Source organism: Myotis nattereri (assembly GCF_964212035.1).
Source record: "Myotis nattereri genome assembly, chromosome: 2".
Classification (NCBI taxonomy): Eukaryota; Metazoa; Chordata; class Mammalia; order Chiroptera; family Vespertilionidae; genus Myotis; species Myotis nattereri.
In genome coordinates this window covers 209,731,782-209,798,665 of record NC_138076.1, presented here as the reverse complement: position 1 = coordinate 209,798,665, position 66,884 = coordinate 209,731,782, and the positions used below count along the sequence as shown (strand labels likewise).

The 66,884-nt window shown below is 55.3% G+C and overlaps 3 protein-coding genes and 1 pseudogene across 4 annotated transcripts; 2 read left to right on the top strand and 2 right to left on the bottom strand.

Moving 5' to 3' along the window:
- Positions 1 to 3,926: 3,926 nt before the first annotated feature.
- Positions 3,927 to 18,188, bottom strand: LOC308514024 (DNA dC->dU-editing enzyme APOBEC-3F-like; the record flags this gene model as incomplete). The annotated part of the gene is made up of 9 exons (XM_081084052.1): positions 3,927 to 4,212; positions 4,474 to 4,589; positions 4,987 to 5,284; positions 6,248 to 6,404; positions 7,169 to 7,344; positions 12,854 to 12,957; positions 13,369 to 13,513; positions 16,619 to 16,760; positions 18,130 to 18,188. 9 exons carry the CDS (start codon positions 18,186 to 18,188, stop codon positions 4,198 to 4,200), a joined length of 1,212 nt encoding a protein of 403 aa, XP_080940178.1. The 3' UTR covers positions 3,927 to 4,197.
- A 7,179-nt stretch (positions 18,189 to 25,367) lies between these two features.
- Positions 25,368 to 29,256, top strand: LOC308514417 (DNA dC->dU-editing enzyme APOBEC-3G-like). The gene is made up of 4 exons (XM_081084582.1): positions 25,368 to 25,830; positions 27,849 to 28,131; positions 28,548 to 28,663; positions 28,915 to 29,256. The coding sequence occupies exons 1-4, from the start codon at positions 25,609 to 25,611 to the stop codon at positions 28,972 to 28,974; spliced, it is 681 nt and encodes a 226-aa protein (XP_080940708.1). The 5' UTR covers positions 25,368 to 25,608; the 3' UTR covers positions 28,975 to 29,256.
- Positions 29,257 to 38,706: 9,450 nt separating this feature from the next.
- Positions 38,707 to 39,173, top strand: LOC308514023 (large ribosomal subunit protein eL29-like; annotated as a pseudogene). The gene has a single exon. The product of its transcript is annotated as a large ribosomal subunit protein eL29-like (transcript).
- Positions 39,174 to 40,406: 1,233 nt separating this feature from the next.
- On the bottom strand, positions 40,407 to 44,609 carry LOC308514682 (DNA dC->dU-editing enzyme APOBEC-3G-like). Its single transcript, XM_081084948.1, has 5 exons — positions 44,533 to 44,609; positions 43,639 to 43,780; positions 41,576 to 41,840; positions 41,047 to 41,162; positions 40,407 to 40,769 (listed from the first exon to the last, which is right to left on the bottom strand). Exons 1-5 carry the CDS (start codon positions 44,559 to 44,561, stop codon positions 40,740 to 40,742), a joined length of 582 nt encoding a protein of 193 aa, XP_080941074.1. The 5' UTR covers positions 44,562 to 44,609; the 3' UTR covers positions 40,407 to 40,739.
- Positions 44,610 to 66,884: the final 22,275 nt, after the last annotated feature.

Genomic DNA, 66,884 nt, shown 5'->3' with positions numbered 1-66,884 from the left:
TGGTGCTGCACTTCTGCTCACAGGCCCAGGTTTTAGGAAAGTCCCTGTATAAACAAACTTCCCGCCTTCTTAGCTGGGCCCCACCTCCTTCCTGTTTTGGCTGCAGGGGTGGGCGGGCCCTTGGGTGTGATCTTCCTCAGCCTCAGACCCACCTTCCCTCCTCCTCTGGGGCCCTCCCTCTGGACAGAGCTGACCTCTGCTGGTGACAGGCTCCTCTGTGCAGCAGGACCCAGGCTGCTGGCAAAGGGAAGTGAAAGTGATGACGGCAGGGAGAGGGGATGGGGCAGGCCCTGCTCCCCTGGGAGGGCCAGGCTGGAGCCCTCCCTACACCATCCTGAAACCAGCCCAAGCCTGAGCCCAGTGCAGGCTCTCCACCTGCCTCCTGCTGAATGATGGGAAAGTGTGGACCTTGGATCAGGGACAGATGTGCGTTGTGTTCCTCTTTCTGGGCTTGGTCGTCTGCTTGGGTCCCTCTGCCTTCACAGGGTGGGGAGGACACCGCAGGCAGCCTCCTGTCCCTCTTGCTCTAGGAGAGCCTTCAGACAAGCTGGATAGTGACCCTTGTCAGTTACATGGCAAATGCTTTCTTTCAATGTGTGGCTAGGCTCTTGCTTCATGAAGTCTTTCCAGGTATAGGTGTCTTAATTTTTAATGTTTTCAAATGTATTAGTTTTGTCATATATGTATAGGACATGACATAGACATGTCATTTTTTATTTTGTATTGAATAGCCAATACAAGGACATTTAATGACTTTCCTTCCCTGTCATTTTGTCCTACTGGTGTGCAATGCCACAACCTTAGTGTGTGTGTGTGTGTGTGTGTGTGTGTGTGTGTGTGTGTGTGTAGGTGGTCTCTGACTCTCTCATATGCTCCATTGCCTCACCTGTCCATGCTTGAGTGACTACCACACTGATCTTCCAGAGCTTCAGGGTAGATCCAATACCTGGTACGCCCATCCACCTTAGCCTCACCTTTGAAGTTCTATTGGCCTGTACAGATCTACATGAATTTATGCGAAAAAATTCCTTAAAATATGTTTTATAAATTGATTTCAAAAATAGGAAGGAAGGGGGAGAGAGAAAAAAAAATCAATGATGAGTGAATCATTCATTGGCTGCTTCCTGCATACCATCTACTGGGAAAAGATCCCAGAACCTGGGCAAGTGCCCATGCATGAACCTCCTGGATCACGGGTCCATGCTCAACCACTGAGCCAAACCAGCTGAGTGATGGACAAACTTTTCATGGTTCATGCGATACCCTATTATCAATGTGTAGAGCAATCTTGGCAGGCATAGACGTCTCTGAGGCCCTGAGACCCTCCATCCATGAACATGGTATATATCTCCATTTCTATGGGCCTTCTATTATGTTCTCAGTGAGTCTGAAATGAAGTTAAAGGGGAAGCTGGAAGGGAAGGAAAGAGGCAGCCATGAGGGCAAATAAGAGAAAAGGGAGCACGGAGAGGAAGAAACAGGGTCAAAAGGAGGATACACCACTCTGGGCAGATGGAGGGAAGCAAAGCAGGGAGGAGAGAGGAAAGAATGGAAGGAAGGAAGGGGCAGAAAGTGAGGGTGTGAATCCAAGCTCAACCTTGTCTCCCTGCAACCTTGGGAAAAGGGAAAAAGAACATTGCCTCAGCAATATGGTGCTCAGTAGTCATTCCCTGCTGTGAGAACTGGTGCAGTCTGGACACGCTTGGGGATGAAAGGGGCTTCGCCCAGGTCCTGAGACACAGTGAGTCTGCACCTAAAGGCAGAGTGAATTTAAAGCAAAGGGAATGGAGGCCCCTCTCTATATGCCCTGCTCACTAGGGCATGGTGTGGTCACTCTGGGACTGGCATTCTCCCTGGCACACCTGCAGCAGGGGCGGGAGGAGACACAGAAATGAGGGCAGCAGCCCACAGGACATGCTGGGAGTCCTGGGGAGAGGCCAGGCGAGGCACAGGGTCAGGAGACAGGAGGAACACCCAGGGGCAGAGCAGGAGCTGGTAGAGGATCGGGAGTGAGTCCCATCCGGGAAGGGAGGAGGAGGGGTCAGGAGCAGGGGCCAGCCCTGTCCTGGGTCTCAGCCTCGACCACCTGCTGAGACCCCTAAGGCTTCTTGTCACCACTTCTTCCCAACACCAGGCTGCACATGGTGTGAGCAGAAACTGCTGGAGGACAGAAGTATTATTTGAAAATTGATTGATTGAACCAGAGACTCCCCCTCTTCTTTATAATCCCCTCATCCTTTGTTGGAGACTAACTATCTCCTTTGTTAGACGTTGTCCCAAATACCCGACATTTAACTGTCACCACAGCCCCCGAGGTCAGTCATGGTTACTCTCTATGTGTTACAGTGAGGAATCCAAGAGGCAGCCTGTTCCCTCTGCCACACCCACAGGGTCTCCACAGGAAGGAAACACCCCTGGAACCTGACTCCTGGGCTGCCCATCAGCTGCCATTCATGGTCGGGCCCTGCTATTGTCCATGGAGGGGATGCACAGGCTTGAAAGTTCTGTGGTTGGTCCAGTCCTCTCTCTGCCCGCTGGGACTGAGGCGTGATGAGTGGAGGTGGGTCACCATCTGAGGCTTGGAGGAGACCAGCAGGAGGAGACAAACCCCCAGAGCTGAGTTGGGGGTGTGAGGGTGTGTGTGGGGGGGTTGGGGTCTGATTCCAATAGCATCACTGAGCGGCTGACCAGGCCCACACTGTCCTCCTCCTCCCACAGGGCTTGTCCTGGGAAACAAGCTGACTTTCAGCCCCTCCATGGCAGCCACAGTCCCTGACAACCCAGCCTCCTGTCCGTGATCTCCTTCCTGTCCCGTGTCTCCCACCATTGGCCCCCACCCCACCCCACCCCACCACCCCTCTCCTGTCCTTTTCTTCCATCTCCTCAGGTCACTTTGTCTATCAAGTCTTCCCTCTGGCTCTGTGTCCTCCTGACTCAGCCCCCTCATACTGCTTTGGCCACAAGCCTATGACTGTCCTTATTCTCTATCCCTCCAATGTCTCTCACTAAAGGACTCAGTCCCAGTCCCTCACAGTCCTGTGTGAGGCTGTGACAGGGGGGTCCGGACATGTGAGCAGAAGCCTGTGGTGAGAGACCTGGGAGCCTTCGTTGCCTGGAAGGCCTGTGCAGGATGCCTGCTGCCAGGGGCTCGCTCAGCATGATTCAGGCTCCACAGAGACACGGCAGGACAGACAGCTGCTGCCTGCACTGCATCCTGTGTGGCCAGGTCCTGAGAAGAGCAGAGGGATCCTGTCTGCAGGGAAGCCCATCCCTCCAGCGTCCTCTCCAGGGAGTGGAATTGGAAAGGCCTGAGGACTCAGTAATCCCCGGCCCTCCCCTCAGCCAATGTCAACTTCAACTGCTCTTCCCAATAGTGACCCTGGGCCTCTCTCCTCTCCTATTGCATGGGCTGTCGTTTCAACACAGCACTACCCTCCGCACATCCTTGGTCGATGCGTTTAGGCTTTTGCATTTGAGCTTCTGCTCCTATAAATATTACTGAGTTTACGTGGCCAGTGGCAATTAGTGTGGCCACTGCCCTCCCAGGAGGTTCCTACAGAAGAAAAAGGCTTTGTCACTTCTGCAGGTGTTTATTGAACTGTTTGGACTTCATGAAACACTTACAGAGGAAAACACATTGTGTGGAAGATTCTTAATCTTTCATGTTATTGCTTTGGACTTAAAATCAATGTAAATAATTGATTTTCTAAATATAAAAATGACTCTGATAGTAATGAATAGAATGTTACTGGTGTGTATTGGGACCATATCATAGATTTTAAATGAAAAGTAAATCAATCAGAGTTTTAAAAATTCCTAATGAGGTCATTCATTGCCTTTTGCTGGTTTCTTTTGATCAACTTGGAGATGGTGGCAAATTATGAGTTTTTATTACTTGTTTTTATTTTTTTTATTTTTTTTTTTATTGATTTCAGAGTGGGAGGGAGAGGGAGAGAGAGATAGAAACATCAATGATGAGAGAGAATCATTGATCGGCTGCCTCCTGCTCAGGGATGGAGCCCGCAACCCCAACATGTGCCCTTATCTGGAATTGAACCCGAGAGCCTTCAGTCCGCAAGCCGATGGTCTATCCACTGAGCCAAACCAGCTAGGGCCGTTTTTACTTCTTGAAGAAAGTGTTTTATTCCGCATTAACCAGAAGTCTCCCCACTTGTTTAGAGAGATTGAAGTCCATCCTTTAATTTTCTAGATTCTGGATTGAGAAGGAGGGGGTGGGGGAAGCAGGGAGTGAGGCAGGAGGGAAGGTGAACAGAGCAGAGTCAGGGGCAGTCACAAAGGGGGGGAAGGAAAAGGGGCGCAGGAGGGGAGAAAGCAGAGGGACTCCTGAGACCTGAGGGGAGGGATGGAGCTGGGGCCCAGGAGGGAGCAGGTGACCCAGAGGCAGAGACAGGCCCAGGGAGAGAAGAGGAGGGGGGAGGAGAAGAGGGGGGAGAGTCGGAGGGAGTCACCTCACCCTGAGAATGTCCACCAAAGTCTTAGATAGGCTGCAACTGTTTAAATATATTCCTTTCCAGTACCGGAATGGTTGTAGGGCGTCATCCACAAAGATGTCCCAGCAGTAGGCAAAGTCTGAAAGGAACAGGGGAGAGCAAGGTGAGCTTCTGCTGCGGGAGCCCTGAGGGGACACACAGTGTGTGACTCTTAGGGACCACTCTTCCCATCATGATTTCAGACTCTTCTCTTTCCTTCGGGGACGTCATTGCCACTTCAGTCCCCTTTCTCCCTGTGAATCTGAGCCACGCCTCCACGCCCCCTTCTGGAAGCCTCCTTCTTGCACGTGTCCTTCACCTCCCTCCCCAGCCTGGACCACCTCTCTCCCCTGAACTTCTCCTCCAGGAGACTCCCCGACTGCAGCACCACCTCCGCAGGCACCTAAGGGGCGTCTCCTTCCTCTCTGGGGATTCTAGGTCCTTCCTGGCTGGTCCTAGTCCCCCCACACCTCTGCCCCGGCGGCCTCTGCGCTCACCAGCTGGAGTCATTATGGCCACCTGGGCCCCTGCGCCTTGCAGGCTGCGCAGCCCCTGCTGGTACTGGGGGCGACTGGAGTAGTAGAGGCGGGCAACGAAGATGCTCAGCTGCACGTACTTGTGGTCCTTCAGGAACGCGACCACCTGCCTGGCACATTGGAAGCAGGGGCTCCAGGACATGAACCACGTGACATGGTATTTCTCCTCACGGGACAGGTTCTGGGCCAAGAATGCTTGCTGGGTCTTGAACCAATTCAAGAAGCAGATTTCTGTGTGGACGGGCTTCTTGGGATAGAACTGGGAGAGATGGAGAGGGGAAGGGGGCCCTCTGGGCTGGCCGAGCAGGCATGTTGCAGGGCTGGAGGAGTGGGGACCAGGGAACAGGGAGCCAGAGTCTCAGAAGCATGTTATTGATTGATTCCTCTTTAAACGTCTCCCCTCCAGGCTGTATTCCTTTAGTCATCCCTTCCCACCCTCATCCATAAACTCCAACACCCACCCTCCCATTCTTTCATTCTATGAGCATTCGGGGTGCCTGGTTCAGGCCAGGCCGCTGGGTCCAGGCTTGTTCCCTGGGTGCTGTCTGCCGGGGAGGGCCCAGAGCCGTGCTGCCCACGGGGAGCCACTAGCACAGGTGTTTACTGTGCTTTTGAAATGCGGCTCGCCTGCACTGATGTGTGCGACAAATACGAAATACACTCCTTCTCTCCATGACGTGGTTTGAAAGAAGAATGTAAACTATCTCATGAGACCTTTTATATTAACGATATGTTGAAGCAATATCTTCGATATGTCACAAAGTATGTTATCAACATTAAATTGATCAATTTCTCTGAAAGTTTGAACACTGGGTACTAGAAAAGGTTAAATGACCTAATCGTGTCCTGGGAAACATGCTGACTTTCAGCCCCTCCATCGTGCTCCCACAGGTAGGACTGCCATGGTGACACCCCATCCACCCCATAAGGGCTCTGAGTAGTCTGCTGTCCGGATGGGGAATGGAGGGCTGTTGTGTGGTGGACACTTCATAGGAGACCTTAGTGTTTGACTGCAGGGCAGGGGCTTGCTCTGTGTCTGCTGAGGCTGCTGTCCTCACCCAGGTGTACCTGGCGATTCAGGAGGGTCAAGCAGGGGCATCCAGGGCTAAAACATAGGACAGTGTTATGGGAAGAAGCTTCTGGCATTTTACATATTATCATTTCCCCACATCCTTCCCTGGCTTAGCTCCTGCCTCTGATGACAGCATCATGGGACACATACCTCATTTTCAAAAACCCCGGTGCCCATGTCCAAGGAAAAGCCCTTCTCTGTTCTTTTCACTTGGTAGCAGAGGTAGCAGCCATTGCGACCTTTGGGGTTAGGCCAGTTTGTAAAGTGAAAGTAGAAATACTCAAGACTTAACCATCTCATTGGGTTTCTGGGGGCAGGAGAGAAAAGAGAAAATGCAGGGTTCCCTCAAGATTCTCCCATCTGGTGGCCTGGGTGCCCTGCCACCCAGCATCCCTTCCCTTCAGCATTTCCGGCCACCTCAAGGCAGGAAGCTGGGAAAGAGGGGGAGAGCAGGGCTGCAGGGACAGCAGGGGCTCCGGTCCTCTCCCTTAGGGCCTGGCTCTGCTGCTTCCAACAACACACTCCCAACCCATCACCCCCAATCATTTGAATACAGAAATGAGTAATAAAACTGCCTTAATCCCCCAAATGTTAGATTTTCATATTAAGGTGCAATTCATGACTGACCTTTCACCTATGCATGTTTATTATTATTATTTAATGTCAGGCTAACACCTAAATTCACAGGCTCCAGCTACTGTTCTAAGAGCTCCTGTATCTGAACTCCTCTATTCCTCCCCAATCCAGGGGCCTCACCTCATTTTACAGAGGAGGGAACGGGACACAGAGAGGGGAGTAGCCTGTCCAAGTCACAGGGCTGCTGAGTGACAGAGCCGGTCCCTTGCCCAGGCAAAGCCATGTCCAGCCCTTGCATGACGTCAGCTGGCAGCGGGGACCTATTGGTTGAGAGGCTCTTTTCTCCCTCATTGTAAACAGCGTGTCCCCCCCACCGGTGGGTGCACTATAAACGCGAGGGCGGGGATGCCTCTGGGCACAGCCTGACTTTGCTCTTCTGCTCACAGGCACCTTGGGAGACAGGATTTCACTTCCTGCTCAGCGAGCCCCTCTCACTCTGAGTGGATAACGGGGTCAGTAGCACAGAAAGTGGATCCAAGTGCTTCAAACCAAATGCCCCCAGTGCTCCACTCATCCTTTAGTGCAAGTCTCATGGCCAAGAGGGCACAGGAAAGGCCACAGCGCAGCAGCCCCGCGGGCAGGGAGGGGGCAGCCAGCCCACAACTGGCAGGCTGAGGGGAGGACCAAGTGGACAGCAGGCCTGGGCGAGGGGCAGGAGGGGCCACTCAGAAGCAACTGTGGGGGCTTCCCCAGAAGAGGGCAAAGCCCCCATGGAGAGGGGCCTGCAGAGAAGGTGCCCAGAGCGGGAGAGAAGCCAGGCTAGACCAGGGGAGGACAAGGCTGAGGACAGCGTCACCTGAGGGCCCCCAAGTAGAAAGGGCTACAGAGGAGGACAGAGTGGGGGCAGTACCTGGGCCAGGGCACCGGAGTGGACTCCTGGTTCCCTTGTTGCTGCTGCATTGCCCTTGGTCCCCGGCGCTGGTGCTGCACTTCTGCTCACAGGCGCAGGTTTTCGGAAAGTCCCTGGATGGAGAACCTTCCTGCCTTCTCAGCTGAGGCCCCACTTCCTTCCTGCTTTGGCTGCAGGGGTGGGCGGGCCCTGGGGTGTGATCTTCCTCAGCCTCAGACCCACCTTCCCTCCTCCTCTGGGGCCCTCCCTCTGGACAGAGCTGACCTCTGCTGGTGACAGGCTCCTCTGGGCAGCAGGACCCAGGCTGCTGGCAAAGGGAAGTGAAAGTGATGACGGCAGGGAGAAGGGATGAGACAGGGCCTGCTCCCCTGGGAGGGCCAGGCTGGAGCCCTCCCCACACCACCCTGCACCCAGCCCAAGCCTGAGCCCAGTGCAGGCTCTCCACCAGCCTATCGAATGATGGGAAAGTGTGGACCTTGGATCAGGGACAATGTGCGTTGAGTTCCTCATTCTGGGCTTGGTCCTCTGCTTGGGTCCCTCTGCCTTCACAGGGTGGGGAGGGCACCGCTGGCAACCTCCTGTCCCTCTTGCTCTAGGAGAGCTTTCAGACAAGCTGGATAGTGACCCTTGTCGGTTACACTGCAAATGCTTTCTTTCAATGTGTGGCTAGGCTCTCGCTTCATGGTCTTTCCAGGTATAGGTGTCTTAATTTTTAATGTTTTCAAATGCATTAGTTTTGTCATATATGTATATGGCATGACATAGGCATGTCATTTTTTATTTTGTATTGGATAGCCAGTACAAGGACATTTAATGACTTTCCTTCCCTGTCATTTTGTCCTACTGGTGTGCAATGCCACAGCCTTAGTGTGTGTGTGTGTCTCTCTGTGTGTGTGTATGTGTGTGTGTGAGTGTGTCTGTCTGTGTGTGTGAGTGAGTGTGTGTCTCTCTGTGTGTCTGTGTGTGTATGTGAGCGTGCGCGTGTCTGTATATGTGCGCGTGCACGTGTATGTGTGTGTGTGCATGTGTGTGCGTGTGCGTGTGTTCATGTGTGTGTGAGTGTGTCTCTGTGTGTGTGCCTGTGTGTGTCTGTCTGTGTGTATGTGTGTGAGTGTGTCTGTGTGTATGTGTGTGTGTCTGTGTGTCTGTGTGTGTCTGTGTGTGTATGTGTGTATTTGTCTGTGTGTATGTGTGTGTGTCTGTGTGTGTATGTATGTGTGTGTCTGTGTGAGTGTGTCTGTGTGTGTCTGTGTGTCTGTCTGTGTGTGTGTCTGTGTCTCTGTGTGTTTGTGTCTGTGTGTGTGTGTGTGTGTGTGTGTGTGTGTACGTAGGTCGTCTCTGACTCATATGCTCCATTGCCTCACCAGTCTATGCCTTAGCGACTACCACACTGATCTTCCAGAGCTTCAGCGTAGATCCAATATCTGGTACGCCCATCCACCTTAGCCTCACCTTTGAAGTTGTATTGGCCTGTACAGATCTACATGAATTTATGCGAAAAAATTCCTTAAAATATGTTTTATAAATTGATTTCAAAAATAGGAAGGAAGAGGGAGAGAGAGAGAAAAAACATCGATGATGAGAGAATCATTCATTGGCTGCTTCCTGCATACCCCCTACAGGGAAAAGATCTCAGAACATGGGCAAGTGCCCACTCATGAACCCCCTGGTTCACGGGTCCATGCTCAACCACTGAGCCAAACCAGCTGAGTGATGGACAAACTTTTCCTGTTTCATGCGATACCCTATTATCAATGTCTAGAGCAATCTTGGCAGGCATAGACGTCTCTGAGGCCCTGAGACTCTCCATCCATGAACATGGTATATATCTCCATTTCTATGGGCCTTCTTTTATGTTCTCAGTGAGTCTGAAATGAAGTTAAAGGGGAAGCTGGAAGGGAAGGAAAGAGGCAGCCATGAGGGCAAAGAAGAGGAAAGGGAGCACGGAGAGGAAGAAACAGGGTCAAAAAGGAGGATACACCACTCTGGGCAGAGGGAGAGAATTAAAGCTGTGTGGAGACAGGAAAGAATGGAGGGAGAAAAGGGTCAGAAAGGGAGAATATGAATCTGGGCTCAACCTTGCCTACCTTGGGAAAAGGGAAAAAGAACTTTGCCTCAGCAATATGGTGCTCAGTAGTCATTCCCTGCTGTGAGAACTGGTGCAGTCTGGACACGCTTGGGGATGAAAGGGGCTTCGCCCAGGTCCTGAGACACCAAAGGGCAGAGGTTAATTTAAAGCAAAGGGAATGGAAGCCCCTCTCGATATGTCCTGCTCACTAGGGCATGGTGTGGTCACTCTGGGACTGGCATTCTCCCTGGCACACCTGCAGCAGGGGCGGGAGGAGACACAGAAATGAGGGCAGCAGCCCACAGGACATGCTGGGAGTCCTGGGGAGAGGCCAGGCGAGGCACAGGGTCAGGAGACAGGAGGAACACACAGGGGTCAGAGGAGGAGCTGGTAGAGGATCGGGAGTGAGTCCCATCCGGGAAGGGAGGAGGAGGGGTCAGGAGCAGGGGCCAGCCCTGTCCTGGGTCTCAGCCTCGACCACCTGCTGAGACCCCTAAGGCTTCTTGTCACCACTTCTTCCCAACACCAGGCTGCACATGGTGTGGGCAGAAACTGCTGGAGGACGGAAGGATTATTTGAAAATTGATTGATTGATTGAACCAGAGACTCCCCCTCTTCTTTATAATCACCTCATCCTTTGTTGGAGACTAACTATCTTCTTTGTTAGACGTTGTCCCAAATGCCCCACATTTAACTGTCACCACAGCCCCCGTGGTCAGTCATGGTTACTCTCTGTGTTACAGTGAGGAATCCAAGAGGCAGCCTGTTCCCTCTGCCACACCCACAGGGTCTCCACAGGAAAGAAACACCCCTGGAACCTGACTCCTGGGCTGCCCATCAGCTGCCATTCATGGTCGGTCCCTGCTATTGTCCATGGAGAGGATGCACAGGCTTGAAAGTTCTGTGGTTGGTCCAGTCCTCTGTCTGCCCGCTGGGACTGAGGCGTGATGAGTAGACGTGGGTCACCATCTGAGGCTTGGAGGAGACCAGCAGGAGGAGACAACCCCCAGAGCTGACTTGGGGGTGTGAGGGTGTGGGTCTGATTCCAATAGCATCACTGAGCGGCTGACCAGGCCCACACTGTCCTCCTCCTCCCACAGGGCTTGTCCTGGGAAACAAGCTGACTTTCAGCCCCTCCATGGCGGCCACAGTCCCTGACAGCCCAGCCTCCTGTCCGTGATCTCCTTCCTGTCCCGTGTCTCCCACTGCCGGGGTCCAACCCCAGCAGGTCCAGGGGTCCCCAAAGGTGTGGACGGAGTCGGCGAAGAAGGAAGGACACGGAGACAGCGTTCAGTTGATCAGCAGCCTAGCCAGGATCTCCAGCCAAGTTCTGGTCTGGATCTCCAGAGAGGTTCTGCTGTTTATTGTCTTGTTACATCCGTATTTATCCCAGTTGATTTTAATCCTGTCAATTTCTATTACAAAGGTTAGGGCGTTTCTTATCTCCATTCCAGGGAGTAAAGATTATGTAGCTTAAGCATGATTGTTTGTAGGGATTAACTACCCGCCTGGCACTTAGTTAAGGAGTTTCATCCCCTCCCTGACTTCAGGGAAAAATTCCTACCTGGGGAAACAACCTTTCTCAGAGAGGTGACCTTGGTTAAAACACACAGCGCTAAGGGGAGCAAACATATTAAGAACAGTATGCTATATACGCCAGGTCCCTTGAAACATATGCTGTGCAGGTGTTTCTTCCCTGCAGCGACTGTGTCAAGCAGCAAGGATGGACCGGCTTCCGGCATCTCACCATTGGCCCCCACCCCACTGCACCCCACCCCTCCCCACCCCACCCAACCCACCCCGCCCCACCCCACCCCACCCCACCACCCCACCCCACCACCCCTCTCCCGTCCTCTTCTTCCATCTCTTCAGGTCACTTTGTCTATCAAGTCTTCCCTCTGGCTCTGTGTCCTCCTGACTCAGTCCCCTCCTACTGCTTTGGCCACAAGCATATGACTGTCCTTATTCTCTATCCCTCCAATGTCTCTCACTAAAGGACTCAGTCCCAGTCTCTCACAGTCCTGTGTGAGGCTGTGACAGGGGGGTCCGGACATGTGAGCAGAAGCCTGTGGTGAGAGACCTGGGAGCCTTCGTTGCCTGGAAGGCCGTGTGCAGGATGCCAGCTGCCAGGAGCTCGCTCAGCATGATTCAGGCTCCACAGAGACACGGCAGGACAGACAGCCGCTGCCTGCACTGCATCCTGCCTGGGCCGGGTCCTGGGAAGGGCAGAGGGATCCTGTCTGCAGGGAAGCCCCTCCCTCCAGCGTCCTCTCCAGGGAGTGGAATTGGAAAGGCCTGAGGACTCAGTAATCCCCGGGCCTCCCCTCAGCCAATGTCAACTTCAACTGCTCTTCCCAATAGTGACCCTGGGCCTCTCTCCTCTCCTATTGCATGGGCTGTCGTTTCAACACAGCACTACCCTCCGCACATCCTTGGTCGATGCGTTTAGGCTTCTGGGTTTGAGCTTCTGCTCCTATAAATATTGCTGACTTTACGTGGCCAGTGGCAATTAGTGTGGCCACCGCCCTCCCAGGAGGTTCCTACAGAAGAGAAAGGCTTTGTCACTTTTTCAGGTGTTTATTGAGCTATTTGGACTTCATGAAACACTTACAAAGGAAAACACATTTTGTGGAAGATTCTTAATCTTTCATGTTATTGCTTTGGATTTAAAATCAATGTAAATAATTTATTTTCTAAATATAAAAATGATTCTGATAGGAACGAATAGAATGTTACTGGTGTGTATTTGGAACACATCATAGATTTTAAATGAAAAGTAAATCAGATTTTTAAATATTCCTTATGAACTCATTCGTTGCCTTCTGCTGGTTTCTTTGGATCAAGTTGGAGATGAGGCACGTGATGCGTTTTTATTTCTTGAAGAAAGTGTTTTATGCGTCGTTCACCAGCTGACCCCTGACTGTTTAGAGATATGGAAGTTCATCCTTCAGTTTCCCTGATTCTGGATCGAGAAGGAGGGGGTGGGGGAAGCAGGGAGTGAGGCAGGTGGGAAGGTGAACAGAGCAGAGTCTGGGGCAGTCACAGGAGGGGAGGAAAGGGGCGCAGGAGGGGAGAAAGCAGAGGGACTGTGAGACCTGAGGGGAGGATGGAGCTGGGGCCCAGGAGGGAGCAGGTGACCCAGAGGCAGAGACAGGCCCAGGGAGAGAAGGGGAGGGCAGGGAGGTGGGGGGAGGAACCTCACCCCTAGAATGTCCTTCAGCTTCTGTATGTTTTTTTCCAGTTCAGTCTCAGGCTTCAAGGGCTGGCCCCGGTTGTCCACGAAGGTGTCCCAGCAGTGCTGGAGCTCTATGAGAACAGGGAGGGAAAGGTGAGCTCCTCCTAGAGCTGGGAGGGCGCAGGTCTCTGACTCTAGAGACACACCCTCCCCATCAGGATCTCCCTGCCCCCTTTCTCCCTCCTCCCAAGGCACTGAGCTCATCCCTCATTCTTTCTTCCACTGGAATCTGAGGCAGCCCCTCCCCTTCTACCAGGAAGGACCTGGGTCCTGATGGCACAGGGACCCACCTCCCCCCTTCCCAGGACCCTGTCTCTCCCCTGAACTCTCTCCTCCAGGAGACTCCATCCTCTCCAGACCCAGCAGCCCCGCTGCAGGCAGCTGACCGTCCCCACCTGGATTCTCCTTCCTGCACACTCAGTGCAGCCATTTCCCAGCCTCTCAGCCCGCCCACCTCCCACCCTCAGGAGTCTCATGCTGACCTTCGAAGGTCATGATGGCGAGTTTGGCCCCAGCATCCTGCAGCCTGCGCAGCCCATCCTCATATCCATCAAGTCTGGTGTAGATGCGAGCAGCGAAGATGCGCAGCTGCACGTGGCTGTTCTCACCCAGGAAGTCCACCAGTTTCTGGGCACAGTCAGGGCAGGGGCTCCAGGAGATATAGCAGGTGAGTCTGTACTGCTTCCCCTCATCCAGGTGCCAAGAACGGACCCGATCCAGGAAGCACAACTCTGCATGACTAGGTTCCCAGTGTGTGTCACCACCCTGAGCACGGAGGGGGGAGAAGAGGGACCTGTCACTTGCTGTGAACAGGGGAGGGTGGGACCAGCCAGAGGCAGGTGAGGACTGGCCTCCAGCACAGGACTGAAGGGGCACAGCTCAGCGTCAGGATGAACGCTATTTCAATGCAGGATCTACACGGTCAAAGGGAAGGCGACTCACAAATCACATAATATCAGCATCTACAAAGGGCAGATCAGCAGTGAGGACTGTTCTATATCAGCAAACCATGGCTGCCATGGCTCTGTAACTGATCAGTCTTCACTTAGCCTGTTGATATTCCATTCAATATGGAATTTGCATTAGTTTTGATTTTTTAAAGTTTTGCATTAAATATGGTTCTTCTTTCAAATCCTCACCTGGGAATATTTTTTCCATTGATCTTTAGAGAAAGAGTGAAGGGATGGAGGAGGTGGCAGAGAGAGAGAAACATCAACCTAGGAGAGACACATCCACTGGTTGCCTACCCCAGGCTCCACGACCCGGGGCCAGGGATCAAAGCTGCAACTGAGATAAATGCCCTTGACCTGGAATCCTACCCCCGGCCCCTGGCTGTGCAGGCTGACGCTCTAACCACTGAGAAAACAGACCTGGGCTCCATGTGATTCACCTTGATTCAGAGTTCCCAGAGAGCCTCTATTTGTGCCCAAAGCCTATGCCTTCAGGAGTTGCACCTAGTCAGACCCTGCAGGGGGACAAAGAGCTGAGGGCAGCCCAGCCGGTTTTGCTCAGTGGGTTGAGCAGCGAGCCATCCACAAACAGGTCACGGGTTCCATTCCTGGTCAGGGCCCAGGCCCAGGTTGCAGCCTTGATTCCCAGTTGGGGGCGTGCAGGTGGCAGCCAACCAATGATTCTCTCTCATCACTGATGTTCCTATCTCTCTCCCTTCCTCTCTAGAATCAATAAAAGTCATTTAAATAAGTAAATAAATATCTACACTAATAAAAGAGAAACATGGTTATTGGCGTCGACCGCTAACCTTTTCTTTGGCTAATCAGCGAGATATGCAAATTAACTGTCAGCCAAGATGGCTGCCGGCAGCCAGGCAGCTTGAAACTAACATGAGGCTTGCTTGCCTCAGTGACAGAGGATCGTTGGAGGAAACCAACGTTCCCCGCCTGGGGCTGCAGGCTTCTGAGCGGGCAGTTTAAGAAACATTGTAACAAATACCGCCGGACTTCAGCCAGCAGATTCGCAACATTGTAAGCAAAGGCCAGAAACCTACTTTCAGCCACGGAGGCCTAAGAGCTGGAGCCAAGCCTCAAGGTAAAGCTGGCCCAGAATAAAAAAGAAAAAAAGAAAAAAGGAGCGGTTGGGAACTTCAGTCACTCCCAGCCTGAAAACAGCCCTCAGCCCCTCACCCAGACTGGCGAGGCACCCCAGTGGGGACCCCCACCCTGATCGAGGACACCCTTCAGGGCAAACCAGCCGGCTCCACCCATGCACCAGGCCTCTACCCTATATAGTAAAAGGGTAATATGCCTCCCGGCACCGGGATCAGCGTGACAGGGGGCAGCGCCCAAACCCCCTGATCTGCCCTGCTCTGTGCCTGATAGGGGGGAGCTCCCCAATCCCCCCCCCCAACGGGCCCTGCTCTGTGTGTGATGGGGTAGAGCCATAACCTCCCCATCGGCCCTGCCCTGAGTATGAGAGTCGCGGCGCCCCAACCCCCTAATCGGCCCAGCTCTGTGGGTGATAGAGGGCGGTGCCCCAACCCCCTGATGGACCCTGCTCTGTGCGTGACAGGGGGTGGCGCCGCAACCTCCCCATCGACCCTGCCTTGAGTGAGACAGGGGACGGTGCCCCAACCCCCGAATTGGCCCTACCCTGAGCGTGACTGAGGGTGGCATCACAACCTCCCAATCTGCCCTCCTCTGTGCATGACGGGGTGGTGCCCCAACTCCCCAACAGGCCCTGCTCTGAGCCCAACCAGGGGCTGCACCTAGGGATTGGGCCTGCCCTCTGCCACCAGGGAGCAGGCCTAAGCCAGCAGGTCGTTATCTCCCGAGGGTCCCAGACTGCGAGAGGGCACAGGCCGGGCTGAGGGATCCCCCCCTCCCCGACGAGTGCACCAATTTTTGTGTACCGGGCCTCTAGTAAATAAATAAATATAAATAAATAGCTGAGGTCAGAGGGAGGAGGCAGCTGAGCCCCAAGGTCCTGGGCCTGATGCCACAGGGGTGGGTGCTCGCTCCAGGCAGGGGCGATCTCCCTCTGCTCCCCTACCTCCAGCTCCCGCCTGTGCACCAGCACCTCCACACGCTTCTACTCTGGGCTTCCCCCTGTGCTGCGCCCAAGGGTGACACACTCTGCGGGAAGAAGGCGTGAGGGCACAGAAGCAGAGGTGGGGAGACACGGGATGAGCGTCGCTGCTGGGCTCCCAGAATTGTGGAGATTAGCCCACCCGCCCAGGGAAGGATTTTCAACCAGGGGCTCAGGGAGGAGGAAGAGGTCATGCCCACGGAGCTGGCGCAGAGCCCTGGTGGCAGAGAATGGTGCCTGGGGACCCAGGAGGCGTCCTGGGCTCCGTGCAGCTGGCAATGCTCTTGTGGGGACAGCACCCTGCCAGGCTCTCCCAGGAGTGACTGGAGGGAGCACCAAGGGGGAGCTCTGGCTCTCTGGCCACAGGCGGCCAGGGCGGGACCAGGGGAGATCGGACCCTTTGTCCAGGTGCCTTTCCCTCTGGCCTGACCCCTCCTCAGAGGCACAGCAGGAGGGACAGGCTGACCCTGGAGGCTGGGCTGACCCTGGGCTGGTGGGCCCAGGCCCTGGGACACTGTGACTGCTTTCTTATTGGGGCTCCAAGCTGCCAATCACAGCAGAGTCCATCCTCCCTGCCTCTGGGCAATGCCACAGCAGCTGGGGGCCAAGGGACATTGCTCAGAGGACACCCCGCGGGCATGGAACCTCCTCCCCGAGTGTCCCGGGGCCCTGCCTGCTGTGCTCACTCACCCGTTTGCGTCGAATACCCTGGAGCCCCTGCACTGGGGCCCAGGCGTCGCCCTCCCAGACCTCCATCTCGTAGCACAGGTATGTTTGGTTCTTACATTCTTTCCGGAAGTTTCTCTGGAAGGTTTCTCTTTTCATCAGGGGACTGTGGGCACAGGCAGGAGGAAGCAAGGCATGGGGCATCTCTGGGGATCACCCCGTTCTCCTCCCCTCTGCACCCACATCCCGGCTAGACTCACAGAGGATGTGCGTCCACTCACTTAGCTGGAGCCACCTAACCTCCCTATCTGACCCCTTTGGGGGCTTCTGGGGAGTCAGCTCAGTCCTTTTGTCAGGGTTTCCCTGGTAGCAGTGCAGGGGCTCAGAGCTCTGACGGGGCCTCTCCTGGCATCACCGTCCTGCCCTCGTCCTGCTGACCCAGTCCTGCCAGGTGCAGCCCAGGGGCGCTGTTTCCTCTGCTCTTCTGGGTTAACCTGAGCCACATGGTGCATCAGGGGGAAGGGTGGCCCCATCGGGGAAAAGAGATGCCAAACTAGTCTTCTCAGATAACTCATGACATTTCCCTTCTCATCATGAAAACAGTCATGTCCTTTACAAAAACCAAAACATAAATCTGAACGTGACCTTCTAGGGCAGTGATGGCGAACCTTTTGAGCTCGGCGTATCAGCATTTTGAAAAACCCTAACTTATCTCTGATGCCCTGTCACATATAGAAATTTTTTGATCTTTGCAATCATAGTAAAACAAAGAGTTATATTTTTGATATATATTATATATAAATGCCATTTAATAAAGAAAAATGAACCAAAAAAATGAGTCATAGTTTCGCCATCACTGTCCTAGGGCCTTAGTTCAGAGCAGAGAGAATAGATTTCATGGGAGACAGAAGGAGAGGAGAAACAGGGACCCTCAAGGGTGACTCCCAGATTCTAGCCAGGGGCTTAGGGGAGGCAGGTAGGATAGGCCCACTGGGCATCAGCTGAGGGGTCCTGGACATAGAAGGGCCATAAGGAGGGACGGGAGAAGCAGGGGGTCCCCTGGGGAGAAGGCAAGTCCCCCCAGGGAGCCAGGAGGAGGGGTTCAGAAGCAGGGCTGCTCCAGGGGCGGGTGGTACCTGCCACCAGGTGCTGGGTTGTTCTCCATGTCTCAGCTCCTTCACCTTCTCTGCTGGTCACGGCGCGTCCTCCGTCTGGGACACTTTCAAGGACTGAGGTGCCTTATATGCCATCGAAGCACCTGGAACCTGCTGAGCTGGCACTGCTGCGCCCCACCCCTTCCCAAAACTCAGGCCACTCATCGCACCCACATGGAGTCATAGGAGAGGGAACTTTTCTGCCCAAATGTCTCATCCTGTGCCCTCAGGGGCAAGTTAGGTGTTGGTTTCTCTGTTCTGACAAAGGCCCTCCCTGGACTGACCTGGGCCAGTGAGGTCCCCGGAGGTGGGGTCACCCTGGGCAGCACGGCACAGCCAGGCAGGAGGCGAGAGCGCAGGTGAGAGGACAGGTGCTCCCACCTGAGGAGGGTCCGGGCACAGGACACGGAGCCCCCACAAGACAGGCCCCGGGTGCCCATCCCTGACTCTCCCGCGGCCGCCAGTGCAGGGCATGGCCGGGCCCAGTGCAGGGACCTGCGGGGCTGAGCCAGGAGGGAGACTCTGCCCTGAGAGGAAGGGCAGGGCGGGGCCACCGTGAGCTGAGCTCCCCTTAGGAGCCACCCTGTAGGGGAAGGAGCTGGACTCGGAGCCTTTGTCCGCCCATCACACAGAGGAGAACAGAGAGGCTCCCAGCAGGGCGGCCGGGATGGCCTGGGAGCAGAGGATGCAGGGTGTGCCCGCCTCAGGAAGGGGCACCGCTGGTCCTCTCCACCCCCAGCCGCGAGGAACGGGGGGACTTTGTGTTCCAGGCTCAAGTGTGACCTGAGCCCCAGCTGGTAGGGTTTGTCCCCGAGAGGATGCCCCTCTGTCCCACTGACTGTCCATCCGGCTCCTCTCAGACCACCCTGTGCCAGCCCCACGTTCCCTCCCAGGGGACATGCCCAGCGCAGCCCCGGGTCTGTCCCCAGCGCACTCCCCGCGGCATGCTGGCTCCATGGCTGTGGCTGATTCCCTTGCTTCCAGCTGGTGGTCCCACCGCAGGTGCCACTGATACGACAAAGATCGAGCTTGGCACACACCTGTGTCTGGGCCACGGGCCCGAAGGCTGCCCTGACTCACCAAACACAGACACACACACACACATACGCAAGCAGATGACACGCAGGAATCTCTTAGGTTCTCCAGACACACCCACCGGCCTCCGTCTGAGTGGCAGGAAGCAGAGGACATTCCCACTCCCAGGCTGGTTTACAAGAACCTCATCATCCAATCAGCTCTTCATCATCAAATCAGAAGACAGGTTGTTGTATGTTGCTTTTTAATATTTTTTTTTATTGATTTCAGAGGAGAAGGGAGAGGGAAAGAAACTTAGAAACATCAATGATGAAAGAGAATCATTGATCGGCTGCCTCCTGCACCCCCCTCATTGGGGATCGAGCTCAAAACCCGGGCATGTGTCCTGACGGGGAATTGAACCGTGAACTCCTGCTTCATAGGTCGATGCTCAACCACTGAGCCACACTGCCCGGACAAGAGGCTGCTCTGCATGAGACCCAGGTCTGCCTTCCCGCAGGTGGCCTTCTGGCAGGAGGACAGGCTGAGGTGGGGGGCCCAGGGCTCAGCCGTGTCCTCAGCTGTGAGCTACCCTCTCCGAGGTCTCAGGTCCCCGTGTCAGGGGCAAAGCTCTGAACCTGCGGGTCCCGGGTGACGGGGCCCTGGTAGCTGGGCTTCAGGTTTGCATGGACCTGCATGTGACAGCGCAGAAAGTGGGGACCCCTCTTGTCATGTAAGACTACGTGTCTTCTACCCGCTCATCCGCTTTCCCAGAGTGACTGTATCTTGGTCACTTGCTTCCAGGAACAGAAGTAGGGGCTCTTGCCAGAGTCCAGGAATCCAAACCCAAGGAGCTGATTGGATGATGAGGTTCTTGCAAACCCGCCTGGGAGTGGGGATGTCCTCTGCTTCATGCCACTCAGACGGGGGCCTGTGGGTGTGTCTGGAGAACCTAGGAGATTCCTGCTTGTCATCAGCTGCGTGTGTGTGTGTGTGTGTGTGTGTGTGTGTGTTTGGTCCCGGTCCCTCTCGTTTTGCCGCCCCATCCAGACTCCTCACCTCAGTGTCCTGAGCAGGTCCTCCTTCCCAAGCCCCTCAGAGGGGACGGGAGCAGCCAGGGATGTGGACGCCCAGACGGAGGGGCAGGAGGGCCTCAAGGAGGACCAGTGGGGTCTCACGCTCCAGCTGAAACTGTGAAGTCGTGGGGTGCTCCTCCGTCACCCTCGTCGTGGACAGCGACACCTGTGTCCAACAGGACATGCGGGCCCGCAGGCCTGGGGTGGGTCCTATGTGCTTCCCTTTGCCTGGCATGAGGGCCGATGACTGCTGGTGGGCAGCCCCTGGGAGTCCGAGGACACCAGTGGGAGAAGAAAGACACTGAGTCCCCAAGCATCACGGACTTTATAGAATGGAATGTGCTGCCCTGTCTGGTTTGGCCCAGTGGAGAGAGCATCAGCCTGCGGACAGGGGGTCCCGGGTTCAGTTCTGGTGAAGGGCATGGACCTTGGTTGCAGGCTCCTCCCCAGCCCGGGCCCTGGTCAGGGCTCATGCAGGAGGTGCCCAATGATATGTTTCTCTCACATCCGTGTGTCTCTCTGTCTTTGCCTCTCTTCCACTGTCTCTAAAAATCAATGGAAAAATATCCTCGGGAGAGGGTAAAAAAAAAAGGAATTGTCGATAAGAGGAAAACGGGCGTGTGTGGGGACTGGGCATGGTGAACGCCCAGGTTGCTGTGGTTGCTTCGATGAGCGAAATCCTCTCCTGAGAGCTGGATGGGAGCCAGGCTCCTACTTCCCCAAAGCCCTTCCATCTCCCCAAAGTCTTTTCAAGTCATTGAGTTTGCTCACACTGAGCACCTGCTGTATACTCGGCAGAGGGAGCTGAGAGTGATCAGAAAAGGATCCAGGGGCTCACACTCCTAAGGCCTGTCTCACCCCCAGGAGGAGGCGCCCTCGGAGAACAGAGCCACACCCTCCCTGGCCCAGAGCCAATGAGAGGGGACAGGGGACAGCCACAGCTCCCCATGTCCTCAGGCCTGAGGAACAGAGCCAGCCTCCAGCCACTGTCCTCACGGGATTCAGGGGAGACCGGGTCGAGGGGTTCTTGCGAGCGGAAAACAACATACAAAACCCGGGACCTGCGGACGGATCACAGGCTCCCTTCTCCCCGCCTGAGGCTCTGGAGCAGGTGGACGCTGGTAAAGTGGAGAGTAGCAATAACAGACTCAATTGTCGAGGGTTGATTCTGTGCGGAGGGTCCCCTCCCCACTGGCCGGCTGCTGGCAGTCAGGATGCAAACCCAGCAGAGACAGAGCCTGGGCACCGCTGGCAGCCAGGGGCTGAGGCTGAGGAACCCCAGGGAGAAGGGGCCCCAGGCCCTTTCCTCGGGGCTGTGGGAGGCCAAACACCTTGGCCCATCTGCAGGCTGTGACCCTGGGGAGGTGAGACCAGCCAGCTCCCCTTCAATGTCCCTAGGACTTTAAAAGTCACAGATATGTCAAGAGCAGGCCTCACCCCCAATTGTGCCGGTGCCAACCGGCCCAGCCCAACCCCGGCCCAGACACAAGGGGCACAGGCTCACTCGCTCACATGTGACAAAAAGGAACCACGTCACGGTTCCCGGACACACCCGATGCCTCCCTCCTCTCTAACGGAAACAGGAGATGTCGACACTCCCCACGTGTGTTTTACGGGAAGAACCTCAACCACCCAACTGCTCCTTCCCTTTCAATTTCTGGGCTCTGACAGAAGCCCCATCTCCATTTCTTTTCTTTTTTCTTCATTTTCATATATATATTTTTATTGATTTCAGAGAAGAAGAGAGAGGAATAGAGAGATTAGAAACATTAATGATGAGAATCATTGATTGGCTGCCTCCTGCACGCTCCCTGTTGGGGACCTAGCCTGCAACCAGGGCACGTGCCCTTGACAGGAATCGAACCCAGGACCCTTTAGTCCCAGGCCCAACGCTCTGTCCACTGAGCCGAACCAGCCAGGGCCCCATCTCCTTTTCTGGGAACAAGGGACCAAAACATCCATAAGGTGCCATGTCCGGGTGGAGGGGGCACCCGGAGCAGAGGACAGGTGGTCCTACTGTGCTGCTCCACCCCCACCTCCCGGGCCCCCACCTCAGAGCTTTGCCCGTGACCCGGGGCCTGAGACTGGAGAGGGGCCGGGACAGCCTGGGAACAGTGCTGAGGCCGGGGCTGGGCTGGGGCTCAGGACGGCAGAGCTGACACCTCCTACAGGGCAGCCTGGCCCTGACTCCAGACACATCCAGATCGTCCATCCCAGGCCAGAGCGACGGGGCAGAGCGGGCCGGCCTGGCTCTCCGACCTCAGCCTGGGCTTCCCCGGGGCACCCGCCCTGTCCCCCGTTTCCCTGACAAGGGATCAGCACCCATCCCAGCACTGCGTGCACCCGCCCAGGGGCCGCTCTCCCGCACCCGCGCCCACCCGCTCCCTCGGGGCCTGCATCCTTCCTCCTGTTCAGAAGTTTGCACATTTCGGTGGAAAACTCCAGAAGGATGTAGGAATTGCTTTGCATTCTTCACTCAACTTTCCAGAGACGGACATGGGGAGGGACTGTCCTTCCCCAGGAAACACAGGGTTCCTTTCCTTCCTTCTTCTCACCGCACAGACGGAGGGAGAGGCATGCTCCCCGCTCCCCACTCGCTGTGGGCCAGGCCGCTTTAAACCAGTTCAACACGAGGCTCTACCGATGCCTTTACCACACCAGGTGCTGGCCTGGCTGAGGGGGACCGGGAGGAGCAGGTGCCCGCCTCTCCTGCACCCAGGGGGCCAGGCTCTGGGGGAGCTGGGAGAGGATGCCTGGATGGGGCCCCGGGGAGGGCAGGGACCCAGAGACAGAGGTGAGGGCCGCCCAGGCATCCTCTCCTCCTGCCCCTGGGAGACTTGACTCAGACAAATCACACAAGACATGAAACCTCCGGGAGGAGGTGCCACCTCTGACACACGGCGGCCTCTGGTCTCACTGGGCTCTCAGCCGCCTCTGTGCTCGACACTCACTGCAGAGCGACTCCCGGGAGTGGAGACCAGCCCGGCCAGGCTGGTCCGCGTAACAGAGGGGCAGCCAGCCATCAGCAGAGAGCAGCTCAGGGCGCCTGGCTGGGGGAGAGGGTGTGGGGAGGGAGGAGGTCCTGGGGAACATTCCAGAAGAGACCTCAGAGCTGCTGGCTGAGGAGCTAGACTGGAGGTGAGACCTGCCTCAGGGACAGGGGAGCACAGCGCTGTCCTGGGGTGATGGCCCCTCCTGGGTCCCATAGACGCCCCAGAAGAGCCTTATGTGCGGGGGGGGGTGGGGGGGGAGGGGCGGGCATGTGATGCAGCGCTGAGCCCAGGGCACTACTCTCTGGCTGCAGGGGCACCTGGGAGGGGCAGGGTAGGCCTGGGGCGCCACTACCAGGGCCCCCAGGGCACCGGGCCTTGTGCATTAGGATTTCACACTCACTGCCCTGGCACAGGGTTTGTGCCAGGAGACCCCGCTCTGGCACCTGGGGTGAGGTGTGGACTCAGAAGGGCTTTGTGGGTTGCATGACAGGAGGAGACCTTGGGGTGCAGGAGGGGAGCTGACCTGGATCTGACACCACTCCCCTCCCTGGGACACAGATCTGGGGCAGCACCGGGGAGAGTCTCAGGGACCCCAGGCCTGGTCCCTGGAAACTCCTGGGTGTGGACGGTGTGTTTGGGTGGAGATCGTGACCAGTGAAGTAGCAGCACTAGCAGAACCCACAGCACACCCGGATGTGCCCGTTCCACCCTGCAAAGCCCTGAGCCTGCAGCAGGACAGCATGGCTGCTCCCAGGGCCACCAAGGTCCAAGGACAGAGCAGGTGGGAGGGGCTCGGTGCAGAGGACACCTGTTAGTGCATGTGGAGGGGCGCCCAGCCCAGAAAGAGGGGGACCCTGTATTACAGGTGAAGGATGTGAGAAGCCGGTCTCAAAGGGAGCATCCTGGTTCTCAGTGCGGGCGGCCAGGGTCAGACTCCATGGGGCTGGCCCGGCCCTCCCGGAGCTGGGCATGTCCCCTGGGAGGGAGCCTGGGGCCGGCACAGGGGGGTCTGAGAGGAGCCGGATGGACAGTCAGGGGGACAGAGGGGCATCCTCTCGGGGACAAACTCACATTTGAGCCTGGAACACAAAGTCCCCCCGTTCCTCGAGGCTGGGGGTGGAGAGGACGAGCGGTGCCCCTTCCTGAGGCGGGCACACCCTGCATCCCCTGCTCCCAGGCCATCCTGGCCGCCCTGCTGGGAGCCTCTCTGCTCTCCTCTGTGTGATGGGCGGACAAAGGCTCCGAGTCCAGCTCCTTCCCCTACAGGGTGGCTCCTAAGGGGAGCTCAGCTCACGGTGGCCCCGCCCTGCCCTTCCCCTCAGGGCAGAGTCTCCCTCCTGGCTCAGCCCCGCAGGTCCCTGCACTGGGCCCGGCCACGCCCTGCACTGGCGGCCGCGGGAGAGTCAGGGATGGGCACCCTGGGCCTGTCCTGTGGGGGCTCCGTGTCCCGTGCCCGGACCCTCCTCAGGTGGGAGCACCTGTCCTCTCACCTGGGCTCTCGCCTCCTGCTGGCTGTGCCGTGCTGCCCAGGGTGACCCCACCTCCGGGGACCTCACTGGCCCAGGTCAGTCCAGGGAGGGCCTTTGTCAGAACAGAGAAACCAACACCTAACTTGCCCCTGAGGGTTCAGGATGAGACATTTGTGCAGAAAAGTTCTATTACTCCACCGGGTGGCATGAGTGGCCTGAGTTTAGAGAAGGGGTGGGGCTCAGCAGTGTCAGCTCAGCAGCTTCCAGGTGCTCTGATGGCATATAAGGCACCTCGGTCCTTGAAAGCATCACAGGAGGAGGACGGGCCGTGACCAGCAGAGAAGGTGAAGGAGCTGAGACATGGAGGACAACCCAGCACCAACTGGCAGGTACCACCCGCCCCTGGAGCAGCCCTGCTTCTGAGGCCCTCCTCCTGGCTCCCTGAGGGACTTGCCTTCTCCCCAGGGGACCCCCTGCTTCTCCTGTCCCTCCTGATGGCCCTTCTATGTCCAGGACCCCTCAGCTGATGCCCAGTGGGCCTGTCCTACCCGCCTCCCCTAAGCCCCTGGCCAGACTCTGGGAGTCACCCTTGAGGGTCTTTGTTTCTCCGCTCCCTCCGTCTCCCATGAAATCTATTCTTTCTGCTCTGAAGTGAGGCCCAAGGACTGTGATGGCGAAGCTATGACACGCGTGTCAGAGATGACAAGCAAACTCATTTTTTTGTTTGATTTTTCTTTGTTAAATGGCATTTAAATATATAAAAATATATCAAAAATATAAGTCTTCGTTTTACTATGGTTGCAAATATCAAAAAATTTCTGTATGTGACACGGCACCAGAGTTAAGTTAGGGTTTTTAAAAATGCTGACACGGCGAGCTCAAACGGTTCGCCATCACTGCCCCAGGAGGTCTAGTTCAGATTTATGTTTTGGTTTTTGTAAAGGACACGATGGTTTTCATAATGAGAAAGGAAATGTCATGAGTTATTTGAGAAGACTAGTTTTGCTTCTCTTTTCCCCGATGGGGAAACCCTTTACCCTGATTCACCACGTGGCTCAGGTTAACCCAGAAGAGCAGAGGAAACAGCGCCACTGGGCTGCACCTGGCAGGGCTGGGTCAGCGGGATGAGGGCAGGACGGTGATGCCAGGAGAGGCCACGTCAGAGCTCTGAGCCCCTGCACTGCTCCCGGGGAGACCCTGACAAAAGGACTGAGCTGACTCCTCAGGAGCCCCCAAAGGGGTCAGATAGGGAGGTTAGGTGGCTCCAGCTAAGTGAGTGGACACACATCCTCTGTGGGTCTAGCCAGGATGTGGGTGCAGAGGGGAGGAGAACGGGGCGATCCGCAGAGGAGCCCCAGTCCTTGGGTTCCTCCTGCCTGTGCCCACAGACCCCTGATGGATGCAACCACCTTCAAGGACAACTTTGGTATCACATGGGCGAATGAAACATACCTGTGCTACGAGGTGGAGGTCCTGGAGGGCGACGACTGGGTCCCAGTGGAGGAGCTCCAGGGCTTCCTGCGCAACGAGGTGAGCGAGCACAGCAGGCAGGGCCCCCTGGGACACTCGGGGAGAAGGTTCCATGCCCGCGGGGTGTCCTCTGAGCAATGTCCCTTGGCCCCCAGCTGCTGTGGCGTTGCCCAGAGGCAGGGAGGACGGACTCTGCTGTGATTGGCAGCTTGGAGCCCCAATAAGAAAGCAGTCACAGTGTCCCAGGACCTGGGCCCACCAGCCCAGGGTCAGCCCAGCCTCCAGGGTCAGCCTGTCCCTCCTGCTGTGCCTCTGAGGAGGGGTCAGGCCAGAGGGAAAGGCACCTGGACAAAGGGGTCGTTCTCCCCTGGCCCCCGCCCGGGCAGCCTCCGGCCAGAGAGCCAGAGCTCCCCCTTGGTGCTCCCTCCAGTCACTCCTGGGAGAGCCTGGCAGCGTGCTGTCCCCACAAGAGCATTGCCAGCTGCACGGAGCCCAGGATACCTCCTGGGTCCCCAGGCACCATCCTCTGCCACCAGGGCTCTGCGCTAGCTTCCGTGGGCATGACTTCTTCCTCCTCCCTGAGCCCCTGGTTGAAAATCCTTCCCTGGGCGGGTGGGCTCCTCTCCATAATCCTGTGAGCCCAGCAGCAACGCTCATCCCGTGTCCCCCGCACCTCTGCCTCGGTTCCCTCACCCCTTCTTCCCGCAGAGTGTGTCACCCTTGGGCGCAGCACAGGGGAAGCCCAGAGTAGAAGCGTGTGGAGGTGCTGGTGCACAGGCGGAGCTGGAGGTGGGGGAGCATAGGGATAGCGCCCCTGGAGGAAGCACCCACCCCTGTGGCATCAGGCCCAGGACCTTGGGGCTCAGCTGCCTCCTCCCTCTGACCTCAGCTATTTATTTATTTATATTTATTTACTTATTTAAATGACTTTTATTAATTCCAGAGATGAAGTGAGAGAGATAGAAACATCAGTGATGAGAGAGAACCATTGGTTGGCTGCCTCCTGCACACCCCCTACTGGGAATCAAGCCTGCAACCTGGGCCTGGGCCCTGACCAGGAATGGAACCCGTGACCTGTTTGTGGACGTGTCTCTCTCAAACCACTGAGACACACCGGCTGGGCTGCCCTCAGCTCTTTGTCTCCCTGCAGGGTCTGCCCAGGGGCAGCTCCTGAAGGCATAGGCTTTGGGCACAAATAGAGGCTCTCTGGGGACTCTGTACCAAGGTGAACCACATGGAGCCCAGATCTGTTTTCTCAGTGGTCAGAGTGTCAGACTGCACAGCCAGGGGCCGGGGGTAAGATTCCAGGCCAAGGGCACTTATCTCAGTTGCAGCTCTGATCCCAGCCCCCGGTCGTGGGGGGAGGGGCAGGCAACCAGTGGATGTGTCTCTCCCACATTGATGCTTTTCTCTCTCTGCCCCGCCTCCACCCCTCCACCCTTTCTCTAAAGGTAAATGGAAAAAATCTCCTCAGGTGAGGATTTGAAAAAAAAACCATGTTTAAAGCAATAGTTTAAAAAATCAAATCTAGCCCTGACCAGTTGGGCTCAGTGGATCGAGCATCGGCCTGCAGACTGGAGGGTCCCAGATTCGGTTCTGGTCAAGGGCATGTACCTTGGTTGCGGGAGCATCCCCAGTTGGGGGTGTGCAAGAGGCAGCTGATCAATGTTTCTCTCTCATCGATGTTTCTAACTCTCTATCCCTCTCCCTTCCTCTCTGTTAAAAATCAATAAAATATATTTTAAAAAAAATCAGACCTAATGCAAATTCCACGGTGAATGAAATATCAACTGGCTAAGTGAAGACTGATCAGTTACAGAGCCATGGGAGCCATGGTTTGCTGATATAGAACAGTCCTCACTGCTGATCTGCCCTTTGGAGATGCTGATATTATGTGATTCATGAGTCGCCTTCCCTTTGACCGTGTAGATCCTGCCTTGAAATAGCGTTCATCCTGACGCTGAGCTGTGCCCCTTCAGTCCTGTGCTGGAGGCCAGTCCTCACCTGCCTCTGGCTGGTCCCACCCTCCCCTGTTCACAGCAAGTGACAGGTCCCTCTTCTCCCCCCTCCGTGCTCAGGGTGGTGACACACACTGGGAACCTAGTCATGCAGAGTTGTGCTTCCTGGATCGGGTCCGTTCTTGGCACCTGGATGAGGGGAAGCAGTACAGACTCACCTGCTATATCTCCTGGAGCCCCTGCCCTGACTGTGCCCAGAAACTGGTGGACTTCCTGGGCGAGAACAGCCACGTGAGGCTGCTCATTTTCGCTGCTCGCATCCATACCAAACACCATGGATATGAGGAAGGACTGCGCAACCTGCGGGGCGCTGGGGCCCAACTCGCCATCATTACCTTCAAAGGTCAGCATGAGACTCCTGAGGTGGGAGGTGGGCGGAAAGAGAGGCTGGGAAATGGCTGCACAGAGGGGGCAGGAGGAGAATCCAGGTGGGGAAGCCTGTCAGCTGCCTGCAGGTGGGCTGCTGGGTCTGGAGAGGATGGAGTCTCCTGGAGGAGAGAGTTCAAGGGAGAGAGGGGGTACAGGGGAGAGGGAATGGGGGTACCTGTTCCTTCAGGACCCAGGTCCTTCCCGGTAGAAGGGGAGGGGCTGCTTCAGATTCCAGTGGAAGAAAGAATTTGAGGGATGAGTTCAGTGCCTTGGGAGGAGAGAGAAAGGGGGCAGGGAGATCCTGATGGGGAGGGTGTGTCCCTAGAGTCAGAGACCTGGGCCCTCCCCGGGCTCTAGAAGGAGCTCACCTTTCCCTCCCTGTTCCCATAGAGCTCCAGCACTGTTGGGACACCTTCGTGGACAACCAGGGCCAGCCGTTCCAGCCCGAGTTTGAACTGTTAGAAAACATAGGAGCCCAAGGTCAGAGGCTGGAGAACATTCTCTCGGTGAGGTTCCTCCCTCCACCTCCCCCCACCTCCCTGCCCTCCCCTTCTCTCCCTGGGCCTGTCTCTGCCTCTGGGTCACCTGCTCCCTCCTGGGCCCCAGCTCCATCCTCCCCTCAGGTCTCACAGTCCCTCTGCTTTCTCCCCTCCTGCGCCCCCTTCCTCCCCGTCCTGTGACTGCCCCAGACTCTGCTCTGTTCACCTTCCCACCTGCCTCACTCCCTGCTTCCTCCACACCTTCCTTCTTGATCCAGAATCAGGGAAACTGGAGGACGGACTCAACCTCTCTATGCAAGTCGGGGGTCTTCTGGTGAACGACGCGTAAAACACTTTCTTCAAGAAACGAAAATGCATCACGTGCCGCCATCCCCAACTTGATCCACAGAAACCAGCAAAAGGCAGCGAATGAGCTCATAGGGAATTTTTTAAAAATGTGATTGATTTACTTTTCATTTAAAATCTATGATGTGTTGTTCTAAATACACACCAGTAACATTCTATTCATTACTATCAGAATCATTTTTTCCTTTGAGGGAAATGATTATTTTTTAATGATTTTAAAACTAAAACAATAAAATGAAAGATTAAGAATCTCCATAAAATGTCTTTTCCTCTGTAAGTGTGTCATGAAGTCCAAATGGTTCAATAAACACCTGGAAAGTGCAAAGGGCTTTCTCTTCTGTGGGTCCCTTCATGGGAGGGCCATGGTCACAGGAATTCCTACAGGTCAAGAAAAAGTCAGTAATGTTTATAGGATGAGAGGAGCCGGCCTGAAAGGGAGCAGCCTGGTTCTCAGTGCGGGCGACCAGGGCCGGACTCCATGGGGCTGGCCCCGCCCTCCCTGAGCTGGGCATGTCCCCTGGGAGGGAGGATGAGGCCGGCACAGGGGGGTCTGAGAGGAGCCGGATGGACAGTCAGTGGGACAGAGGGGCATCCCCTCGGGGACAAACTCTACCAGCTGGGGCTCAGGTCACACTTGAGTCCCCCCGTTCATCGAGGCTGGGGGTGGAGAGGACGAGCGGTGCCCCTTCCTGAGGCGGGCACACCCTGCATCCCCTGCTCCCAGGCCCTCCCGGCCGCCCTGCTGGGAGCCTCTCTGTTCTCCTCTGTGTGATGGGCGGACAAAGGCTCCGAGTCCAGCTCCTTCCCCTACAGGGTGGCTCCTAAGGGGAGCTCAGCTCACGGTGGCCCGCCCTGCCCTTCCCCTCAGGGCAGAGTCTCCCTCCCGGCCTGGAGGGGCTGAAGGCAGGTTGTGTCTAGAAGAGGGGAGCGTGGGGGAGGCAGTACCAGCCTCCCTCCTCTGCACAGTGTCCCAGGCCCATGGCTCCCCAGTGCCAGCTCCCGCGCTGTCTTCTGTGGTCTCCTCAGGACCCTGAGGGCCGCTCACCTCCAAGGCCACTCTCATCCGGGAATGGACATGGGAAAGAGGAGGGGCCCTACCCCCAGCTTCCGAGCCTGTGCATCCTTTGAGGGGAATGTTGTCGTTACTCTGAGCAGGATGGCCGGTGGGAAACCCACGAATTCCCTGTTTCTACCGGCGACTCCTTTGGAGACTCCAGTGACCTGCACTGGGGACAGGAGAGCCTGGAGGGACATAAAGGCAAGCCCTGACACAGGCGCTTAGAGCGCATTTTCCCGGCCTCTCGGAGGGAGAGGGGTGAGGCTGGTGGGTGGGGCAGGAACAGGGCGAGGGGCGGCAGAAGAACGGGACCGAGGAGGGTTAAACCCGCGGAGCGCTGGCCACCGCGTCCAGTCCTGCACCTCCCCTCCCCCCAGCCTGCGATGTCTGGTCACCAAGACAATACACGGTGGGTGTCACTTAGCTGCTGGCATTGTCGTGCTCTGGTGAGGTGGCTTTTTAAATACATTTTTATTGATTTCAGAGAGTAATGAAGAGGGAGGGAGATAGAGACTTCAATGCTGAGAGAGAGTCATTGATCAGCTGCCTCCTGCAGCCCACACTGGGGATCAAGCCTGCAACCTGGGCTTGTGCCCCGAACGGGCATCACACCATGACCTCCTGGTTCATAGGCGGACGCTCAACCACTGAGCAACACTGGCCGGACAAGCTCTGTTTCTTTGAGGGCCCTGGTGGCCACGCATCCCGTGTGAGTCCTGAGTCCTGGTGTCACAGGGCAGTGGACGAGGTGGGCATCACAATTCACTCCTGTTCGATGCAGCTGATAAGACTGTGATTTTAAATGTGCTCCCTCCTCACTGCAGAAACTGTGCAAGACCAGGTAAGTAAAAGCTATAGTCCCACCAGCACACAATATACTAGCATGTAACCTAACAGTAAGTCAGGGTGTTTGCCCTGTCATTCCAGACTCTAAAAACACTCACTCTAGAGTGCAAGGACAATTTGAATTTGCCAGTACCATTGGGAGAAGCGTGTACATGGCCCTCAATTTAAACCTTAAACAAGGGTTCGATGAGGCCCCCAGGGATGTGCAGATCTGGGGAGGGTGGCGGATGGCGGGGGACAGCTGTCCTCGTGGGTGTATCACTGGCTGAGGCCGAACAGGTTGTTGGGGGTGTTTTGTGTGGTTTTCTCCCTCTCACACACCATCAGCCTCCAGGGAGGTCAGCTGAGTCCACAGATACAGTACTGAATGGAAGAAGTCACATCTCAATGGAGTCGTGTTGTTTCATTCCACTTCTATGAGGTGCAATGTCAGGCAAAAACCAACCTGTGGTAATGGAAGTGCTCACACGGGTTCCCTGTGGAGGGGGGACAGCTGGGAGGGGACAGGAGGGACTCCCCATCTGGGGTTCTGGACATCACCCACCTCAGTCTGGGTAATGTTATACCCCCTGGTAACTGAGGACCTTGCACTCAACTGTGAGTTCCACCCCAATGACACAGTGAACCAACAAGGGAGCGCTACGCAGCTTACACTCTCAAGAAGGAAACGTTTTCCGAAAGGGCATAGAGCACCATGCCCCACATGAACTCCCAGATGAAAAGGCAAATCAGATGCAGGCAGGTTCACCAGATTGCTCTTGGCTTTGTGGTTGTTTTCATGAGAAAAGAAGTCTAACATCTTAAGCCATTTAAATCCAAATGACAGGTTAGAAGTGGTCGAAAGTGAAACCCGGGAAGAAGAAATGAGGAAGTGAAACAGTCCTGGCAACATCACCACCAGAGGAGCTGTGACAGCGACTGCCGTGGAGCGTGTGGTCTGAGCCAGGGCCGCACAGCGCCTGCCGGTGAGTGTGTTTGGGAGCCTCGCTGGTGACGACGGTGGAGTTGCCATTGGGGGGGTGGTGGGTGGGCAAGGCAGCATCAATTCTGTTGATGTCGGCAACTGGACGAGATGTGTCATCTCCATGGGGAGGCGAGACTGACCCCTCTCCTGCTCCACTGCTCCCTTCGGACTCTCTCAGCCCCAGCTAATGACCCCGCCCCCAGCAGAAAGGACCCCCACACTTTCACCTCTACATCTAGAAACCTCCCTCCTTTTGTACTTCCCTCCACCATGACATAACCCCCTGGAGCTGCGGAGCCCCCTGCACCTTACTCATACTTGTGCCCCCAGTGCCTTGGATCAAGTCTCCACGGAGTAGGTGCTCCATTTATATTGGTCAAGAAATGAACAAATAAAGAGACCGGGAAGTACTTTGTGTTCAAAGCACTTGTTTCTCTGCAGAAGAGGGAGATTAAGGAAGGGTGAGGTTGGGGGGGTGCTGAGAGAGAGAGTATAAACTTTCTCAGGAGATACCTCTGTATTATGTGACTTCTTTCATTAGGCAAATAGTTCCTGAATCTTTGAACATGAATCAAGTCACTGCAGAAGGAGAGGCTTCCAGGTGGACAAAGGCAGGGAGAGACAGGTCCAGGCTTCTAGGGCCATGCCCACGTGGGCAGCTCCTTCCCCCAAGAACTCCTCTTCTCCACCCTCCCTCCTCCGGGTCTTCTCCAGCAGGGCCCCGCCCTCTCTCTGGGCTCCATCCCTCCAGGGCCAGTGCCCTCACTGCCGAGACCCCCAAATGTGCTTCTCTGAGCCCCAGCCCTGCTGCTCCTGGCCTGGGCTTCGTGCATCGCCCGGGTTCTGTTCTGCATGGGTTGCCACACCTGCTGGTCTCGCCTTTGCAGAAGCTCCTGGGCCTGCAGTACTTCCGGTCACTGCCACACGGAAGGGCAATTCTGTACGCGGTTGTCAGGGCAGCCCTTGTGTGCGCTCACCTTTCGGAATGTCACCTGGAGATGAACTGAAAGGATGCCAAATGGACTCAATGGTTCACAAAACACACAGAGAGAATATGCTGATTTCAGATCTTACGACCAAAAAGACAGGTACCCTGCACAGTTACGAGGACACTGTCACCTGTGAGAACATTCTCTTGACCTTTAATTCCTGCTCACTGATCATTTCTATTAAAACTACAACCTACGGTAGCAACGTCTAAAATAGTCTAATTTTGCCATTAAAATGACACATTCAGTGAGTTTTTGATAATATGGAAAATGAGAGGGGTCTGGGAATGAAGCCGTCCTCAACTCATTGAAGAAACTCAGAAGGGAGACTCCTGACAGGAGCCACACAATTCCATACCGTCCGGAGGAGCCCACTCCCAGAGAACGAGAACATTTCTCAAAATCTCTGAGTCTCTCTGGCTTCTGGAATCAAGTGTTAGTCATTTGGTTTCAGCATTTAACACACATGTGAACGCATCGTGTCCATCATCAATGAACACAGGCCTGTCTCCTGCTTCGTGATCCCCACGCCCACCTGCACCGCATTCCGGCCCCATCGCCTGCGGTTCCTCTCGCTGCCGCCTGCGCTTAATTTACAGCGTCATCCCCTTGTTTTGTCCGGTGACAGGGCAAAGGCAGTGACACAGGGATACCCAGCTGGAGTGGCTCCGTGGTTTAGCATCGACCTATGCACCATGAGGTCACGTGCCCGGGCTGCGGGCTCGATCCCCATTGTGGGGCGTGCAGGAGGCAGCCGATCTGTGATTCTCTCTTTCATTGATGTTTCTATCTCCCTCTCCCTCTCCCTTCCTCTCTGAGAGAAATATATATATATTAAATAACACAGGGAAGCCGCGGTGCAGCCCCATAGTGGACACGGAGCTGGGCAGGCTGCCGCACACTGGCGCGGCCACACCTGTGCCAGCCGGCCCGTCAGAGCCCCGCTTGCTGTGGGAAGGATGCCAGGAGCCGCCGAGCACCACACCCCACGGTGTGAATTAGTATCTGCCAGCGATGCCTGCCCCTGGGGTCTGGGGGACGGCAGTAACAAGAGGGCCAGGCCCTTCTCTCACACAATCACAGGGATGGATGTTGTGCAAGGAGTGGGGACATGGTCGCAACAGGTGAGCTTGGGTACAGGGTGTGTGGAAGCTCTTTATATGCACCTTTCTGTGTGCTCCAAAGGGAACAAAACCTTTAAACAAGTAAAAATAACATGAAAACAGTCACCATCTCCAGGAGGTTAGATGGATCCTTTGCTGCCTCAACTTCCCTTTGCTTTTCAAATCGCTTACAATGCGTGGTGTTGGTTTGATAATCAGACATTTTTAGGGGGAAAAGGCCTATTGAAGCCATCATTTCTGCTCAGCGTCCCTGGGGGTGGAACTAGAGGCACCCCACCCGCTGTGCGTCCCCTCCTCAGTCTACAGCCCCTAGGAAGGGTCCTGGGCTTCTCTGGGCTGATGCTCACGGTGTCTGTCAGCCGAACATCTCTGACCCTCCGTGTGACACAGAGAGAAGTGTGTGCGATCACAGTGCTCTGGGGAGAGACCAGTTTGCATTGCTTGCTCACAATCACAGAATCTCCCCCAAATCCTCCTTTGCCGGTGACGGTAAGAACCTCAACATATGCCCTGTGCTGCGTTAATGGCACAAGACCTGGTTATCAAAACAGTGGCACCAAGTTTCCTGAAGTGTAACAGCCCTCCTGCCTTTCTTTCCTCTTTTCTTTAAATATATTTTTATTGATTTCAGAGAAGGGAGAGGGAGAGAGACAGAAACATCAACGATGAGAGCAAATGGTTGATGGGCTGCCTCCTGCAGGCCCCACACTGGGGACCGAGCCCACAACCTGGGCATGTGCCCTTGACCGGAATTGACCCCCGGACCGTTCAGTCCCCAGGCCCACGTTCTATGCGCGGAGCCACACCAGCCAGGGCGATGGTCAGCCGCCCTCATTTCTAACAACAATCGTATTTTTAAAGGTCTTCCTTCTGCTCAGCTTCGCGCAGGCGGCTCCTGCTTTTCCCTGGACGCCAGGCTCCCGGGAAACCCGCCCTCGGGGCACAGCCAGGCTTTTGCTGGGCTCCATCCTCCCTCCAGCCACACAGCGCAGCCCAATTCGGTGGCACCTCCTTCTCCCGCCGCTGTTCCGGCCGTCACCCGAGGGCGGCGGTGGCGAGGCGGGGCGCGAGCGACGCGCAGAGAGCGGCCCGGCGGGTCCCCGGGGTGCGCGTCCGCTCTCTCAGCAGCGGTGGTCCCCGCATCCGTCCCGCCCGCAGCTCTGCTCCCTGCGGACCCCCTTCCGCTCGCGGCCCCTCCCCCGCCGCCGCACAGAGCGAGGCTCCCGCCCCGCAGGACGATGCGGACACTCAGCGCCTGCACAGCAGCGCCGCCCCCCGGAGGTGCGGAATATTACACAGACCCATCGCCAGGGGAGGCTGCAGGCCCAGCAGTGGCTTCCCTGGGTGTTCTGTTTCTTTACTACTTTGGGGATTATTTTTGTTGTAAATCCGAACCAACACAGGGTTGGCTGAGAATATTCTCCATTTTTGGTGTGTGATTGGCAAACAAAAAAATGAAAGAATGGCGGCTCGGTAATGAGAGCTTGAAAATACACGCGCCCTCCGGAGTGTAGGAGGCCTTGGGGCTGGGGACAGGCAGGCCGCGGGGTCTGCTGGGTGCTGGTCGGGGGGGCTGTCAGGGAGCGAAACTGGCCCCGGGGTCCCTGTTCCTCATTCACGTGGGCGCCTGCCTGTCCCGGGCAGAACCAGCCGCCCCCGAGGTCCCGAGGCTGCGTCACTGGCACCTGATTCCTGCCTGTGCCCCTGTCCGCGGTGCCAGGGAGGGGTCTCACCGGGGCCCCCACGGGGCCACCGCCCAGCGGCTTGGCAGGGGCCGGGCGGCTCTTAAAGTTCTGCCTGAAGGATGTGTCCCTTTTGCTCACATTCCATTGGCCGAAGCTAATGGCAACGGTGCTGGAAAGTGGGCTCCACCATGGCCCCAAGGAAGGAGAACCCATGTTCCCGAGCAGCCCCCCGCCCTCCGTCCCCACCGCATCCTGCTGGGGTACCCGTCAGAGCCAGTCCGTGAGCCCGGGAAGGCAAGAGGTGCGACCACGGGGAGGAGGCCACGTCCGTCGATGTTCCCGGGTCTTCTCTGTCCTCCTCCACGTGAGAAGGTAGAGGTCACCCTGGAGGAGGCTGGGCTCAGTGTCCCAGCCCAGCACAGCTGTGAGCCTGTGCTCCCTGCAGCCTCCCAGAGGCCGATGACAGAGCAAAGGCTCCTGTGCAAAGGCGAGAACTGAAGGAAAAACACTTAAGTATTCATGGCCTCACAATCCTGCGATGCTTTTTTAAAGACTTGCCTGCTCTTACCCATCTGCCACTTACCTCTCCACCCCTCCCCTCCCCCCCCCCCCCCCCCGTGTCTATCTCTCACCAAAAGCTGCCTTTGTAAGGCTTCAGCATCAAGAGTCAAATTAAAACCTTAAAAGCTACCAGATAGACGAGATCTATTGCCTAGAGAGGAACAAGAATCACACGGACAGAGCTTACAAGCTGTTTTTGTTTGTTAAATTTAAAGTTTTGTGGTTCCTATTATGTTGCATTCTATCTGCAGTTCACAAAAATGGATCAATACTGGCAAATAGATGTAGTGATGAAGATAGCAGCATAACTCCTCAGAAGAGCACCATAAACAAAATGAATAAACAGTTCTCCAGTGTAACTATGAAATATGAAACTGCACACTCTAGGTAAAAGGAATTCTTGAGTGACGATTTTGTGCATGTAGCCATAAATGCACACTGTGTTCAGTGAGAGCCCGGCCGATGTGGCTCAGCAGTTGAGCATTGACTTATGAACCAAGAGGTCACGGTTTGATTCCTGGTCAGGCCACATGCCCGGGTTGTGGGCTCGATCCCCAGTGGGGGGTATGCAGTAGGCAGCCAATAGATGATTCTCTCTCATCATTGATGTTTCTCTCTCTCTCGCTCTCTCACTCTCTATCTCTCTCTGTCTCTCTCATCTCCCTTTATCTCTGAAATCAATTTTAAAAAGTTTTTTAAGTTCAATGAGAAATATATGAAGTTTTCACTTATCAGACTAGCAGTCCAATTGCCCCTAGCTCTCAATATGTTACCATTAAAACTAAAGCTTTGATAAATAGTAGTCCGAAGCCATGAAAAAGGTCTTCCATGACCTTCCAAAAAAGCAATCACTCCAGTTTTTTCAGAGGAAGCACAAAAAAAAATATGCTTTCTAATGAGAAATTAATAATTCTTGTTACTAAAGGTTCAGGGGAGACCAAAGCTACGGAAGCATCATTCTAAGTTGCTCCCTCTTAAATGCACATAAAAGCCAGTCATGCAATTACCAAGAAGACTGTAAACCAGCTGCGAAGATCATGATAAAGACTTTGCTAGGAGAGAAAGCCAGAAGGACTATTGACAAAACTCCTCTATTGGATGACACTGTTGTACGTTGCAGGCATCACGACTACACGCAGCAGAGCAGCAATGACAGCATCCACATGGCAGGGGCTACTGTGCCTTTGAGCAGCCAACCCTGCACAGGGTGAGGCACAGGGCGGGCCCTCCGCACAGTGGGTGCGAACACGCAGGGAAAGTGCTGCCCGGCTTGCCATTGGCTGGTCATTCCAAGCCTGGTACGAGGCTCTTACTTACAGGTCATGGTCCCTGTGAGTCCTGGGCTAGGAATGGGCCTGTGGGTCGGTGCCAGAGTTGACGTGGCCTTGACTGGCAGGAGGAAGGGCTCTTGAACCAAAGGTGGCTCCACATGCTGCTTTATTCACAGAAAGGAGCTAATGGTCAACGAAACGCACGTAGGCCTTGGTTGGGGGTGAAGGAAGCCATAAAAGAGATGCAAACAGCATCTCACCCTGCCAGTCAGATGCACACCTTCTCAGCTTGCTGTGAGAAAAACCAGATAGGATTCGGCTCAGGATGCGTTCAGTCGGGACAGACACCCATTCCAGGTGATTAACCAATGACTGGGACTAATGAGGTCATATTTACGTCAGGGCTCGGCTCCTTCCCACTGCAGGTGCCCAGTGTTGGCTTCTTTCAGACCAGCTCCCTGAGGTAGAAAAACGCCCTGGGTGAGGGGCTCAGCGGGTTGGAGCGTCCTCCCCTACCCCAAAAGCCTGGGGGCTCAACTCCCAGTCGGGGCACATACCTAGGTTGTGGGCTCCATCCCTGGTTGGGGCCCCTATGAGAAACCATCCATGTTTCTTGCTCTGAAATCAATCAAGTTTTATAAACCATTTTTTAAAAAATGGTTATGGCAGCACCAAGCCCCACATGTTCACCACACACCATCCAAACCAATTGTGTGTCCCAGAATTCCCAGGAAAAAGTCCTTCGGTTCACAGTGATTGGACAGATTTAGGTCACGTGCACTTCCGACCCAATCATGGTGTGGCTGGGGGTGGATCCCACTGATTGCCCCGCCCCTGCCATAATGGCCAAAACCTGCAAAACAGACACGGAAGGCAGGTGGCAGGGACATCTCACTGATATGAAACTATTCTTAGCATTTAAACATTGAAAATACTATCTTGCAATTTAAAATCATTGCAGACACTCTGCCTTTTCTTTTTTCTTTTTTTTTCTTTTTTGCTACAAACTGGTGATCTGTGATGTGAAAACTTGGAGGAATTGTGTCTTAAGAAGATACTGCAAGGATCTAATACCTAAAGCACATCCCTTGCAAATCCACGTTCTTCTAAGTCGCAAATGCTTCCAACAGTTACACACGCCTCCTGATAACACTCTCCTTCAGCTTCCGGTCCCTGGAGCTCGGGAGCCGCGGGCTTCTGTGCAGAGATGGCCAAGCCCAAGAGCCACACCACCCACCACCAGTCCCGAAAATGGCACAGAAGCGGCATCAAGAAACGCCGGTCACAAAGATACGACTCTCTTAAGGGGGAAGACCCCAAGCTCCTCAGGGACATGCCCTTTGCCAAGAAGCACAACAAGAAGAGCCTGACAAGATGCAGGCCAACAACGCCAAGGCCGTGAGCACAGGCGCTGAGGACTTCAAGGCCCTGGTCAAGCCTAAGGAGCCCAAAGGGCTGCAGCCGCAAACTCAGTGGACCTGCCTGCATGGCTCACCCCAAGCTTGGGAAACGTGCTGGTGCCGCATTGCCAAGGGGCTCAGGCTCTGCCGGCCGAAGGCCAAAGCCAAGGCGGAAACCAAGACCCAGGCTGTGGGTGCGGCCACAGCTCAGGCTCCCAAAGGTGCCCAGGCCCCACGAAGGCTGCACAGTAGAGGCCTCTGTCTGCCGACGTGAGGACGGAAGGTCTGGGGGGCCCTTGGGCTGCTGTCTGCGGGGCCCTGGTGCCCTCCTGTGCTGTTTGTGCAAATAAACCTGCGGCAGGATCTGTCTGTCAACAAACAAACAAACAAAAAACTCTCCTCCATCCTCTCCCTCCTGAGGGAATGGGGTCAGGAAACGGCAGGGAGGGAGCTGGAAGCATCAGGCCAGACGTTCAGATGTGGAGGTGGCCGCCATCTGAGGCTTGGAGGAGACCAGCATGAGGAGACAACCCCCAGAGCTGAGTTGGGGGTTGGGGGGGTGTGGGGTGTGGGCCCGGTTTTAACAGCATCAACTGAGCGTCTGAGCCAGGCCCACACTGTCCTCCTCCTCCCACAGGGCTTGTCCTGGGAAACAAGCTGACTTTCAGCCCCTCCAAGGCGGCCACAGTCCCTGACAGCCCAGCCTTCTGTCTGTGATCTCCTTCCTGCCACTTGTCTCCCACCATTGGCCCCCACCCCACAGCACCCCACCCCACCCCACCCCACCACCCCTCTCCCCTCCTCTTCTTCCATCTCTTCAGGTCACGTTGTCTATCAAGTCTTCCCTCTGGCTCTGTGTCCTCCTGACTCAGCCCCCTCCTACTGCTTTGGCCACAAGCATCATGACTGTCCTTATTCTCTATCCCTCCAATGTCTCTCACTAAAGGACTCAGTCCCAGTCCCTCACAGTCCTGTGTGAGGCTGTGACAGGGGGGTCCGGACATGTGAGCAGAAGCCTGTGGTGAGGGACCTGGAGCCTTCGTTGCCTGGAAGGCCTGTGCAGGATGCCAGCTGCCAGGGGCTCGCTCAGCATGATTCAGGCTCCACAGAGACACGGCAGGACAGACAGCCGCTGCCTGCACTGCATCCTGCGTGGCCAGGTCCTGGGAAGGGCAGAGGGATCCTGTCTGCAGGGAAGCCCCTCCCTCCAGCGTCCTCTCCAGGGAGTGGAACTGGAAAGGCCTGAGGACTCAGTAATCCCCGGCCCTCCCCTCAGCCAATGTCAACTTCAACTGCTCTTCCCAATAGTGACCCTGGGCCTCTCTCCTCTCCTATTGCATGGGCTGTCGTTTCAACACAGCACTACCCTCCGCACATCCTTGGTCGATGCGTTTAGGCTTTTGGGTTTGAGCTTCTGCTCCTATAAATATTACTGACTTTACTTGGCCAGTGGCAATTAGTGTGGCCACCGCGCTCCCAGGAGGTACCTACAGAAGAGAAAGGCTTTGTCACTTTTTCAGGTGTTTATTGAACTATTTGGACTTCATGGAACACTTACAGAGGAAAACACATTGTGTGGAATATTCTTAATCTTTCATGTTATTGCTTTGGACTTATAATCAATGTAAATAATTTTCTAAATATAAAAATGATTCTGATAGTAATGAATACAATATTACTGGTGTGTATTTAGAACATATCATAGATTTTAAATGAAAAGTTAATCAGTCAGATTTTTTAAAAAATTCCTTATGAGCTCATTCGTTGCTTTTTACTGGATTCTTTGGATCAAGTTGGGGATGGTGGCACGTGATGCATTTCGTTTCTTGAAGAAAGTGTTTCATTCCTCGTTCACTAGATGACCTCCGACCTGTTTAGAGAGATTGAGTCCGTCCTTCAGTCCCTGATTCTGGATCGAGAAGGAGGAGGTGGAGGAAGCAGGGAGTGAGGCAGGTGGGAAGGTGAACAGAGCAGAGTCTGGGGCAGTCACAGAGGGGAAGGAAGGGGGCGCAGGAGAGGAGAAAGCAGAGGGACTGTGAGACCTGAGGGGAGGATGGAGCTGGGGCCCAGGAGGGAGCAGGTGACCCAGAGGCAGAGACAGGCCCAGGGAGAGAAGGGGAGGGGAGAGCAGGAGGGAGGAACCTCACCCAGAGAATGTTCTCCAGCCTCTGACATCGGACTCTTATCTTTTCTAACAGTTCAAGCTCGGGCTCGAACTGCTGGCCATGGTTGTCCACGAAGGTGTCCCAGCAGTGCTGGAGCTCTAGGGGAACAGGGAGGGAAAGGTGAGCTCCTTCTAGAGCAGGGAGGGCCCAGGTCTCTGATTCTAGGGACACACCCTCCCCATCAGAATCTCCCTGCCCCCTTTCTCTCTCCTCCCAAGGCACTGAGCTCATCCCTCAAATTCTTTCTTCCACTGGAATCTGAGGCAGCCCCTCCCCTTCTACCAGGAAGGACTGGGTCCTGATGGCACAGGGACCCACCTCCCCCCTTCCCAGGACCCCCTCTCTCCCCTGAACTCACTCCTCCAGGAGAATCCTTCCTCTCCAGACCCAGCAGCCCCCCTGCAAGCAGCTAACAGGCTTCCCCACCTGGATTCTCCTCCTGCCCCCTCTGTGCAGCCATTTTCCAGCCTCTCTGCCTGCCCACCTCCCACCCTCAGGAGTCCCTGCTGACCTTTGAGGGTCATGATGGCGAGTTTGGCCCCAGCGTCCCGCAGCCTGCGCAGCCCATCCCCATATCCATCAAGTTTGGTGTAGATACGAGCAGCGAAGATGCGCAGCTGCACGTGGCTGTTCTTGCGCAGGAAGTCCACCAGTTTCGGGGCACAGTCAGGGCAGGGGCTCCAGGAGATGTACCACGTGAGTCTGTACTGCTTCCTCTCATCCAGGTCCCAAGCAGAGACCCCAGGCAGGAAGCACAACTCTGCATGACAGAATACCTGAGCACAGAGCAGGGAGTAGAGGGACCTGTCACTTGCTGTGAACAGGGGAGGGTGGGACCAGCCAGAGGCAGGTGAGGACTGGCCTCCAGCACAGGACTGAAGGGGCGCAGCTCAGCGTCAGGATGAACGCTATTTCAATGCAGGATCTACACGGTCAAAGGGAAGGCGACTCACAAATCACATAATATCAGCATCTACAAAGGGCAGATCAGCAGTGAGGACTGTTCTACATCAGCAAACCGTGGCTCCCATGGCTCTGTAACTGATCAGTCTTCACTTAGCCAGTTGATATTCCAATCACCATGGAATTTCATTAGTTTTGATTTTTTAAAGTTTTCCATTAAATATGGTTCTTTTTTCAAATCCTCACCTGAGGAGATTTTTTCCATTTACCTTTAGAGAAAGGGTGGAGGGGTGGAGGCGGGGCAGATAGAGAGAAACATCAACATGGGAGAGACACATCCACTGGTAGCCCACCCCACGCTCCACCACCCAGAGCCAGGGATCAAAGCTGCAACTGAGATAAGTGCCCTTGGCCTGGCATCCTACCCCCGGCCCCTGGCTGTGCAGGCTGACGCTCTAACCACTGAGAAAACAGATCTGGGCTCCATGTGATTCACCTTGGTACAGAGTCCCCAGAGAGCCTCTATTTGTGCCCAAAGCCTATGCCTTCAGGAGCTGCCCCTAGTCAGCCCCTGCAGGGAGACAAAGGGCTGAGGGCAGCCAGCCGGTCTGGTTCAGTGGGTTGAGCAACGACCCATCTACAAACAGGTCACAGGTTCCTGGTCAGGGCCCAGGGCCAGGTTGCAGGCTTGATTCTCAGGAGGAGCCGTGCAGGAGGCAGCAGCCAACCAATGGTTCTCTCTCATGAATGATGTTTCAATCTCTCTCTCCCTTTCTCTCTGGAAACAATAAAATTCTTATAAATAAATAAATAAATAAATAAATAAATAAATAAATAAATAGCTGAGGTCAGAGGGAGGAGGCAGCTGAGCCCCAAGGTCCTGGGCCTGATGCCACAGGGGTGGGTGCTCCCTCCAGGCAGGGGAGCTCTCCCTTTGCTCCCCCACCACCAGCTCCCGCCTGTGCACCAGCACCTCCACACGCTTCTACTCTGGGCTTTCCCTGTGCTGCGCCCAAGGGTGACACACTCTGCGGGAAGAAGGGGTGAGGGCACCGAGGCAGAGGTGGGGAGACACGGGATGAGCGTCGCTGCTGGGCTCCCAGGGTTATGGAGATGAGCCCACCCGCCCAGGGAAGGATTTTCAACCAGGGGCTCAGGGAGGAGGAAGAGGTCAGGCCCACGGAGCTGGCGCAGAGCCCTGGTGGCAGAGGATGGTGCCTGGGGACCCAGGAGGAGTCCTGGGCTCCATGCAGCTGGCAGTGCACTTGTGGGGACAGCACCCTGTCAGGCTCTCCCAGGAGTGACTGGAGGGAGCACCAAGGTGGAGCTCTGCTCTCTGGGCCGAGGCTGCCCGGGCGGAGCGAGGGAAGCAGGGCCCCTTTGTCCAGGGGCCTTTCCCTCTGGCCTGACCCCTCCTCAGAGGCACAGCAGGAGGGACAGGCTGACCCTGGAGGCTGGGCTGACCCTGGGCTGGTGGGCCCAGGCCCTGGGACACTGTCACTGCTTTCTGATGTGGGGCTCCAAGCTGCCAATCACAGCAGAGTCCGTCCTCCCTGCCTCTGGGCAACACCACAGCAGCTGGAGCCAAGGGACATTGCTCAGAGGACACCCCGAGGGCATGGAAACCTTCTCCCCGAGTGTCCCGGGGCCCTGCCTGCTGTGCTCACTCACCTCGTTGCGCAGGAAGCCCTGGAGCTCCTCCACTGGGACCCAGGCGTCGCCCTCCCGGACCTCCACCTCGTAGCACAGGTATGTTTCAGTCGCCCATGTGATACCAAAGTTGCTCTTGAAGGTGGTTGCATCCATCAGGGGTCTGTGGGCACAGGCAGGAGGAAGCAACGCATGGGGCTCCTTTGGGGATCACCCCATTGTCCTCCCTCTGCACCCACTTCCCTGTTAGACCCGCAGAGGAGGTACGTCCACTCACTTTGCTGGAGCCACCTGACCTCCCTCTCTGACCCCTTCGGGATTCGTGGGGGAGTCAGCCCAGTCCTTTTGTCAGGGTCTCCCCGGGAGCAGTGCAGGGGCTCAGAGCTCTGACGGGGCCTCTCCTGGCATCACCATCCTGCCCTCGTCCTGCTGACCCAGCCCTGCCAGGTTCAGGCCCAGTGGCACTCTTTCGTCTGCTCTTCTGGGTTAACCTGAGCCACATGGTGCATCGGGGGAAAGGGTGGCCCCATTGGGGAAAAGAGATGCCAACATAGTCTTCTCAGATAACTCATGACATTTCCCTTCTCATCATGAAACAATCATGTTCTTTACAAAAACCAAAACATAAATCTGAACATGACCTCCTAGGGGCTCAGTTGAGAGCAGACAGAATAGATTTCATGGGAGACGGAGGGAGCGGAGAAACGGACCCTCAAGGGCGATCCCCAGGGTCTAGCCGGGGGTTAGGGGAGGCAGGTAGGACAGGCCAACTGGGGATCAGCTGAGGGGTCCTGGACATAGAAGGGCCATCAGGAGGGACAGGAGAAGCAGGGGGTTCCCCAGGGAGAAGGCAAGTCCCTCAGGGAGCCAGGAGGAGGAGCCCAGAAGCAGGGCTGCTCCAGGGGCGGGTGGTACCTGCCACTTGGTGCTGGGTTGTCCTCCATGTCTCAGCTTCTTCACCTTCTCTGCTGGTCACGGCCCGTCCTCCGTCTGGGACACTTTCAAGGACTGAGGTGCCTTATATGCCATCGAGGCACCTGGAAACTGCTGAGCTGGCACTGCTGAGCCCCACCCCTTCCCTAAACTCAGGCCACTCATGCCACCCACATGGCGTCATATGAGAGGGAACTTTTCTGACCAAATGTCTCATCCTGTGTCCTCAGGGGCAAGTTAGGTGTTGGTTTCTCTGTTCTGACAAAGGCCCTCCCTGGACTGACCTGGGCCAGTGAGGTCTCCGGAGGTGGGGTCACCCTGGGCAGCACAGCACAGCCAGCAGGAGGCGAGAGCGCAGGTGAGAGGACAGGTGCTCCCACCTGAGGAGGGTCCGGGCACGGGACACGGAGCCCCCACAGGACAGGCCCCGGGTGCCCAGCCCTGACTCTCCCGCGGCCGCCAGTGCAGGGCGTGGCCGGGCCCAGTGCAGGGACCTGCGGGGCTGAGCCAGGAGGGAGACTCTGCCCTGAGGGGAAGGGCAGGGCGGGACCACCGTGAGCTGAGCTCCCCTTAGGAGCCACCCTGTAGGGGAGGGAGCTGGACTCGGAGCCTTTGTCCGCCCATCACACAGAGGAGAACAGAGAGGCTCCCAGCAGGGCGGCCGGGATGGCCTGGGAGCAGAGGATGCAGGGTGTGCCCGCCTCAGGAAGGGGCACCGCTGGTCCTCTCCACCCCCAGCCGCGAGGAACGGGGGGACTGTGTTCCAGGCTCAAGTGTGACCTGAGCCCCAGCTGGTAGGGTTTGTCCCCGAGAGGATGCCCCTCTGTCCCACTGACTGTCCATCCGGCTCCTCTCAGACCCCCCTGTGCCGGCCCCAGGCTCCCTCCCAGGGGACGTGCCCAGCTCAGGGAGGGCAGGGCCAGCCCCATGGAGTCCGACCCTGGCCGCCCGCACTGAGAACCAGGCTGCTCCCTTTGAGACCGGCTCCTCACATCCTTCACCTGTAATACAGGGTCCCCCTCATTCTGGGCTGGGCGCCCCTCCACATGCACTAACAGGTGTCCTCTGCACCGAGCCCCTCCCACCTGCTCTGTCCTTGGACCTTGGTGGCCCTGGGAGCAGCCATGCTGTCCTGCTGCAGGCTCAGGGCTTTGCAGGGTGGAACGGGCACATCCGGGTGTGCTGTGGGTTCTGCTAGTGCTGCTACTTCACTGGTCACGATCTCCACCCAAACACACCGTCCACACCCAGGAGTTTCCCGAGACCAGGCCTGGGGTCCCCAAGACTCTCCCCGGTGCTGCCCCAGATCTGTGTCCCAGGGAGGGGGAGTGGTGTCAGATCCAGGCCAGCTGCCTCCTGCACCCCAAGGTCTCCTCCTGTCATGCAACCCACAAAGCGCTTCTGAGTCCACACCTCACCCCAGGTGCCAGAGCGGGGTCTCCTGGCACAAACCCTGTGCCAGGGCAGCGAGTGCGAAGTCCTAATGCACAAGGCCCGGTGCCCTGGGGGCCCTGGAAAGGTGTCCCCCCAGGCCTACCCTGCCCCTCCCAAGTCCCCTGCAGCCAGAGGGCAGCGCCCTGGGCTCAGCGCTGCAGCGCTTGCCCGCCTGAGCGCATAAGGCTCTTCTGGGGCGTCTATTGGACCCAGGAGGGGCCATCACCCCAGGACAGCGCTGTGCTCTCTGTCCCTGAGGCAGGTCTCACCGCCAGTCTAGCTCCTCAGCCAGCAGCTCTGAGGTCTCTTCTGGAATGTTCCCCAGGACCTCCTCCCTCCCCACACCCTCTCCCCCAGCCAGGCGTCCTGAGCTGCTCTCTGCTGATGGCTGGCTGCCCCTCTGTTACGCGGACCAGCCTGGCCCAGCTGGTCTCCACTCCCGGGAGTCGCTCTGCAGTGAGTGTCGAGCACAGAGGCGGCTGGAGAGCCCAGTGAGACCAGGGCCGCCGCGTGTCAGAGGGTGGCACCTCCTCCCGGAGGTTTCATGTCTTGTGTGATTTGTCTGAGTCAAGTCTCCCAGGGGCAGGAGGAGAGGATGCCTGGGCGGCCCTCACCTCTGTCTCTGGGTCCCTGCCCTCCCCGGGGCCCCATCCAGGCATCCTCTCCCAGCTCCCCCAGAGCCTGGCCCCCTGGGTGCAGGAGAGGCGGGCACCTGCTCCTCCCGGTCCCCCTCAGCCAGGCCAGCACCTGGTGTGGTAAAGGCATCGGTAGAGCCTCGTGTTGAACTGGTTTAAAGCGGCCTGGCCCACAGCGAGTGGGGAGCGGGGAGCATGCCTCTCCCTCCGTCTGTGCGGTGAGAAGAAGGAAGGAATGAACCCTGTGTTTCCTGGGGAAGGACAGTCCCTCCCCATGTCCGTCTCTGGAAGGTTGAGTGAAGAATGTAAAGCAATTCCTACATCCTTCTGGAGTTTTCCACCGAAATGCGCAAACTTCTGAACAGGAGGAAGGATGCAGGCCCCGAGGGAGAGGGTGGGCGCGGGTGCGGGAGAGCGGCCCCTGGGCGGGTGCACACCATGCTGGGATGGGTGCTGATCCCTTGTCAGGGAAACGGGGGACAGGGCGGGTGCCCCGGGGAAGCCCAGGCTGAGGTCGGAGAGCCAGGCCGGCCCGCTCTGCCCCGTCGCTCTGGCCTGGGATGGACGATCTGGATGTGTCTGGAGTCCGGGCCAGGCTGCCCTGTAGGAGGTGTCAGGTCTGCCGTCCTGAGCCCCAGCCCAGCCCCGGTCTCAGCACTGTCCCCAGGCTGTCCCGGCCCCTCTCCTGTCTCAGGCCCTGGGCCACGGGCAAAGCTCTGAGGTGGGGGCCCGGGAGGTGGGGGTGGAGCAGCACAGTAGGACCACCTGTCCTCTCTCGGGGTGCCCCCTCCACCCGGACACGGCACCTTGTGGATGTTTTGGTCCCTTGTTCCCAGAAATGGAGATGGGGCCCTGGCTGGTTTGGCTCAGTGGATAGAGCTTTGGGCCTGGGACTGAAGGGTCTTGGGTTCAATTCAGGTCAAGGGCACGTGCCCAGGTTTCAGGCTAGGTCCCAAACAGAGCGCTTGCAGGAGGCAGCCAATCAATGATTCTCATCATTGATATTTCTAATCTATTCCTCTCTCTTCCTCTCTGAAATTATATATATATATTAAAAAAAGAAAAAGAAAAAGAAATGGAGATGGGGCTTCTGTCAGAGCCCAGAAATGGAAAGGGAAGGAGCAGATGGGAGGTTGAGGTTCTTCCCGTAAAACACACGTGGGGAGTGGCGACATCTCCTGTCTCGGTCAGAGAGGAGGGAGGCTTCGGGTGTGTCGGGGAACCCTGACGTGGTTCCTTTTTGTCACATGTGAGCAAGTGAGCCTGTGCCCCTTGCGTCTGGGCCGGGGATGGGCTGGGCCAGGGATGGGCTGGGCCGTATGGCACAGGCACAATTGGGGGTGAGGCCTGCTCTTGACATATTTGTGGCTTTTAAGGTCCTGGGGACACTGAGGAGGAGCTGGCTGGTGTCACCACCCCAGGGTCGCAGCCTGCAGACGGGGCAAGGTGTGCGGCCTCCCACAGCCCCGAGGAAAGGGCCTGGGGCCCCTTCTCCCTGGGGTTCCTCAGCCTCAGCCCCTGGCTGACAGCGGGGCCCAGGCTCCTCCTCTGCTGGGTTTGCATCCTGACTGCCAGGAGCCGGCCAGTGGGGAGGGGACCCTCCGCACAGAATCAACCCTCGACAATTGAGTCTATTCTTGCTACTCTCCACTTTACCAGCGTCCACCTGCTCCAGAGCCTGAGGCAGGAAGAGGGAAGCCTGTGATCCATCCACAGAACCCGGGTTTTCATGTTGTTTTGCAATCGCAAGAACCCCTCGACGCGGTCTCTCCTGAGTCCCGTGAGGACAGTGGCTGGAGGCTGACTCTGTTCCTCAGGTCTGACTACTTGGAGAATTATGGTTGTCCCCTGTCTACTATCCCTGGTCCTCAGGTCCTAAGGACATGTGGAGCTGTGGTAGTCCCCTGTCCCTGGTCCTCAGGTCTGACGACCTGGAGAGCTGTGGCTGTCCCCTGTCCCCTCTCATTGGCTCTGGGCCAGGGAGGGTGTGGCTCTGTCTCTGAGGGCGCCTCCTCTTGGGGGTGAGACAGGCCTGAGGGGTGTGAGCCCCCGGATCCTCTCTGGTCCCTCTCAAATCCCTCTGCCGTGTATACAGTAGGTGCTCAGTGTGTGTGCAAACTGTGACTTGCCAAGACTTTGGGGAAGTGGAAGGGCTTTGGGGAAGTAGGAGCCTGGCTTCCATCCAGCTCTCAGGAGAGGATTCCGCTCATTGCAGCAGCCACAGCAACCTGGGCGTTCACCGTGCCCAGCCCGCACACACGCCCATTTTCCTTTAATCAACAATTCCTTTTTTTTTTTTTTTACCCTTACCCGAGGGTATTTCCATTGATTTGTAGAGAGAGTGGAAGAGAGATGGAAAGACAGAGAGAAACACCAGGGCCCAGGCTGGGAAGGAGCCTGCAACCAAGGTCCATGCCCTTCACCAGAACTGAACCCGGGACCCTTCTGTCCGCAGGCTGACGCTCTATCCACTGGGCCAAACCGGCCAGGGCAGCACATTCCATCCTATAAAGTCCAAGATGCTTGGGAACTCAGTGCCTGTCTTCTCCCACTGGTGTCCTCGGACTCCCAGTGGCTGCCCAGCTGCAGGCATCGGCCCGCATCCCAGGCAAAGGGAAGCACATAGGACCCACCCCAGGCCTGCGAGCCCGGACGTCCTGTTGGACACAGGTGTCGCTGTCCACCACGAGGGTGCCGGAGGAGAGCCCCACGACTTCACAGTTTCAGCTGGAGCATGAGACCCCACTGGTCCTCCTTGAGGCCCTCCTGCCCCTCCGTCTGGGCGCCCCCAGCCCTGGCCGCCCCTGTCCCCTCTCCTCTCTGCTCCCCCATCCAGACTCCTCACCTCAGTTTCCTGAGCGGGTCCTCCTCCCACAGCCGCTCCTCCTGTGCTCCCTGCCTCCCAGGGTCTGAGCAGCTGTGTTAGTCTTTCTGTGACGAGTCTCTACCGGGATCTTTAGGGCCCAAAGGACATGGACTTGACTCTGGACACACCCTCCTCCGTGCTCAGGGACCCTGGACCTGACTTCCACTCTGGGCCTTGGGCTCCTCCCTTCAAACACAGGGGTAATGACAGTGACGGACCATGGGGCTGTGTGACAGGTAGATGATAATGTGAGCGGCAAGGGCTTAGGACCGTATCTGAGACAGTTGTCCCTCAACAAACGATGATCTTTCGTTTAGAAAGAGGGGAACATCCCTTGGTGGTAAGTCCCTCAATCCACAAATCACCCACCATCGCTCACACACATGCAGCCAGGACCCTGGGGAGCAGGGCAGGGCCGGCTCCTGGGGAGGCACGGAGAAGGGAAGGTGCCCAGGGCAGTGTCCAGACAGAGGGGATGAGCGAGGAGCAGCCACCAGGAAGGCGAGCCGTCTCCGGGGAGGGGCCTACACTGGGGCAGAAGCTCAGGGGCAGACAGACCTCAGCGCCAGGGCCTGAGAGGTCAGGGCTGTGGCTGCAGCCCCGGGTCTGTCCCCAGCGCACTCCCCGCGGCATGCTGGCTCCGTGGCTGTGGCTGATTCCCTGGTTTCCAGCTGGTGGTCCCACCGCAGGTGCCACAGATATGACAAAGGTTGGGCTTGGCACTCAGCTGTGTCTGGGCAACGGGCCCGAAGGCTGCCCTGACTCACCAAACACACACACACACACACACACACACACACACACACACTCAGCAGATGACAAGCAGGAATCTCCTAGGTTCTCCAGACACACCCACAGGCTCCTGTCTGAGTGGCAGGAAGCAGAGGACATCCTACTCCCAGGCGGGTTTCCAAGAAACTCATCATCAAATCAGTTCCTCATCATCCAATCAGCTCCTTGGGTTCCTGGACTCTGGCAAGAGCCCCCACTTCTCTTCCTGGAAGCCATTGACCAAGACGCAGTCACTCTGGGAAAGCCGACGAGCGGGTAGAAGACACGGGGTCTCACATGACAAGAGGGGTCCCCAGTCTCTGCGCTGTCACATGCAGGTCCAGGCAGACTTGACCCCCAGCTCCCAGGGCCCCGTCGCCTGAGGCACGCGGGCTCGGAGCTTTCTCCCTGATACGGGGACCCTGAGACCTTGGAGCGGGTAGCTCACAGCTGAGGACACGGCTGAGCCCTGGGCTCGCCACCTCAGCCTGTCCTCCTGCCAGAAGGCCACCTGCGGGAAGCTGACCTGGGCCTCATGCAGAGCAGCCTCTTGCCCGGGGAGTGTGGCTGAGAGGTTGAGCATCGACCTATGAAGCAGGCGTTCCCAGTCAATTCCCCGTCAGGGCACATGCCCGGGTTGTGAGCTCAATCCCCAACGAGAGGGGTGCAGGAGGCAGCCGATCAATGATTCTCCCTCATCATTGATGTTTCTAAGTTTCTCTCCCTCTCCCTTCCTTTCTGAAATCAATAAAAAATATTAAAAAGAAACATACAACAACGTGTCTTCTGATTTGATGATGAGGAGCTGATTCGATGATGAGGTTCTGGCAAACCAGCCTGGGAGTGGGGACGTCATCTGCCGCCTGCCACTCAGACGGAGGCCGGTGGGTGTTGTCTGGAGAACCTAGGAGATTCCTGCTTGTCATCTGCTTGCGTATGTGTGTGTCTGTGTGTGTGTGTGTGTGTCTGTGTGTCTGTGTGTGTGTGTGTGTGTCTGTGTCTGGTGAGTCAGGGCAGCCTTCGGGCCCGTTGCCCAGACACAGGTGTGTGCCAAGCTCGATCTTTGTCGTATCAGTGGCACCTGCGGTGGGACCACCAGCTGGAAGCAAGGGAATCAGCCACAGCCATGGAGCCAGCATGCCGCGGGGAGTGCGCTGGGGACAGACCCGGGGCTGCGCTGGGCATGTCCCCTGGGAGGGAACGTGGGGCTGGCACAGGGTGGTCTGAGAGGAGCCGGATGGACAGTCAGTGGGACAGAGGGGCATCCTCTCAGAGACAAACCCTACCAGCTGGGGCTCAGGTCACACTTGAGCCTGGAACACAAAGTCCCCCCGTTCCTCGCAGCTGGGGGTGGAGAGGACCAGCCTTGCTCCTTCCTGAGGCGGGCACACCCTGCATCCTCTGCTCCCAGGCCCTCCCGGCCGCCCTGCTGGGAGCCTCTCTGTTCTCCTCTGTGTGATGGGCGGACAAAGGCTCCGAGTCCAGCTCCTTCCCCTACAGGGTGGCTCCTAAGGGGAGCTCAGCTCACGGTGGTCCCGTCCTGCCCTTCCTCTCAGGGCAGAGTCTCCCTCCTGGCTCAGCCCCGCAGGTCCCTGCACTGGGCCCGGCCATGCCCTGCACTGGCGGCCGCGGGAGAGTCAGGGATGGGCACCCGGCGCCTGTCCTGTGGGGGCTCCGTGTCCCGTGCCCGGACCCTCCTCAGGTGGGAGCACCTGTCCTCTCACCTGGGCTCTCACCTCCTGCCTGGCTGTGCCCTGCTGCCCAGGGTGACCCCACCTCCGGGGACCTCACTGGCCCAGGTCAGTCCAGGGAGGGCCTTTGTCAGAACAGAGAAACCAAAACCTAACTTGCCTCTGAGGACATAGGATGAGACATTTGCGCAAAAAAGTTCCCTCTCCTATGACGCCATGTGGGTGGCATGAGTGGCCTGAGTTTAGGGAAGGGGCGGGGTGAAGCAGGGCCGGCTCAGCAGGTTCCAGGTGCTCTGATGGCATATAAGGCACCTCAGTCCTTGAAAGCAGCACAGGAGGAGGACGGGCCGTGACCTGCAGAGAAGGTGAAGGAGCTGAGACAGGGAGGACAACCCAGCACCAACTGGCATCAATAAAAAATCTTAAAAAGAAACATACAACAACGTGCCTTCTGATTTGATGATGAGGAGCTGATTCGATGATGAGGTTCTGGCAAACCAGCCTGGGAGTGGGGACATCCTCTGCCGCCTGCCACTCAGACGGAGGCCTGTGGGTGTGTCTGGAGAACCTAGGAGATTCCTGCTTGTCATCTTTCTGCTCTGCACTGATTTTTCATTGTTAAATGGCATTTAAATATATAAAATAAATATCAAAATCTATTCTTTCTGCTCTGCACTGAGGCCCTTGGACAGTGATGGCGAACCTATGACACGCGTGTCAGAGGTGACACGCGAACTCATTTTTTTTGGGGTGATTTTTCTTTGCTTAATGGCATTTAAATATATAAAATAAATATCAAAAATATAAGTCTTTGTTTTACTATGCTTGCAAATATCAAAAAATTTCTATATGTGACACGGCACCAGAGTTAAGTTAGGGGTTTTCAAAATGCTGACACGCCGAGCTCAAACGGTTCGCCATCACTGCCCCAGGAGGTCACGTTCAGATTTATGTTTTGGTTTTTGTAAAAAACACGATTGTTTTCATGATGAGAAGGGAAATGTCATGAGTTATTTGAGAAGACTAGTTTGGCCTCTCTTTTCCCCGATGGGACCACCCTTTCCCCTGATGGACCACGTGGCTCAGGTTAACCCAGAGGAGCAGAGGAAACAGCGCCCCTGGGCTGCACCTGGCAGGGCTGGGTCAGCGGGACGAGGGCAGGACGGTGATGCCAGGAGAGGCCCCGTCAGAGCTCTGAGCACCTGCACTGCTCCCGGGGAGACCCTGACAAAAGGACTGGGCTGACTCCCCAGGAGCTCCCGAAGGGGTCAGAGAGGGAAGTTAGGTGGCTCCAGCTAAGTGAGTGGGCGCCTGTCCTCTGTGGGTCTAGCCGGGATGTAGGTGCAGAGGAGAGGAGAACGGGGTGATCCGCAGAGGAGCCCCATGCCTTGGGTTCCTACTGCCTGTGCCCACAGACCCTTGATAGATGGAACCACCTTCGAGGTCAACTTCGGTCATAACTGGGAGAAAAAAACATACCTGTGCTACGAGGTGGAGGTCCGGGAGGAGGACACCTGGGCCCGAGTGGAGGAGCTCCAGGGCTTCCTGCGAAACCAGGTGAGCGAGCACAGCAGGCAGGGCCCCCGGGAAACTCGGGGAGAAGGTCTCATGCCCGCGGGTGTCCTCTGAGCAATGTCCCTTGGCTCCCAGCTGCGGTGGCGTTGCCCAGAGGCAGGGAGGACGGACTCTGCTGTGATTGGCAGCTTGGAGCCCCACATCAGAAAGCAGTGACAGTGTCCCAGGGCCTGGGCCCACCAGCCCAGGGTCAGCCCAGCCTCCAGGGTCAGCCTGTCCCTCCTGCTGTGCCTCTGAGGAGGGGTCAGGCCAGAGGGAAAGGCCCCTGGACAAAGGGGCCTTTCTCCCCTGGCCCCGCCCGGGCAGCCTCGGGCCAGAGAGCAGAGCTCCCCCTTGGCGCTCCCTCCAGTCACTCCTGGGAGAGCCTGGCAGGGTGCTGTCCCCACAAGTGCACTGCCAGCTGCACGGAGCCCAGGACGCCTCCTGGGTCCCCAGGTACCATCCTCTGCCGACAGCGCTCTGTGCCAGCTCCGTGGGCCTGACCTCTTCCTCCTCCCTGAGCCCCGGGTGGAAAACCCTTCCCTGGATGGGTGGGCTAATCTCCAAAACCCCGTGACCCCAGCAGCGACGCTCATCCCGTGTCTCCCACCTCTGCCTCGGTGCCCTCACCCCTTCTTCCCGCAGAGTGTGTCACCCTTGAGCGCAGCACAGCGGAAGCCCAGAGTAGAAGCATGTGGAGGTGTTGGTGCACAGGCGGAGCTGGAGGTTGGGGAGCAGAGGGAGAGCGCCCCTGCCTGGAGGAAGCACCCACCCCTGTGGCATCAGGCCCAGGACCTTGGGGCTCAGCTGCCTCCTCCCTCTGACCTCAGCTATTTATTTATTTATATTTAGTTACTTACTTACTTATTTATTTACTTATTTGAAAGACTTTTATTGATTCCAGAGATGAAGGGAGAGGGATAGAATCATCAGTGATGAGAAAGAATCATTGGTTGGTGTTGCCTCCTGCACTTCCCCTAAGGGGAATCACGCCTCAACCAGGGCCTGGGCTCTGACCAGGAATGGAACCGGTGACCTCTTTGTGGATGGGTCGCTGCTCAACCCACTGAACCACACCGGCTGGGGTGCCCTCCTCTCTTTGTCTCCCTGCAGGGGCTGACTAGGAGCAGCTCCTGAAGGCATAGGCTTTGGGCACAAATAGAGGCTCTCAGGGGACTCTGTACCAAGGTGAATCACATGGAGCCCAGATCTGTTTTCTCAGTGGTTAGAGCGTCAGCCTGCACAGCCAGGGGCCGGGGTAGGATTGCAGGCCAAGGGCACTTATCTCAGTTGCAGCTCTGATCCCTGGCCCCGGGTCTTGGAGCCTGGGGTGGGCTACCAGTGGATGTGTCTCTCCCACATTGATGTGTGTCTCTCTCTCTCTGCCCCCTCCTCCATCCCTCCACCCTTTCTCTTAAGATCAATGGAAAAAATCTCCCCAGGTGTGGATTTGAGAAAAGAACCATATTTAATGGAAAACTTTAAAAAATCAAAACTAATGGTGAATGAAACATCAACAGGCTAAGTGAAGACTGATCAGTTACAGAGCCATGGGAGCCATGGTTTGCTGATGTAGAAGAGTCCTCACTGCTGATCTGCCCTTTGTAGATGCTGATATCATGTGATTCATGAGTCGCCTTCCCTTTGACCGTGTAGATCCTGCATTGAAATAGCATTCATCCTGACGCTGAGCTGTGCCCCTTCAGTCCTGTGCTGGAGGCCAGTCCTCACCTGCCTCTGGCTGGTGCCACCCTCCCCTGTTCACAGCAAGTGACAGGTCCCTCTTCTCCCCGCTCTGTGCTCAGGGTGCTGACACACACTGGGAACCTCGTCATGCAGAGTTGTGCTTCCTGCCTGGGGTCTCTAGTTGGAACCTGGATGAGGGGAAGCAGCACAGACTCACCGGGTACATCTCCTGGAGCCCCTGCCCTGGCTGTGCTCCGGAGCTGGTTCAATTCCTGCGCAAGAACAGCAACGTCAGTCTGCTCATCTTCGCTGCTCGCATCTACACCTTTGTCAGTGGACATGAGGATGGGCTGCGCAAGCTGCGGGACGCTGGGGCCCAACTCGCCAATATGACCCTCAAAGGTCAGCAGGGACTCCTGAGGGTGGGAGGTGGGTGGGCAGAGAGGCTGGGAAATGGCTACACAGAGGGGGCAGGAGGAGAATCCAGGTGGGGAAGCCTGTCAGCTGCTTGCAGGGGGGCTACTGGGTCTGGAGAGGAAGGATTCTCCTGGAGGAGAGAGTTCAGGGGAGAGAGGGGGTCCGGGGAAGGGGGGAGGTGGGTCCCTGTGCCATCAGGACCCAGTCCTTCCTGGTAGAAGGGGAGGGGCTGCCTCAGATTCCAGTGGAAGAAACAATTTGAGGGATGAGCTCAGTGCCTTGGGAGGAGAGAGAAAGGGGGCAGGGCGATTCTGATGAGGAGGGTGCGTCCCTAGAATCAGAGACCTGGGCCCTCCCTGCTCTAGAAGGAGCTCACCTTTCCCTCCCTGTTCCCCTAGAGCTCCAGCACTGCTGGGAAAAATTCGTGGACAACCAGGGCCAGCTGTTCAGGCCCTGTCCTAACCTAGAAGACCACATTGGAAGCGAATCTCAGGAGCTGAAGGACATTCTTAGGGTGAGGTTCCTCCCTCCTGCTCCTCGCCCTCCCCCTTCCACTTCTCTCCCTGGGCCTGTCTCTGCCTCTGGGTCACCTGCTCCCTCCTGGGCCCCAGCTCCATCCGCCCCTCAGATCTCAGGAGTCCCTCTGCTTTCTCCTCTCCTCCGCCCCCATCCCTCCCCTCCCGTGACTGCCCCAGACTCTGCTCTGTTCACCTTCCCACCTGCCTCACTCCCTGCTTCCTCCCCCTCCTCCTTCTCGATCCAGAATCAGGCAATCTGAAGAACAGACTCAATCTCTCTAAACAGTCAGGGGTCTTCTGGTGAACGACGCATAAAACACTTTCTTCAAGAAATGAAAGCGCATCACATGCCACCATCCCCAACTTGATCCAAAGAATCCAGTAAAAAGCAACAAATGAGCTCATAAAGAATTTTTTAAAAATCTGACTGATTTACTTTTCAATTAAAATCAATAGCCGAAACCGGTTTGGCTCAGTGGATAGAGCGTCGGCCTGCGGACTGAAAGGTCCCAGGTTCGATTCCGGTCAAGGGCATGTACCTGGGTTGCGGGCACATCCCCCGTAGGAGGTGTGCAGGAGGCAGCTGATCGGTGTTTCTCTCTCATCGATGTTTCTAACTCTCTATCTCTCTCCCTTCCTCTCTGTAAAAAATCAATAAAATATATTTTAAAAAAAAATCAATGGAAGATGGCGGCATAGGTAAACACCGGAGATTGCTGCCTCGCACAACCACTTCAAAAATACAACTAAAAGACAGAACGGACATCACCCAGAACCACAGGAAGGCTGGCTGAGGGAAAATTCTACAACTAGAAGGAAAGAGAAAAGCATACCGAGACTCAGAGGAGGCGCAGTGGGGAAGTAAAATACAAAGGTGCAGAGGTGCGTGCGAAGCGGGCTGGTGGCTTATGGCGTGGTCTGTTTCAATTGGGGGAGAGTCTCAGGCTCTGAGCTCCAGTTCCGGGAGAGTCTCTGGGGACCCAGACTCAAACGGGAGAAGCGGGACTGTCTGGCATCGGTCGGAACTTGAGGGCAACTTTCTCTTCGAGGTTTGCAGTGGTTGCTAAGACACTGAGAGGCAGAGCCTCTGGGGACTGGACTGAGAGCAGCCATAACTGCTCACTCTACCCACCCTGTTGATCCCCTGGGACCCGCCCTGCTCAAGCCTTGCACAGAGGCATTTGCCAGATAGCCTCGGGCAAAGGCTAGATTAGCACCTCCCTAGAGGACAGAAGTTCTCCCACTGCAGACACAGCTGATTCTCACAGCCAGTTGGCCTGGAGGTCAAATCCCCCCCAGTATTACCTACAACAATCAAGGCTTAACTACAGCAAAACTGCGCACAAAGACCACAAGGGGGTGCACCAAGAAAGCATAAAAAATGCGGAGACAAAGAAACAGGACACAAATGACAGAAATGGAGGATATAGAGTTCAAAACCACACTTTTAAGGTCTCTCAAGAACTGTCTAGAAGCCGCTGATAAATTTAGTAAGGCCCTCGAAAAGACTGGTGAGACCGTCAATAAATATAGTGAGATCCTCAAGAAATCTAATGAGACCCTCGATGCTGTGATAAAGAACCAACTAGAAATTAAGCATACACTGACTGAAATAAATAATATTATACAGACTCCCAACAGCAGACCAGAGGAGCTCAAGAATCAAGTCAAAGATTTGAAATACGAAGAAGCAAAAAACACCCAACTGGAAAAGCAAAATGAAAAAAGAATCCAAAAACATGAAGATAGTGTAAGGAGCCTCTGGGACAGCTTCAAGTGTACCAACATCCGAATTATAGGGGTGCCAGAAGATGAGAGAGAGCAAGATATTGAAAACCTATTTGAAGAAATAATGACAGAAAACTTTCCCTACCTGGTGAAAGAAATAGACTTACAAGTCCAGGAAGCACAGAGAACCCCAAACAAAAGGAATCCAAAGAGGACCACACCAAGACACATCATCATTAAAATGCCAAGAGCAAAAGAAAAAGAGAGAATCTTAAAAGCAGCAAGAGAAAGACTGTCAGTTACCTACAAGGAAGTACCCATACGACCGTCAGCTGATTTCTCAACAGAAGCTTTGCAGGCCAGAAGGGAGTGGCAAGAAATATTCAAAGTGATGAATACCAAGAACCTACAACCAAGATTACTTTATCCAGCAAAGCTATCATTCAGAATTGAAGGTCAGATAAAGAGCTTCACAGATAAGGAAAAGCTAAAGGAGTTCATCACCACCAAACCAGAATTATATGAAATGCTGAAAGGTATCCTTTAAGAAGAGGATGAAGAAGAAAAAGGTAAAGATACAAATTATAAACAATAAATACGCATCTACCAACAAGTGAATCTAAGAATCAAGTGAATAAATAATCTGATGAACAGAATGAACTGGTAATTATAATAGAATCAGGGACATAAGAAGGGAATGGACTGACTATTCTTGGGGGGGAAGGGGTGTGGGAGATGCGGGAAGAGACTGGACAAAAATCATGCACCTTTGGATGAGGACAGTGGGTGGGGAGTGAGGGAGGAGGGTGAGGTGGGAACTGGGAGGAGGGGAGTTATGGGGGAAAAAAGAGGAACAAATGTAATAATCTGAACAATAAAGATTTAATTTTAAAAAAATCAATGATGTGTTCTAAATACACACCAGTAACATTCTATTCATTACTATCAGAATTATTTTTATATTTAGAAAATTAATTATTTACATTGATTTTAAATCCAAAACAATAACATGAAAGATGAAGAATATTCCACAAAATGCGTTTTCCTCTGTGTTTCATGAAGACCAAATAGTTCAATAAACACCTGCAGAAGTGAAAGTGCCTTTCTCTTCTGTAGGTATCTCGTAGGGGGTAGTGGTCAAACTAATTGCCACTGGTCACGTAGAGTCAGCAATATTTATAGGAGCGGAAGCTCAAATCCAAAAGCCTAAACGCATCGACCAAGGATGTGCGGAGGGTAGTGCTGTGTTGAAACGACAGCCCATGCAATAGGAGAGGAGAGAGGCCCAGGGTCACTAATGGGAAGAGCAGTTGAAGTTGACATTGGCTGAGGGGAGGGCCGGGGATTACTGAGTCCTCAGGCCTTTCCAGTTCCACTCCCTGGAGAGGACGCTGGAGGGAGGGGCTTCCCTGCAGACAGGATCCCTCTGCCCTTCCCAGGACCTGGCCCAGGCAGGATGCAGTGCAGGCAGCGGCTGTCTGTCCTGCCGTGTCTCTGTGGAGCCTGAATCATGCTGAGCGAGCCCCTGGCAGCTGGCATCCTGCACACGGCCTTCCAGGCAACGAAGGCTCCCAGGTCCCTCACCACAGGCTTCTGCTCACATGTCCGGACCCCCCTGTCCCAGCCTCACACAGGACTGTGAGGGACTGGGACTGAGTCCTTTAGTGAGAGACACTGGAGGGATAGAGAATAAGGACAGTCATAGGCTTGTGGCCAAAGCAGTAGGAGGGGGCTGAGTCAGGAGGACACAGAGCCAGAGGGAAGACTTGATAGACAAAGTGACCTGAAGAGATGGCAGAAAAGGACAGGAGAGGGGTGGTGGGGTGGGGTGCAGTGGGGTGGGGTGGGGTAGGGTGGGGTGTGATGGGGTGGGGTGGGGTGGGGTGTGGTGGGGTGGGGTGGGGCGGAGTGGGATGGGGTGGGGTGGGGTGGGGTGTGGTGGGGTGGGGTGCGATGGGGTGGGGTGGGGTGGGGTGTGGTGGGGTGGGGTGGGGCGGAGTGGGATGGGGTGGGGCAAAGCAGGGCTGGGGGCAAATGGTGGGAAACAAGGGGCAGGAATGAGATCAAGGACAGAAGGCTGGGTTTCAGGGACTGTGGCCGCCATGGAGGGGCTGAAAGTCAGCTTGTTTCCAGGACAAGCCCTGTGGGAGGAGGAGGACAGTGTGGGCCTGGTCAGCTGCTCAGTTGATGCTGTTAAAACCGGGCCCCCACCCCACACCCCCAACTCAGCTCTCGGGGGTTGTCTTCTCAGCTGGTCCCCACAAGCCTCAGATGGCGGCCACCTCCACATCTGAAAGTCTGGCCTGATGCTTCCAGCTCCCTCCCTACCATTTACTGACCCCATTCCCTCAGAAGGGAGAGGATGAAGGAGAGTTTTTTGTTTGTTTTTTGACAGACAGATCCTGCCGCAGGTTTATTTGTACAAACAGCAGAGGAGGGCAACAGGGCCACGCAGACAGCAGCCCAGGGGCCCTCCCAGACCTTCCGTCCTCACGTCCGCAGACAGAGGCCTCTACTGTGCAGCCTTCGTGGGGCCTGGGCACCTTTGGGAGCCTGAGCTGTGGCCGCACCCGCAGCCTGGGTCTTGGTTTCCACCTTGGTGTTGGCCTTCGGCCGGCAGAGCCTGAGCCCCTTGGCAATGCGGCACAAGCACGTTTCCCAAGCTTGGGGTGAGCCATGCAGGCAGGTCCACTGAGTTTGCGGCTGCCGCCCTTTGGGATACTGGGCCTGGGCTCCTTGGGCTTGACCGGGGCCTTGAAGGCCTCAGCACGTGCGCTCATGGCCTTGGCATTGTTGGCCTGCATCTTGTCAGGCTCTTCTTGTTGTGCTTCTTGGCAAAGCGCATGTCCCTGAGGAGCTTCAGGTCCTTGTGGAATGTGTGCCTCTTTTCTTGAATAAGAAGGAATTAGCTGGTGGTGGTGAGGAAAATACGGCCTTTGAGATCATCAGAACCTGAGTTTGAGCCCTAGACTCAGCACAGAGAGCAACGGGGTATCACCCAGGAGGCTTGCCTCGATGAGCCTGATTGTTGACTGGGGAATTTGTGATAAATATCCCCTAAGGATGAAATTTAAAAATCTAAAGTCAAACAGCTGACACCGTTGACTCTCAAATGTTAGCCCCTTTGTCCTCTTTCAGGGCAGGGATGAAAACAAAATTTATTGCAAGTACCTCGTCCAGGCTCTTTCTCTCAAAATCAACATTTTTATCAATTCAACCAACACTTATTGACAACTACCATGTACACTGGCAAGAAGTTCAGTCTTTTGACTTCATTATCATCCACAAACTTATCATCAGAGGGAAATGGTGGGCTCGTGTGCTTCCCAACTTCCCAGAGGTCTTGGTGACTGTAAAACTTGGTAAATACTGTTCACAAGAACAGGTCCCATTTTCTTCTCTCTGAAAATGTCAAGTCAGTAGGTTCTCCAAAGAACTCGGTACGTTTTCCTCTCCTCTCTCTGTCGCTCATATTCTGGTTCACTTGATTCCCAACTCCTGGGAGGGGTTGAACAGCACCACTGCCCCCATGGAAAATGGAATGGCAGTGCAATAGAGACCAGCAAGTACGGTTCAGCACCATGGACAGCGCCAGGCGGGCACCTCCTGGCTGGAACAGGTGAGTCCTATTAGCAGCCCTCGGCCTTACTGCCCTACACAAGACTCAGTCCGACGGAAGAGCCGTCCTGCCTCTCTAGGTTTGGTTCCCGGAGTAACTGGAGTGACTGGATCTACACCAGAGCTATGAGCTATTGCAACCCTCCCCTCAGAGCTGGAAGAAGGATCTGAAAACCAAAAAATACCCAGGAACACTTTCCATTTGGGTCCATGCATGGAAAAATGGGAGCTTCGGCTGTCCGTTTCTGGGGTAAGCAGATGTAAAGGGACTGAGCATTTGTGGGTTTTCCTACGAGCAATTTCTACGCCACGTCACAACGCTTTTCTGCTTCAAGCCTCCTATTCAAGCCAGTCGATGACTTTCAGGCACAAGGGTGCCCTAAGAAGGGAAGACCAGAGCGGAGCCGAAAGTATGGCTGACCCTTCCCTGCTGGCCTGTCTGTGACACCTGGAAGGGTTGATGCTTTCATCCTCAATACTCCACTTTTTAAGTGATTCTTCTCACATCAAAACTCCTTGATTGACAGCCCTCCCTGCTACCCCCTCACTGAAGGCCTTGAACAACAAAGTCTGGACCACTCTGTTTGCTCTCCCTCTGTCCCCCTTGCCTTCTGCCTCAAGCCTCAGGTTTCACTTCCCTGTCTTTGCCTCCAAAATCCGCTTCACCATTCTGGAATTTTTAAACTCCAGGTCCTTAAGCTAGCAAAGTGGAATCACCTTCGATTCTTCCTGACCCTCCTCCCTGCTAAACCCTATATAATAAAAGTCTAATATGCAAATTGTCCCCCCGGGCGGTCATGTGACCAGGGGCTCAACCACTCGCTATGACGTGTGCTGACCACTAGGGGGCAGCGCAGAACATGGCGAGCATCAATGATGCAGTGCTGGCAGCAGGTAGCAGTGAAGGCGCTGCCGGCCGAAATGGACCCCAACGAGAGCAGGACCAGGACCGGGATGGTGGAGCTGTTGAGAAGGCAGTGCCAGGTCAAGGCAGGTGCCAGCGGGGGCCTGATCGCCCTGCTGATCACCCTGCAGAGGGCGACCAGCAGCGGTGGCAGCGGTGGCAGCGGGGAGGGAGGAGCAGCTCTGATGGATCGCCCTGCAGGCGGGATGGTGGAGCAGGTGAGGGGGCGAACCAGGACAAGGTGCGGTGCTTGGCGGAGCTGCGGGGCCGTGAGGCTGGGGGCACGAGCTGGGGCCCCAATCTCCACAGGCCACCCCGAGGGACCCCACCCATGCAGGAATTCATGCACTGGCCTCTGGTCTGCTAATAAAACCTTTAATCCTTTCATTAGAAAAAAGTCTCTAAGTCAGTTAGTTACCCAATATTTTCTGAGCCAGGATATATGTAGGCTGAAGAATAGGGTCTTATTTGTTCCATATAACTAGACCTGCCATATTACTGTATTGTGTATAGTTATATCTCATGTGTTTCCTTTTTTTAATCTGTATTTTTGTTTTTATTTTTGGTACTAAAGCATAAGTAGAAGCAAAAACAACAACAACAAACAAACAAAACCCACTTACTTGGATTGCTCTCCTAAAATATTCTTCCCAAACTCTAAGGTGAGTTTGTTTATTTTTCTCTTTTATTCCCCTTCGCCTTTTTCACCCACCCCCCATCCCCTCCTCTCGGGCAACTGTCAGTCTGTTCTCTGTATCTACTGGTCTGTTTCTGTTTTGTTTTGTTGTGTTTATTCAGTTGTTTTATTTTTTAATATTCCACAAAGAAGTGAAATCACATGATTTTTGTCTCTGTCTGACTTATTTCACTGAGCATAACACCCTCTAGGTCCCTCCACGCTGTCACAAGTATAGGGTTTTACGAGTAAATTACAGTGCTTCAGTTGAGGAGGTGACCACATGCATTCAGCCCATCCCCTGATGCAGACCCCGCCAAGACGATAGTAAAGAAGAACAAGGGAATAAACCCGTAATTGAGAAGAGAAAGGAAAGGAAACCGTAGGGAAGAAAATCATCGGAAAGGCTGAAAACAGATGGCGAAGAGGCAAGTGATGATGCTGAGAGGATGCACGGAAGGACTCCAACCAAGATATGAGCTGGTTTGCCCCCCACGACTGCTCACAGAATGAAGGGCAGGGTCCAGGCTCGCTGTTTGAGGTCCCCTGCTTGTGAAAAGATCTGGAGGCTTAGGAGTGGGGGGGGGGGGGAGCGGGGCCGGCACACACAAACCTGTGACCAAGGGCAATGCCAACCTCCCACTGCTGTGGGATCAGATCAGTCATAGCCCATGTGACAGAACAGAAACCACCTAAACCACCACTGTGAGATGGGATCGATATCAGGGGCCCGAAAGACCCAGCAACTGAGCAATTTGGACCAGGGAGGGTGATGGGGTGAGAGGGAGACAGAAACAAAACCAAGGCAGTTTCCTTTCCAGATAAGTCTACAAGCCCAAATTCCCACAACCTGCAACGAAATCCAATGCTAAGAAAGGAAGCTAAGAAAACCGGGATATGAAGTCACTGCAGACTAAGGAATCTCATAGAACCGCACGACAATGGCTTCAAAGCAGGAGACTGAGCATAGCCACAGATCTGAATGCCTGCACTGACTGGAGGCAGAGAGGTGGGGGGACGGACAGACCCCACCCTGGAACCAGGGCACAGGGTGTGAGACGCTGCTGCCCTTCACCACTAGGCGGACCCCTGCCCTGGAGAACATCCCAGAGCTCAGATCCGGTCCCAGCGGGCTGGTCCAGGAAGAAACGAGGCATCCCTGCAGCCGGAGGGAGCACGATCTTCAGTCATGGCGAACCTATGACACGCGTGTCAGAGGTGACACACAAACTCATTTTTTTGGTTGATTTTTCTTTGTTAAATGGCATTTAAATATATAAAATAATTATCGAAAATATAAATCTTTGTTTTACTATGGTTGCAAATGTCAAAAAATTTCTATATGTGACACGGCACCAGAGTTAAGTTAGGGTTTTTCAAAACGCTGACACGCCGAGCTCAAAGGTTCGCCATCACTGCTCTAGTTGAATGATTAGAACAGGTGCCTGGTGTCATAGGCTGAAAAATGGCCCCCTCCCCGCCCCCAAAGTGTCCACGCCCTAATCCCAGCACCTGTGCGTATGCAAAAGGCATTTTGCAGATGTGAGTAAACGGAGGGTTTTAAGGTGGGAGAGCATCCTGGGCTATTCGCTGTCATCACAAGGCTCCTTATAAGAGGGAGGCAAGAAGGTCAGAGTCAGAGTCAGAGACGTGACCATAGCACCCAGGGTCGGCGTGGTGTGCTTTGAAGATGAGGAAGGGGCCATGGGCCAAGGGAGGCAGGGACCCAGCCCTACTGACACCTGGCTTCAGCCCAGTGCAACTGAACTCTGACTTCAGACCTCCAGAATGGCGTGGTAATCAATTCACGTTGTTTTCATTCATTAAATGTGTGGTAATTTGTTACAGTAGCAATTGGGAACCAATATATCTGCAAAGGGCAAGTGCTTACTGTATTATTGGCCAAAAAAGCTGCTCATAGAGTAAATCCCCTTCCTATATTTTAAATTTATTCTCCACCTGAAATCATGTTTCCTTTTGATAGACTATGGTTCCATCTCCCTGTTTCCTAACAGTCTTGCTAGAGGCCGGTCAGTTTTATGAGTCTTTTCAAAGAACCAGAAGTTGGCTCCGTCAGTCACGTCTATGTTGTGGCTGTTTTCTGTTTCGTGTATTTCTGCTGTTATCTTCTGTGCTTCCTTTCCCACTTTCTCTGAGTTTATTCAGCTGTTCTCTTGGTAACTTCTGCACTGATGTTTGGTTTACTGACTTTCAGCCTTTTACCTCATATAAGCCTCTTCCACATTCTGATATGTGGAATTATTGTTGTTCACTTCTAAACATATTCTCAAATCCACTACGCTTTCTTCTTTATCTGCAAATTATTTAAAGGGGTTATTTAATAAAATTTAATAAAATTAAAATTTTATTTTAAATTTCTGTGTTTTGGTTATTGGCTTCTTGAATTACATGGTGGTCAGAGAATGTTTTCTGTTCAATCCAGCTCTTTAACATCAACCTAGGATTGCTTTTTGGTGAGACGGTCAATTTTCTTTTATTTATTTATTTATTTATTTATTTTTTAAGAATAGTTTATTGATTTTTAGAGAGAGAGAAAGGGAGAGGGAGAGAGAGAAAGAGAGAAACATTGATGTGAGAGCATAACATGGATCGACATGCCCCCTACCGGGGATGAAGCCCAAAGCCAGGGTGTGTGCCCTGACCAGGAATTGAACCAGCAGCCTTTCGGTGCATAGGATCATGCCCAACCAACTGAGCCACACGGCCAGGCTTTCCTCTTTTATACACAGCACATAGCTCATCAAACTTCAAAGTTACCACATTTGTAAACTAAATATGTTAGGTTTATAAGAACTATTTAAGTACCTGATAAGGCTTCTCAGCCAACTATACTTGGGCAATTAAGCAAACCTGTATGCGATGGATAATGGAATATGAAATGTTTAAAGGAGTTTAAATTGGTAAATGAGACCAACATTAATCAAAGCCTCCTTAAAAGTGTTGGCTAAAACTTCCTAGACCTAGAATTAAAATAAGTTATTTAAGCTGATATGAAGAGCTTTAAGATAAACTAGGCTTTTTGCTTTTATGCATACGTTTAACAAATTGGATATTATTAAAACCTAAGCAAACACAAAAGTGACTTTTAAGGGCATCAAAAACCATCCACATTAGTGTGTCTATGTGTGTACGGGTTTGAGGTTATTTGGGACAGTCTTGTCGCCTCCTATTTCTGCTTGTGTGGAGCCAAGAAAATGACAAATTCCCAGCAGGGCCCCTTTAAATTCACACGGGAAGTGGACCTGGGTCACCACTCTCCTCTCTACATGCCCAGCACGGGCTACAGGCCACACAGGGCCCAGAGAACAAATGGGACTAACGCCGTGGCTCACGGTGTCCCCGAGGGATGGCCCATCTCCATGAGAGAGACTGTGGCGGGCCCACAGGTCCCACCGTCTGAGGTGGGGTGCACAGGACTCCCGCTGCCTCCAGGGCTCAGAGCATAGAGATCAGGATGAATTCTCTCCAGTGGAATCCTCACCCGCACCTCCGGGGAGGCCTGGTGCCAGAGAGCAGGACTGCCTGGGAGGGGGGGGGTAAGTCCACCTGAAGGAGACCCCTGTGGGGGCGGTGGGAGAGGGGGTGCGCACAGTCATACACACAATACTAGAAATACCCTTTATTTATTTATTTAACTTTATTTTTTTCCCATCACCATTTATCCCCTGGATGTCCCCTTCCACCTCCAGCCACCATGACCCGCAATCACCACACTGTTGTCCATGTCCATGAGTTCTCTCTCTTTTTTTTTTCTTTTTTGCTCAATCCCGCCACCACCCTCACCCCCCATCCCACCCCCCAAGTCAGCTGCCTGC

What these genes read in the sequence shown, in the direction of transcription:
- LOC308514417 (XM_081084582.1), top strand. Translation starts at nt 25,609, where the DNA reads ATGTGGGTGCAGAGGGGAGGAGAACGGGGCGATCCGCAGAGGAGCCCC. An exon ending in CGCCATCATTACCTTCAAAG is followed by an intron (nt 28,132 to 28,547) that starts GTCAGCATGAGA and finishes CTGTTCCCATAG; the next exon opens with AGCTCCAGCACTGTTGGGAC. An exon ending in GGCTGGAGAACATTCTCTCG is followed by an intron (nt 28,664 to 28,914) that starts GTGAGGTTCCTC and finishes TTCTTGATCCAG; the next exon opens with AATCAGGGAAACTGGAGGAC.
- LOC308514682 (XM_081084948.1), bottom strand. Translation starts at nt 44,561, where the DNA reads ATGGAGGACAACCCAGCACCAAGTGGCAG. An exon ending in AACCCAGCACCAAGTGGCAG is followed by an intron (nt 43,781 to 44,532) that starts GTACCACCCGCC and finishes CTGTGCCCACAG; the next exon opens with ACCCCTGATGGATGCAACCA. An exon ending in GGCTGGAGAACATTCTCTGG is followed by an intron (nt 40,770 to 41,046) that starts GTGAGGTTCCTC and finishes CTCTCTAAACAG; the next exon opens with GTCGGAGGTCATCTAGTGAA.